At 47.2% G+C, this 61527-nt stretch overlaps 4 protein-coding genes across 5 annotated transcripts; 2 read left to right on the forward strand and 2 right to left on the reverse strand.

The window, feature by feature from the left end:
* The first annotated feature begins 15751 nt into the window (after positions 1-15751).
* sh3gl3a (SH3-domain GRB2-like 3a) lies at positions 15752-41344 on the forward strand. Its single transcript, XM_085356243.1, has 11 exons — positions 15752-15952; positions 33719-33787; positions 34038-34110; positions 34197-34340; positions 35113-35246; positions 35778-35936; positions 36026-36129; positions 36629-36753; positions 36843-36875; positions 37291-37356; positions 38102-41344. The coding sequence occupies exons 1-11, from the start codon at positions 15908-15910 to the stop codon at positions 38302-38304; spliced, it is 1155 nt and encodes a 384-aa protein (XP_085212369.1). The 5' UTR covers positions 15752-15907; the 3' UTR covers positions 38305-41344.
* A 514-nt stretch (positions 41345-41858) lies between these two features.
* gjd6 (gap junction protein delta 6) lies at positions 41859-43016 on the reverse strand. Its single transcript, XM_085351204.1, has one exon. It carries the CDS (start codon positions 43014-43016, stop codon positions 41859-41861), a length of 1158 nt encoding a protein of 385 aa, XP_085207330.1.
* A 5001-nt stretch (positions 43017-48017) lies between these two features.
* On the forward strand, positions 48018-52125 carry marchf3 (membrane associated ring-CH-type finger 3). Of its 2 annotated transcripts, none has more exons than XM_085351205.1 (4): positions 48018-48202; positions 49369-49564; positions 50511-50717; positions 51967-52125. In XM_085351205.1, exons 1-4 carry the CDS (start codon positions 48018-48020, stop codon positions 52123-52125), a joined length of 747 nt encoding a protein of 248 aa, XP_085207331.1. The 2 variants fall into 2 exon arrangements, with proteins under 2 accessions (XP_085207331.1, XP_085207332.1); XM_085351206.1 differs by having other exon boundaries at positions 48039-48202; positions 49360-49564.
* An 885-nt stretch (positions 52126-53010) lies between these two features.
* Positions 53011-60595, reverse strand: lmnl3 (lamin L3). Its single transcript, XM_085351207.1, has 12 exons — positions 60071-60595; positions 59445-59601; positions 58695-58820; positions 58441-58611; positions 58247-58372; positions 57894-58114; positions 57598-57817; positions 56637-56744; positions 56418-56534; positions 56132-56242; positions 55981-56041; positions 53011-53266 (listed from the first exon to the last, which is right to left on the reverse strand). Exons 1-11 carry the CDS (start codon positions 60472-60474, stop codon positions 56006-56008), a joined length of 1797 nt encoding a protein of 598 aa, XP_085207333.1. The 5' UTR covers positions 60475-60595; the 3' UTR covers positions 53011-53266; positions 55981-56005.
* Positions 60596-61527: the final 932 nt, after the last annotated feature.

Genomic DNA, 61527 nt, shown 5'->3' on the forward strand with positions numbered 1-61527 from the left:
ACCATGTTTCTGTGGCCGACCTTGTGTTTTCCAGGCGATGCCCATCCTGGAGCGATCCGAGGACATGGCCGAGCCACTGTGAGCACTTTGTCTGTGTTTAGAGCTCTCTACTCGACTGACTTTTGGCCAGATGTGTCATATTTTCGGAGGCATCCATTGTGAAAGCTTTTAATCTTATGCCACCTTTCACCATGTGCCAGCATTTCAAACCACAGAGGAGAGCACCGCAGTTTACAGTCTGACCTTTGTTCTAAGGCTGTATTGCACGATATGAACTGTACGTGGATAAACTGTACAGCTGTGAATTCTTTGCTTGTCAGCTTCCGAAACATTTTACTTGGTTTGCAAGCAGAAGCCAGTCTGTCAGCTCTGCATCATCTCCAGCAAATGCAGCGGTATCGTATGAACCCACCAACGCCAAACGTGTCAGAGCGTGTTGGGCTCCAAACCTGCGCTCTTTACCGCCAGGTCAGAGACACCTCGCTGGCTCACTGGTTACCTTCAGTAATGAGCTCACCTGGTTTCGCATCACCTGTAACAGGTGGAGGACCTACCCGTGGTCCAGTATCAGTGCTAATTTCCTTTTTGGTTCCCCTTCGTTCATTTCTTCCTTTTTATGAAAGACACCTTCTTCCTTTCACTCAGCTGTGAGTGCAGATAAACCAGGGGTGACAGTCAGTCTGTGGGACGTGTGCCGTCCTGCTTGGAGTCTTTCTGCGTTAGCCCTGTGATTGACTGTTGACCCGTTCAGGTTTACCCCCACCTTCCACCCTCTGCCAGCCCGTCCAGCACCCTGAGCAGAAGTTGGATGGTCTGGTCCTCTTTCTTTAAAGAAGCACACTCTGAAATTGTCACATTAAATAAGTAAAACAGTCTCAGATGTTGGTTTTTTGCACGGCTCTCTGCTGAGAGCTCAGTCATGACTTTCTCCCATAATTAAAAAAAACAAATCTTTTTACTGGTTGACTGGTTCTGTGTACGTCCTGTGGTGTAGCTGTGGATGCTGTGGGTGATGTTACTCAGTGTAAAGCTGATGATGATTCAGACCTCTGACTCAAGTCAAGGTATCAGTTCACACTCTTGTGATGTGAGACACTATTAAGGAGAAAATACAGCTGTGCTCAACTGGACTCTTAAGCAGGCCGGTAGTGGCCCCCGGGCCATATGTTTGACACCCCTGAACTAAACCATCTCTGTCACGGAGACGAGGACTCGCTGGATGATTTAATGATGTCAGCAAATGCTTTTGGCTCTTTTCTTTTAAAACAACAAGGCTTTAGAAGTGATATGAGGCAGGTTGTCTTTCCATCGGGCCTTGCTCACAGGTCAGGGAGGGGCGTGGCCTGCAACATGACTGGGCTCAGGTCAGCCTCGGCTTGACCCTTTCACTGCTACGCCACCCAGACTTGGCGAGCAAACAAAGCAAACACAAACTGCTGTAGACGCACACACAGGTGACGGGAACACGACAGGTTTTGTGTTGAAGTTGATTAATAGGTTTGATATCTCTGTGATTTTTGCTTCTTTTGGATGATAACACGGGGGAGACACTGAAACTGCAGTCAGCACTGATTAACATTTACATTCCTGCAAAATGGCACGCTCTCCACTGTCCAAAAAGAAGCTCTCAGAGTTATTGAAGAGGTGAATTAATCACTGTATTCCCGCTGCGCAAAGGTAAAGGGCAGGGATGGAAATGGACGGGGACAGTGGAAGCATCGTTGGACTTGCATTAAAAAAGCGAGGAGGACAAATCTGTTACGCAACATGCCAAAGTATTGCACTATTACAGAGGGCTGAAAGCCTTGCATAACTCAACAATCCAACCCACCCGTCGCATTTACTGTACATTAGTGAGCCTGCAGAGCCGTTCCTCATCACTTAGGAGCTGAAAAACCCAGTTCTGACAAGTGGCCCCCATCCTTTTTCTCTGGCACATTGCAGAAATCTAGTACCACTCAGAGAGGGCACAGTGGGTTATTTCAGTCCCTCCTGTGTGCTGCATGTAGGCGACAATATCCAGCAGAGAAGCTGGTTGATCTGTAGAGGTGGAGCACTCGCTCAGCTTCCTCCACAGTCGTATCTGTATCCGGAACAGCTTGCATCTTTGGGGCTATTTTTAAGAAGCAGTGGACGCTTTCAGAAGCTGTTCACTGGTAAATTTGGAACAGATCGAGGAGACTACTGAGCTGCAGAGGTTTGCTGTGTTCAGGACTGATAGTCGAGACAAACATGAGCTGCTGCTTGCTTCATCTCTGAGCTCAGTAAACACTTTCCTGCTAAGTTTATGGTCTCAGTCTGACTGAACCAAACACGATGTCCCTTGTACATTTGTTTTGCCCACTAGGGGTCACTGCAACAAACAGCAAGCACAGAATTATTGCGGAAACTCAGAAGCAGAGTCAGGAATGATGTGGCAGACCCCGACGTATGACTCGTGAGACAAGATTTAATCTTAAACACAGACTTCATTGGTGGCGACAGATGGAGCAAACCATAACAGAGCAGAACAGGAGCGAAAAACAGGACTAGAAGGATACAAAGCAACAGAAGAAAACAACATGAATCACGATGCAACCAAGAACAGAAGCAAACTGAGGGTTTAAATACACAAGAAAAGTTCAGGGGAGGATGGAGACACCTGGTGAAACACAGCTAAACTAAATCTACCTGATGAGACAAGAGGAAGAGAAACTGAACATAAGGCTCACAGGAAGTAACAGACATGCAAACCTGACCTAAACAGGGGAGCACAGAGACTGAAACAAAGATCACCAACAGGTTGAAGAGAGAGACCGGGCAGCTCATCTAAGCCAGCTCTTATATCCTGGACAACGCAGGTGAGCAGCCTTAGCTCACAATGCTTCCATGCAGCATGTCAGGCTTTCTTCAGGGAGTTGACCGGGAGACAGAAAGAAATCACAAAAGAAGGTGAAACTAGAATACACACAGAGGATATATATCAGTGACCATCTCACTAATGCAATAAAAGAACCAAACCGAAACATGAACTCGTGAAGCTCACTGGGATGAAGAACATTAGCATTCATTTGGAGCTGTGTTCCTGTCTGATCTAATCCGTCTGTTTTGGTGCATCATCTCTGACTCTTCAGCTTCTAAATTCCAGGCCGAGTTCAGAGAGGATTTTCTTTACATGAGTCTTTTCAGTGAAAATGACTCCCTGCTGCTGCAGAAAAAGGCTGATACAGCAGCGAGGCTCAACCAGACAGCAAAGCAGTGAAAATAATGATGCAAAGAGCCTCAGAGAGCAGCTGAGCCGAGGTAAAAACTCACTGTGTATTAGTCTAAGTGGCAAACTTTCCACAACACATCTTTTAAAAATATATTTATTACCTAAAAAGACAGAACCCTAAGCACACTCATGTTAAAAAGTAAGAGAGAAAATGTCTCAATCCAATCACTTAATCCTTAAAGCATTCTTGTAAAAACAAAAGCGTCCTGTTCATGCCCGAGTCTGAAAAGTTGATTTTACACGATGATGTTTTTAGAAAACACGAGCTGAGCGCTCGCCACGCCGGGCTCCTTTTTTGTGTCTTTATTTTCTCACATCTCAGTGAAACTGTCCTCTGTTGTAACCAGAGAACACGACCGTCGTCCAGTGGCTTAATTATATTACACTCATATAAATGACATTTAAAGCTAAGACTCTATGTTCATTTTAAATCTGAGACTCATAAATATGAAGCAGGTCCACATTTGAACACATGCATTACATCTGAATCAGCACTGAGGAAGGTTAGCTTGGATCTGAACCCCACTGAGTGTCCTCACTGTTGTGAGGAGGCACAGAAACCTGCAGCCGTCCAGCAGCTGCAGAGATTTTGGAGAAAAAGTAGTCAACAGTTTCTGAACGCTGAGATTTTTTCTGACTTTGGTAAATGTTAAATTTAACATTTTTGTATTTCAATAAATTTTTGAAATACTGCTTCTCATATAAATGCATTCAGTTTAATCATGTTAAATTAATAACAGCAATATCCTTTATGTTCACATGAACCGCGTCTTATAAAACCCCATCCTCTTCCTCGTCACCTCAAGCCTCTTCCCCTGAAATGAAGTCAGGGCTGCAACTCACGAAAACGTCCTCATTTATTCAAAGTAATGCTGCTGTTACTGATTGTCAGGGGAGTGGATACTGTCTCCAGACAGCTACACAGCAACAACAGCTGGTTATAAGCTAACATTATGCTAGCTAATGCTAGTTAGTCTAGTAAAAATCAGTCTTTACCTCTAATAAAGTTTGATTACGTTCTCATATTATATGAGAGTTTTTAACTGAGCGTCAGCAACTGACAAAGAAAGTTTAACCAGTGCCAGCTAACAGCAGCTAACAGCAGCTAACAGCAGATGTAGCGTGCTGACAGCCTACACTCACTGCAGATGAAGGGCAGCCAGATTTGTACGGTAGCTCGGTTACATACAGAACTCAGCTGACTCAAATCTACAATCTACTGACATCTAGTGATGAGAATTTACACGCTGCAAGTTTAAATACCTGCTTTTATTTTTAGTGACAGTTTTTATTAATTAATTTGTTTTTATTATTTTAATAGTTTTTTAAAAAAATGTTTTTGTTGTTGTTTTTCAAGCTTGTTTCTTGTAACTTAATGGTTGTTAGTGGTTTTTAATTCGTCTTAAGCCTGTAATGACATCTCAGGTGCCTTTGTTGACGTTCAGATGTGTCACATGCATCTGTTTAGAGGACTGGATGTTGGATGTTGCATATGTCAGAAACACAAACAGACTTTTTCCCTATGACTGTTTTTTTTTCAGACATCATTACTTTAGCATGTGGAGTGTGATTTAGACAGACGTTAACCTGCAGACTCACAATGTGAAAACCTTCATCGTGTCAGAGGAGTTCTTGTTTTTGCTCTTCGTGAGAAAACTTGAGCACTTTTCTGTCCCGGCTTTGCTGCGAGCTGCCAGCACCTGGGAAGCGTTGGATATGTTGCAAGCTACTGTGAGAATCCCAAACAGTGAAACTGAGCCCTCTGAGCAACACTGCTGCTGATCCCCCACATGTTCCAGAGAGAGGGGTCTTTCTGGGGCACTGACACCGGATCCCACCTCTCGGTCCTGGGACAGGGATCGGGGCCAGTGGGGGGTTGTGGTGGAACTGGAGGGTAAGGCAGGGACGGGGGTGGGGGGGTGAGAGAATGGATTGTCCACGGGTGCTTGGGAAGCAGAGGAATATGAGGGGGTATTACCGCCCAGCACAGCGGCCAGATGGACAGCAGATGACTTTGTTCTTCCAAACACTCTGCAGGCTGGGGGAGGAAGAGGAGGAAGAGGAAGATGAGCTGGGCAGGAGGGAGGGGGAAGAGGAGAAAGGCTTAAGTGAAAGTTTTGGTTTTACAGGGCAGCTTTTTTCCCTCTCTGGATCATAAAACGTTCATCAAATCCATTTGTGTGTCCCAACATGTGGTGCTGTGAAAGAAATCCCCCACTCTGCATTGTTATTGAATCCTTCATCTTAACTTAACTGTGAGGTTTGACTCATGTTTACCAGCCTCTGAATCTCAGGACCGGTCCGATAAAACACGGCCCCGACTCACAAATTAGAACCTGGTCACCGTCAAAGAGCGAGGACACCATCACAGGAGGGAGAGCTGCTGCCAGTCTGCCCTCTGCTGCTGTGAACCACATCTGTACTGAGTCTGCTTCACATCTGTTCCAGCGCCTCGGCAGGTCTGTGCTGCCCCCTGGTGGTCCAGAAAACCAGTCACAGCTTTTTCCAGTCACCTCAGTAGGTGTTTAAGAAATGTTTGTCCTGATCTGGAGCCTGTGCAGTATGCAAATATATGGTGACGTGTACACCATCTGAGGTACAACAGTGCAAACGCAACACGGCTGCTTTGTTCTGTGTGATGCAAAGTGAGAAAAAGCCACCTGCGAGTGGCTGTTTACAGGTCTCAGTCAGTAAATATCAGGACATCATAAAAGCTCTGGAGGCAGTTAGTCCAGGGTCTAAATGTTCAACCTATGATGATAGCTTAAAGTTTTTGGTGTTTTTGTATTTCTATTGTAAGCTCATGTATGTTTTTAGGATTATTTCTTGTGTTTGTGTGTATATTAGAGGTCTTTACAACGATGTTTAGAATCCCCAGATACGTCCCCATCAAAAGTTTAAGACCACTTGAAAAATGACAAAAAATCATATTTTGCATGCTTGGATTTTAACAAGGTTCCAAATCGAGCTTCAACATGCAACAAGAAGCAGCAGGAGTGAGACACAACATTTTTTTAAACATGCAGTTTATTAAATACAACACTTAAACTTAAACAGCTGTTTTACAGCTGATCAAAGGTTTAGGACCGCATGCCTTTAAAGGACAAATCTGTGCAGAAATGTGGATTCATTGTGATTTTCTGTCAGGTAGTCGCACTCATGACGTTCTGATGGCAAAGGCAAGAAAACATTGCCTTTGTGAACGTGGTCGGGTTGTTGAACTGCATAAGCAGGGTCTCTCGCTGAGGTGGGACACAGTGAGCAGTGGCGTGTCTAGAAAATTTTTGTTGGGGGGGCCAGGTAGGGGCACAGATTTGGAGAAGGGTGGCAGATTTAATTGGCAGATAATGTTTTAAAAAAAAAATTCTACCAACCATTAACCATAATTCAATAATCCTATAAACCTAATAACCAAATGCACTTTTAACTCTTATTAGAATGAGATTTTAACCACTACGGTGCAAAGTTTTTAGATACTGCGTTGATAAAGTACAAGAGATACAATCAGTGCTTTGTCAGTGTTTACTCAGCATTCAAGGACAGCAATATTTGCATAGTATTTTTACTGACATATAGTACACATATGTTTTGGGCAAAAACATTTTTGAATATTAAAATACGAACATTTGTAACAAACAATTGACAAATTAGCCAATGCAAAACTTTATCTGCCTGTTAAAAAAAGAAGATAATCTTCTCACAAACTGGTGTTTGATTTTGAAACAGGAAAAAAGTGGAGAAACAACTGAAAAGACTAACATTTGAATAAAACCTGAAAGCAAGTAAATACTTTCTATGCTGCCTTATGGTAAACTTTGGTAATATTGATAAAGAACAGCACTGGCTGATGATGAAATACATTCAGCTGGCATGGTGACACTGCCAGTATAACCTGCAGGGCTGGACTGGGACAGAAAATCGGGCATTTTGACTACTGACCGGCCCACCAGGTAGTAAAGCCATAAAGCCTTTGAATGAAAACAAATGCTGTTGTGACAGTGATGTACAGTCTTTTTGGTATATGTATGATTTCTATACATTTTATGTCAGATAAAAACTTTGGTTGTAAGATTTAGATAATTATTTAATAAAAGCTAGATATTTTAAATGAGAATAAGAAAGAAAAGTATTTCCTTGTGCCCACCTCTCCCTGTTAATGCCCTACCTGCCCCCCTGGCAAAACTTTGCTAGACCCGCCCCTGCACAGTTACCAGCTGTCAGCTACATAAAAAAGGATCCTGGTGTTATTTGTCTCTCAGAAACAGTTGATAACTTCAACTCATTCATGTCACCTAAAAGGTAAACCTGTTTCTCCATCACCTGTTCAGCTCTGATGGTTCAGTAAGGACATCTCCTGGTTTCATCTTCATGTTTCCCTCTCACCACATATCCAAACCGATATCATGACCAGCAGCTTTACAGCTGTGGCTCCAGCAAACATCAGCTGATACTAGAAATTAATATTAAATACATTCTAACAACAGCTGATCAAGCTTAAACGTGCTGCTGTTGTTTAGCGCGACATCCGCTGGTTTCCTGTTTCTGGCGCAAAGTGGGCGATAAATAAACAAGAGAGAAAAGCTGATCAGCTGATCATTGATCAGTTTCATGATTGAAGTAGCAACAGGAGAGGGAGGGGAGAGAATGAAAGAAGAAGAGGCAGCTGTGCAGCATAACGACAGAATAAATCCAGCTTTGTGCCTTTTTTCCATTCTAGCTGAAATTCGGGACAAACTGCGTCTCTTCTCAGCTCAATACGAAACGTGTAATATTTTCTCTGAATGAGGGACCATTCCATTTTTTTAAGGAGCCGTTGGCAACTCTACTAACTAACCTTATGAATAAAATAAAGTTCACTATCAGTAACATCATAGCACCACCCAGCTGTATAAAAACTCCGTCAAGCTGGCTAGAACGCAGTATGAGTTATTGTAACTGACGGTAAAAAGTCAGCAACATGAAAATAAACTCCACCTAAACTTGGTTTATATCTGACCCAGATAGACTGCAGGTCATAACTTCTTACCTGAAGTTCAGTTCACCTGACACTCGGACTGGCGGCTGCTTCGGGTCTCTCCTCCTGCCTCCCCTTCCCTCATCCACCTGCTGCCTCTGTGGAAGCCCCGCCATAGCCACCACCAAACAACGGAGTTATTTCTACACATCGACCTGCATCTGGCCAATCCACCACCTCTCATTGTTCATGCCGTTACAAAAAAAATAAAAAATAAGTCAAATAAGCCCGATGGCCAGTCCAGCTATGTTAACCTGCAACCAAATCTGCAGCTCCATACAGCAATGTTACGACTTAGATTATATCTTATAACTCATAACTCTTATGTTAGCTGCCCTCTGTAGCATACTGTCTGAAATATTTGATGGCTGCAATAATTCTTTAAGTGTTATTTTTTCCTTGGTATTCTAATTTCACCGAAGTTTACTAAACTCAACAAACTTGATATTACTTACCGGGACATTTATTCTGTCCTCATTTTCTTTCACCGAAAAATTGTTTCCTGCAGTGCCGTCTTTCGTGCTTGGCTCTCCTACCTTTGCTAACGTGATGCACATAGCGCAGAAGCCGATGCTGCATTCACTTACACTCGGATATCTGAGCGTCACCGTGAAAACATAATCGGACATTTGATATTTGATTGAATTTTATTGTTTTGCCTTTGGGGTGGCACCTGGGGTGGCCAGTCTGGTTGGGGGGGTGGCCTGTGCCCCCCCAGGCCACCCCGCTGGACACGCCATTGACAGTGAGACGGTCATTTGGAATTTCTTAAATCATCCTGAGGGTTATTGACCAAAAAGTCAAGTGGAAGACCCAAAAAATGTCACCAGCACTGAGCTGGAGGATCCAATTAGCTGCCCGTGGAGACGATCCTCGACCTAAATCAAGGCCGTTACTGGTGCCCGCTGCAGCGCCATAACCATCAGACGGCATCTGAGACGGGCTTCAAAAACAAGAAACGTCTTTGAAAAGGCTTCGTCTCCTTGAACGCCACCAAACTGACCATTTGGCCTTTGCTAGAGAGCGCCAAACACAGGACATTCAGACGCCGGTGATGTCAGGTACCTATTGGAATTTCTCAGTGAGACACCGAGCTGGTTCCTTTCCGCTTCACTCACGTTTCCAACTCGTCCGCTGATGTTTCAAACCTTCCTTTGCCGTTTATCTCGTATGTTCTGTTCACTGCACTCAGTTCTTTGAGGCTCGTTTGTTTTATTAGCTGCCTGAGCTCTCAGAGGACTTCAGATAGGTCTGCAGGCCTTCCTGAATCTGAACGAGTAAGGCTCGTCAAGTTCATAAGTTTTGAGGACCTTAAACCAGATGATCCTCCTGGATCGCCCTTCCTGGTCCCACTTGATTTGTCAAGTAACTTTATCTGTACCTGTAGGTAGATTTGTTCTGCAGTCGTGAGTCATGAACACTCTCAGTACAGCCACAACACACAACAATAACACATGCAAAACTATAATATGTCCATCTGAGTAACGCTGCTGCTATTTTTAAAGCTTGTTGTTTTAGATTTTGGGAGCAGAAACCTCCAGAAGGACGAAACTGAAACTCGCGTGAATCATCCTGGAAAATTAAACCAGCCAACCGCTGTAACCGTGTGCTGTGCTTCACCAATCAGCTGATTGACTGAGTGAGTTTTTTAGATAAATATCCAAACACCAAAGGAAAAGATCAATCGGACGAAGGAAGATAAAATCAAATCATCGTGGTTTTATCAACGTGGAAGCGAGAGAGGCTCCTCGAGCACGAGCGCTGCTGCTTCCTGCACACAGCGTCACGCTTTGCTTCAACAAGCTTTGAATCAATAACTGTTCCAAAATATTTATAACACTGAATACAGCCTGACGCGTGATAAAAGAGAGCGAAAATCAACGTTCATGTCAGGATCGTTTTAGCTTCTACTTGTAACAGAATCCATGTGTTTTATTTTATTTTGTCACAAATGTTTACGGTTTTTGTCTCCACAGCTTCTAGTGGTGAACTTCAGTGTGGACACCACCCAGATGTCCTCTGACAGCGATGGAGACCCCGGTTTGGGATGTGACATCACGTACTGGAACACAGGATGGAGATAGAAACGACTGGAGAATCAGTTTCAGAGTGTCTCTGCAGAAACCTGAAGGCTTCGACGGTGAGATGAAAGTTTCAACATTCATTTATTTCCCAGAATAATCTCAGATTTTTACGTTCGGGGATGTGACTGCTTTGCTACACGTCCACCAGGACAGGAGTTCAGAGTTTTCCCCTGGAATCAGTCCAGTTACAGTACTGTGAAAATACTGCATATAAAAATTTAGAGCTGCTCTCACAGCAGCACAACATTATCCATATTAATCTTTAAAATGATTGATTAAGTAGGATCGTTTTTCACAGTTTTTATCTCGCTGCATGTGAGTAAAGTCAGCTTAGAGAGGCGAGCTTGCCGGCTTGTATACGAGTCAAACATATGCTTTAGCAGTGACATTAATAACAGAGCAAACAGTACTGCAGTATGGTCGTGTACTGGTGGACAGAATACAGTAAACTACAGTAAAATGTATTTTAATGAACTCAGATGATCCCTTCAGACTCTCGCGTCTTGTTGTTGTCACACCTGTCCCACTACGCTGTGCAGCCTGTGTCGCAGGTACTGCGCGGTTCAATAGTTTTATGCAGTTTTCATCAGTGTGTGGGACACATGAATGCAGCAGCTCTGGTTTTCTTCAGCTGTGCATTGTGTGGGACACTGGTGCATTCATATGCTCCACACATGACATCAGTTTTTACATGAACACTGAATCTGACGATGGTGGTAAGCAAAGCTCCACACAGACATTAGAAACCATCAAACTGTTTACACAGTGCACCTGAAATCATCATTGCAACACTACACATGGAAGCTGAACATTAACAGTCCCAGGAGTGTGCCAGTATAAAATATAAACCATAATAATTATGCACATCTCCATTTATAAATACTGTTAGTTCTGTAGTGTATAATGGGACTCTCACTGTCCTGCTCCATGATGCTGATCGGGTGCTGCTGTGTGGATTCTGCATTCAGGGTTTTTCCATAAATCCTTTGCTGAGGATTTGATTCTTTGGGCTGAGGAAGGAAAATCTTCTCGGGGTATTGAAGTGTTTCGTCTCTGCAGGTGTGGCTGCGGTGACGAGCAGTATTCACATGATGAACAGAGGCATAGGTGTGGGAGTAAATCGGGGGGATTTCTCACTCCGGTTGGATCCCTCGATCGTTCCGAGCTCTCTGGTGACCTCCGGGATCGTTCTCACCCTCGGGGTTGTTGCTGTGTTCATAATGTATCTGTTGTTATCTTTTCTGGAGCTTCTGTCTTACCTTCAGCTTCCTGCACAAACCCTCTTTAGGCTTTCCTATATTTGGCAGCAGCTTTACCCTCTGCATCTCCTGCACTCTGGCTAACCTGCTTCAGATCTACCGTGGGGTCCTGGGTAAAGAAGCTGAATCAGCCGCTGGCTGTGGTGACCGTTGTTTCTGGGATCCAGTCGGCCATCTTCGTGTCATGGCTGATCTTAAACCCATCATTACCTACAAAGGGCCTCACACACAGTCTGAGATAGGCTCCCTTGAGTTCTTCGTAGCCACAAAACCTGCAACACTTTCTTGGGCTTGATTTGTTCCCTGTCTGCTCTCAAAAGCTGCCAGACTTGTATAAAAATGCCACTTTAGTCACCATCAGCATGTTTTCAGCCATCGTAGCCCCACCTTGTCTCACTCTGAAGTACGAGCCACCAGTTGCAGTAGCAACTACAACGTTCTTGGCCTGGACATCACTGAGTACACTGGGAGGCATTGTGAGCAGAAGGGCACTGCTGTGGTGCAGTCATGAGCCGTTATCAGCTAATGCTAGTTAGTCTGGTTATCCAGCTGCACCTGCACACTGCATGGATGCATCACACATATTGCTCATCAGAACTGGAGCCCAGACTCCTCAGGTTGACTGACAATAAACTGATTGGATTTAAAAACATTTTCTCTATATTAAATGTCCCTCTTCATTATGAGGAGGGACATTTAATATAGAGAACAAACAGTTTGTGTATCAGGCTGTAAACATGTTTATTTCTGCTGTATAATTTTAACATGAGAATCTGTGGGGCTGACTCACTGCTGCCTCTGCTGGACGTTGGAGGAACTGCAGGGGAAATCGTTTTTCAGCTGTGACGCTCGCTGTGACTTTCTGATGAACAGAATTTGAAGTATAGTTAAAGTGACAAAGACCAAGACAGTTTGAGTTCATGCATTAAGTGTCTGGGTGCTGTCCTCCCGTCTCCTGCTGCGTGTGCTCTGGTGGTCTTACCTGTAAAGATTTCAGTTTCATTATAACTGTGAATAGGTTCAGATGGGCTTTAATTATTGTATTTCCCTTCATAACTCACAGACCACCTAAAATACACTAGGAACACAAACACGTGCAGTAACAGTACAGCTAACAGGACTACAGTACTCACTGTAAGGCAACAAGTAACTGAAGTCTTTATAAAAGGATTTCTGTCAGGTAATAAGCAGGAGACAAAAGAACACAAGAGCCAATCACAGATGAGGAAAGGAAGTGACACGTAGATAAAGCAGGCAACTTCACTGCACATTAATAATATTACATATACTCGTTTTGTTAATCAGTTTCTTCTCTTTGTCCATTAAGCGTGACGTTGCACAGCGTTTTGCTGTGTGGAATTGGCAGGATTTGCTTCTCTTTTCCACAGTTTTCAGAATAACATCATTAATAGAATAGAATAGAATAGAATTCAACTTTATTGTCATTGCACATGCACAGGTACAGGGCAACGAAATGCAGTTTGCATCCATCCAGAAGTGCTTTAGTGATAACGTGACAGTGTAAAATCTGGCACTGAAACATACAATAAACTATCTTTAAATGTAACTTTTCACATTTCAAAGTACTTTATATCCACGTGTTACTGTAATCTAAACTTCCAGCTGATAAACAGAGGCTGAGGCTCGTTCCTCTCCGTAGCAGCAGGTGGCGCTGTTCAGACCTCTGTGCGAGCCTCAAAGAGTTTGCGCCGACTCTTAATATTTCATATTTGGACAAAACTTCTAACATCTGGCTCCACGTGCAGTAATTTAAAGAACTTCAGAGGCGTTGTGTATTTGTAGTCACGTCCGTTTCTGTTTCACAGACTTTTCTACAAATAAAAAAGCAGAGCGTGCGTGGATTGAAATGTTGAACTGAAAGTGAAACGCGTCGCTGTCTCAGATCTATAAGCTGTTTGAACACGCAGAGCGTGAATCACTCGAATCCCACACAGGAAATACAGGTTGTGCTGACTGATGGAGAACAGGGATCCGCGTGGGAACCTCAGGAGGCGCAACTGAACTGAGCAAAGACGCTTATTTACATGATTTACGATGACGTGTGAGTCACACACACGTGCGTGGGGCTGAATAAATAAATATATCGAGTATATGAACGCTTCATCCTGTTTACGAACAGGGTGACATCATCAGTTCTCCCCGCTCTCACCCAATGGTCTTTGAGAAGTGGCGACATCTCTGAGAGTCAGGAAACCCTCTCTCCCGGAAAATAAAGCGAGAGTACGTGAATGTAACTTCCGGTCCTTTCTTTCCAAAATAATACCCACACCCCGCGCCTCAGCGTGAGTGTGACAAAACATTTCACACTCAGTATTAAATAATTATAATAAAAATTCAATTAAAAATATTTTGTGAAAGTTTTTTTTCAATAAAGGTATGACGTAATCACCTTGAGTTTATTTCTTTTATATTTATTCTCCTTCGCCCAGACCCTTCATTTTCTTTTTAAAAATGTATCTTAAACCCATCATTACCTACAAAGGGCCTCACACACAGTCTGAGATAGACTCCCTTGAGTCCTAATATGCTACTGCTAAGAGGTACTTTTTCATTTTCAGAAATGTGGAACTTCAAATGTCACTGAGAACCACATATATGCCTATAAAATATGTTTTAAGCCAATTTTTCCCCAACAGAAACAGCTGCTCAGCAGGGCTGGACCGGTAATCTGGCATTTTCCCGGTGACCTGATGGGTCATTTACCCACCAACCCAACACACACTGACAGCATCCATTCGCTCATTTCCGATACGGACACTGCCCAATCAAATCCCTGAACTCCTCCCCTCATGCAACTTGTAAAAGAGAGTTTACCTTGGAGGAAGTGGTGAAAAGGTCAAATTTAGCACCAGCAGAGAAAAAGTGCAGGAGGCGGGACAACAGCAGAGTGAGGAAGAGGTAGAGGAAGGTGAAAATAATGTGTTAAGAACATAGAGAGAGGGACTAAGTGATTCTATTCAGGTGCTGTGGAGAGCATCCTCACACAGAACATCACATCCTGGGATTAGTTGTGTTCAGGACCGAAAAGCTCTTCACAGAGTGATGTGTGCTGCAGAGCGCTGCTGCTCACGTCAAAGTAAACTTTATTGTCATCTCTGCTGTACACAGTGCAGTATATAGAGACCGGATGAAGAGGTTCGAGTTACATTCAGTGCAAAAGACAAGCAATAAATATAAGAAGAGTAAGAAATAAATACACACTTTAAGACTAAGGTAAAAGGATCAATAACAGCATCTCCCTTCCCTTCAGGACATTTACACCAGGAGATGTTGGTCCAGAGCAGCTCCCATCCCAGTAACTTGTTTTTGCCATCAGGTGGAAGGTTCCACACCATCGGGGCAAAGACAGAGAGTGAAGAGGAGCTTCTATCCTCAGGCCATTCGAGCCAGGACATGCCCCCACTCCCCTCATAGCATCACCATAAGGGTCTGGAACTGGATTTTATATCATATTCTTGTTACATTGCAGAACTTTCACTGTCATAATTCATATCATGTCTGATTTATTATACGTCACGCGCTGCTACACTGATAATGCTGCTTCACTATGCTTACATTGCTCTGCTCAGTCTGTTACTTTGGTAGTTTCGGTTACTTTTGGTCTACTTTTGCTCTGTCAGCACATTGCTGTGCCAATGTGGCACAAAGCACTTTAACATTCCATTTCCACAATGTACACTTTCAGGTTTTTTATTTAAAGTTTCAGAGTTTTGATTTAGATTTTCTTATTGCTTATAATGTTTTGCAGTGTCAGGACACACTTCACTGTGTGTTGTACTTGTATGACAAGTGGTAAATAAAGACTCTTGGAATAATCAAGGATTCACGTAAAATGCATGACCACTTTGATCAGGAGCCACTCCTAACAGCTAAAGTGTGCAACAAAGAAGGAACCCAGGAACAACTGTACCAACCGAGAAACAATTTCAATATCAGGAATCAAACAAAATGACACATGCACACATCATATTCTACCCTCATATACATTTTTTTATATCCAAGTCCAGCCCTGCTGCTCAGTGATGTCATGCCTTAATTATTATTTATCTTTTTAAATCCTCGGAGACCTTTATTTTGAAGCAGTTTCCGGTTGGGCCGGCCTCCCGCCGTTAGAGCTTCACTGAGCTCGGGGTCATGCTGCAATCTTAGCGGAGTCTGACTGATGAGTGCGGAGCTGTGGTGTCGGCTGCTTCGTTCTTGAGCCCAGCCTCCGTCGGCCGTGTGTTGAGTCGCTTTCCCGGAGTATTTTGTGCGGGGTTGAAGCCGTTCGTCCAGGATGTCTGTGGCCGGGCTGAAGAAGCAGTTCCACAAAGCCAGTCAGGTATGGAGGCGCCCGACAACAGCAGTTCGGATGCGGACCCTGATCTCCGCTTCAACATCAAACCGTGAACGGAATCGGGCTGTAGTTGGTCTGAAAACACGACAAGTCTGAGTTGTTATCGCTTAAAAATCGTGGGTTTCAAAACGTGTTTGCAGGGTGTGGATGGAGCGTTACTTTTCCGCCCAGATAAGTTGTTTTTATCGGAGATAACGTCACACCAAACACTGCTGGGAAAATCTGATGATTTAATCTAATTTCACACACACACACAAATAGATTCATCTTAAGCCACAGTTATGGACTTTTTATCAACTTATGTAATCCGGTGAATAATTCGTCTTCATTGTTGTTGCCATACAAGTTCTTGTGAAACGTCAGACTTTGCTGTTTCCACAGTAAAACCAACAGGAAACACTAACAGAGAAGTACACGTAACTGTTTTTATTATGAATGTTTCGAGAGGCTTTAGGTCGACGTCTGGTTTGATTTTATCCCCTGAAAGGAAATCACACATGAAGCCCGTTTTTAGGCTTCATGGCGATGTTTGTGTGACTGAGGCACCAGCCAGATGTTTCGCACCTGCCACAGCTGCGCCGCGCAGTCATTTAAAGGCAGGTGGAGCAGTCTTTATCAGGTGGATTTCACTCCCGGGCTGTACGGTTTGTGTTATCTGGGTGAAGCTCCATTAGACTCAAATACCTTTTAACGTTACATGATAAAAATACCATTGAACCAGTGGAAGGACCTGCTATTCCCACTGCCACCAAAAACACTGTGGTTTGTGGGCGGCTGTGAGTAACATCTAACATTTGGACAACTTGGAAACAGCTCACAGACTGTTAGTCTCAGTGAACCTTCATCTTCACCTTTAAATAAGAATTCGCTCCAGTTATCAGTAGATCACAGGCTGGTTTCCATCAGCTTCCATCAGTCTCAGTGGGATTCGCTACACAGCACTGAATCTGTACGTTTAATACCATGATATGTACTGGTGATGCTGGGTGAATCGGCTCAGCTTGCATGATTTGCTCTCTCTGTTGCATTTGATACAGCAGAGCATGCGAGAAGTATTGATTTCCATCAGTATTGGTGACTGTGCTTGTGGCGCACCACAGGGCTCCATTGTGGCCCCTTTGTCATGTTAGCAGCTGTTCCTTGTGTTCATATTTAAATCGCTTTTATGCTGATGATACTCGGATATATCTGCGCTTTAAACCAAGCAGAAGCTCCTTAATAAATTCCTTCAAATGAAACTAAATCAAACCTGATGGTATAAAAGATAGATGTAGCTGCCATTGTCATCTTGGTGTTTTTAAAATGATGTTAAAAGAAGGATTCTGACGGTGGAAGCTGAGAAGGACCAGGATTTGGGAAATGTTCTTAATGTTTGATTCAGTATGTCTGTGCAGCTTCTCGTGGTCGTCTGAAGAACTTGAAAAAAGGTGGCGACTGGGCTGTTTTAAGAGTTCTTTAACAACCACCTCCTAAGGGGACAACCCCAACCTGGGGTTAAATAGCTGGGACTCTCCACCTTTGTTTTTAGAACTGAAGAAGCTTCTTGGATGAGAACTGAAAGAAGTCCGTTTTATTCAGTACGACCCCAAATGAGTCACAGAGTACTGAAGTGTTAGCAGAGGTCCGGGGCAGCGCCGCTTTGGCGCTGCAGGTATCACCCCGTGGTGGAGATCTGTCATCAACGTGAGCTTCTTCCTTTTAAGACGTTTATATACGAATTAAAGCACTTGGTTCTTGTTTTAACCTTGAGAATGTTATCTCTGCTGTTCTGTGATTTGCCTTTTCAGTGTCCATTCACCGTTGTGTGTGTGTTTCTGTGAATGGTGTAAACTGTTTTTAATCACGTCCCCTGAATAGTTTCCAGGTTGTTTTTTGGTTAAACGTGCTTCAGATCTGCTCTCAGCAGTGGGGCAGTAGAATAAACTGATTTGATTTGTCATAGGAAGCGGGACTTGTGTGTTGGTTTTAGTCTATTTTTATTGTGTGTTATGTCTTCACAATGCATCGTGGCAGCAGGAAGACACAGAGTGTAGCCCGCAGATTGCATCAGAGGCCTTTGCTGCGGTTATCAAGGCAACTTCAGGTTGAACCCTGTTTGTGAAGGTGGGTCACATCTAACTGGGATAAATTGCCACGGTAACTGATGCTGCAGACCCAACCTGCTCCGAAGCACTTACGTTTGAGATGAGCGCTCGATAGGTATGAAGTCAGCACTGACTGACCAATACGATCTCTGGAAACTAGCGTCAGAATTCCTGAAAGTTCCATGTGACCTCAGAGAGTACGGAGCATCAGTAAGATAAAGACTCTGAGTCACAACTTTATTGCTGATTCTATTTTTTATGGCCCTGTAAGCGCTGCTATCTGATCCCACGCCTGTTTGTGTTTGTGGACTCACAGTCGCCACTTTTTCTGCTTTTACTTCCTGCTTCAAACAAACTTCACGCAGCAGATTGGGAAACCCTCAGGAGACTTATGGACCTGATAACCACCTACGTGTGACCACTTAGCATGATCGATGATGAAGGGGAAGATATCCTGGATCCCGTCAAAGTCGCTTAATAGTGCAGCCTTGCAGATGAACCTAAACTAAAACGTTAGGAGCTCGGTGTGTTAGTCTTCTTTAGAGCCATCGTTTCCAAAATGAACCTCGTGTTTCATTTAGTAAGACCGTAAACTCATCAGCAGGGCGTGTAATGAGCCCAGAGACCATGTGAGCAGCAGGCTCGTCTTCTCATAGACTGTAATCAGATTTCTTTTATAACCAGAGGAGTCGCCCCCTGCTGGCCATTAGAAAAAATGCCGGTTTGAGGTCATCTTTCCGTCTTTGGTTTCCACCTTCGTGGAGAGCTGTGGTCAGCCTCTGTTTGAGGCCTGGCTTTGTTTCAGTCAGAGTGCTGATTTCTTCTCTTAGTTAAACACTCGCACAGTGACAGTGAGGCGTTACAGGCCTGGGCCTGTGTTATTATTATCTTTAGCCACATAACGTGATAATTAAATTCAAATTCAAATTTTATTTGTCACGTACACAGTCATACACAGTACGATATGTAGTGAAATGCTTGGACAACTGCTCGTGACCTAAAGAAAACAAAAAAAGGAAAAGGCTATGAATAAGATAGGAAATAAATATGAAAAATTAAAAAGGGTAAATTTAACTAGGAAGGAATAGAATATAAATTAAGGTTAAAAATGAAATAACTGTACAACACAAATTAGAATGAAGGGTAAATTAGTCAGCTAAAGGCTGCAGCCCTGTGTGACTGTGCGCATGAACAAGAGAAAAATGAATCCATAATAAAGAGCGATCCAACCTTTTATTCATCAGTGATCGCCTGTGCTCAGTATTGCTTTTTTAAAAATTACTTTATGTTTTTATAAATAGAATAAAATAGCCCTTTATTGTCATTGTACGTGTGCAACAAAATTGTGGGTGCTCCACATCAGCTGTGCCGGAATAAAATATAAATAGCAGAATATGTACAAAATAAGAGAAGGGCCCACGTTAGACAAGACTTGGTCTGAATAGAGTCCGTGTATGAGTGACGGGGGTTACTCAGACCGTGGCTCAGATTGGTGAGGTGGGTGGGGGGGGTTGCGTATAAGATGAAGTGTTAATCTTAGGTGCTGCAGCCCTTTCACCATCGACTGAGCAGGTGGCGTTGTGTCTGTCTCTGTAAGTCTGCAGATGTGAGTGTGAATAACAAACAGCTGGCTGATACAGCTCTCACCGTCAGCTCTGGGGTTTGGAGCTGTGAACACACCACACAGAAAACGCACCACATTCTCCAATCGCATTTTTATCTTTACCAAACTTGAACATGTACCCCTTTACTCCTTGAAGGGGGAGTGGGAGTTCCCCTTGAAGCTCTTCTCTGAACTGAGGCCTTTCCGTCATATTTCGGCTGTTTACAGAACAACACGACTGGGTTTGCATCAGCCGTCAGTGAGGGTGCTCTCTGCCAGTCCAGCCGCCCTCAGAAAAACACAGAAACTGCTCAGCGTCATCAAATGGTCATGAAACCAAGACTTTATTGATATACTGAGGTGTCATGTGGGTACTGGGAAGGTCGTCTTTAAGAGCGAAAGAGTTCAAGAAAATACATAAAGGCAGGAGTGGGCAACTCCAGGCCTCGAGGGCCGGTGTCCTGCAGGTTTTAGATCCTGGGTCAGCACACCTGAATCACATGATTAGTTCATTGCCAGGCCTCTGGAGAACTTCAAGACATGTTGAAGAGGTCATTCAGCCATTAAATCAGCTGTGTTGGATCAAGGACACATCTGAAACCTGCAGACACAGGACCTCGAGGCCTGGAGTCGCCCACCCCTGCATTTAGGTGTCGAGTGATGATGGTGGATTGCTCTCTCAGGGTTGGAGGACAGGCAGTTTATGTATCGTGGGATCTTGTTCAAGAATGGTGTTAAGGTGGAGCGTGTGGTGACTGGCAGGATGGTGCTGGTCCACCTTAACAGGTTTAATTTACCCATAATTCACTGCACCAGTATCCTGCTTCAGATAGTCGAGCTCTACAGGGCTCTAAGCTGCAGCCACACTGGAAGCGGTTCATTCGCCGTGCGTCGATTTGAGGCTGATGGATGGTCACTAGTGGAGATTCCTGGCTCTGGTTGCCTAGGTAACCAACTAATGCATTTACTACCAGGTCATGTGTTAATCATCGGGCTGCTCTGAGTGTTTGTCTCCACACATGCTGCTGTGCTTCGTGGACGGACACCTCGCTCCGGGCATCTTTGCTTTGTTCAGTCTGACCGTGCTGCCACTCTTCAGACAGAAGAGGCTTCTCCTGCAGCCTTTCCAAACAGACATACTTGTTCAGTCTTTTTCTGCTTGTGCTGTCATGAACTTCAACCTTTAACCGAGGCCCGTCGAGTCTTAGATGGACCTCTTGGGTTTCTGTAAGCGTCTCACGGTCTGAGCTTGGGATGAATTTGCTGGGACATATTTTCCACACCTGAATTCTCCAGACCTGACTCTGCTGTTCAGGTGACTCCACGGAGGCAGCTTATTCAAATCTGACAGAATAAAACTTTTAGGATTGCAGCTGTGATTAACGAACGCTTCCAGATTGAACGCTGCATACCTCGGCCTCCGCCCTGCAGTGTCTCCTGCCTCATGAAGTAGCTTCAGGTATGTGACTGGTGAGAGCGCTGATGCTGAGCTCTGTTTAATCACGGTGTCCTCTCACAGCAGGCTGTATGAACGCTGTCGTGTCTGTGAAATTATTCCTACGTGCACAAGCTGAAAGTCAACCTGCCACTTCCTGTTTGTGCATCAGTGTGCGGTGCACGACATCATAGATTGTGTTTTATTTTAAACACACGTGAAAGATAAACTCGAGGTCGACTTGGTTTCCACTTTCACTTATTTTCCGTGAGAAAAAGATGCAGACTGGGTGAAACCCGATGAATGCTCAGTGTTCCCTACCTGTGTGTTTTTCCAGGTACCTTTGATCTGTTTGTTTGAGTCCTGCACTGATAACAGTAAAAATCAATGCAAAGCATTTCAGAGCTTCTCTAACGCTGGCGTCACCCGCTGTGGTTTCCTGCTGCTGGAACACGGCGACACAGACTGATAGCGGCGCTCGTCAGCGTCGGCCTCTCCTGCACAGAAAAAACAAATCAGACGTGTTTTTACAGCGAGCTGCTCGTCGTGTGTTTCACGAACATTGTTTGCTGTTCACCTGCTTCCTGACACCGGGGTGGAGACCAGATGAACCAGCAGGAGATAACCGGGAAGGGAAACGCTATCACTTCCTGTTTATTTCAGCCACATCTCTCTTTGTTTCCACTATTGTTGGAAAAGCAGCACAATTAATATAGCAGAATATTTTCTCTGCCCGTTTTGGAAAAATCCTCAGTGCTGGGGGGTTTATAGTTGCACTCAGGTCCAAACCACTACTGAATTCTATGGAACAGCTGCTGCATAAGCCTTAGATCCAGCGTTCCCTCTGATCTGGGACTGTCCACTGTTAGTCCAGTATAGTTAATGTAAGCCAACTGGAAAGAGGATTGGAAAACGTGGCCTGGTCTGGTTTCTGTGGCAGCGTTTAGGTAGCAGGGTCACAATGTGCAGTAAACATCGTGAAAGCATGGCTCCATCCTGCCTCGTATCAAAGGTTCAGGATGCTGCCGGTGGTGTTCGTGCTACACTTTGAGCTTCATTTAAACTCCACATCCTGCCTGAGTATTGCTGCTGACCGTGTTCGTCCGTTTGTGACCGCCATGCGTCACGCCACAAAGCTCAGATCGACTCAAACAGGTTCATTGAACGTGATGACGAGTTCACGGCAGTCAAACGTCAGTCAGCAGAGCGCCTTTGGAAGGAGGAAGGACGGGAGGTTCGTGTCACGGATGCAGACGATAAATCTACAGCAGCTGTGTGACGCCATCCTGTCGACACGGACCAAATCTGCGTGTTTAATCTGAGCCGTGAAGGAGAAGCTGTACCTTCAGTCTCGTTCCATCAGAACTTTGTGTTTGTGTGTCTAGTTAGATGTTGGATGATGCTGGTCCAAGATTGGTTCAGAGCGCTGGATCAGGTATCACCAGAACCTGCCCGTCTATCCATCTCACTCCATGACGCTCTGTGTTTACTAAGCTAACATAGCATGGAGCTCAGAGGAAGCTAACAGCACAGAGCCGTCAGTGTGGAGGAGTTTCTGTGTGATGAAGGTTATTTTTGTTTCTCTTCTGCTTCAGTCTGCTGCTCAGAGATGCTCTCACAGCCAGACCGAGAGCAGGAAACCAGGAACTAACGTGACGAGAACAGAAAGACTCCCACACTGAGCTGAAATCAGCCTGTAATTTATCCCAGTTTATCCCAGTTTTCTCCTGAATTCAGTAACTGTTTATTCTTGGATTTATTTACTTGTTAGGTTTCATTGAAGAAGTGTTTAAAATGGTCATTGAAGAATAACTGAAGCTGTTGTTTTTACTGATGGACACAGTGTGACACACAGAGACTTCAGGAGGAGAACAAATGAGGCATAAAACAAAGATCTGAACTTTTTTAATGAGCAACAGCAGGAAAAAGCTTCGATGGTCACGTGGACTCGAAGGAAGATTGGAATAAAAACTGAGGAAGAGGAGCTGAAGTGTCAGCTCGGCGAGGATGTCCTGTTCAGGCAGTGGATGTGGATCTTTAAAGGTCCACAGCAGACAGGACAGACTTCACCAGAACGTCTTTTAAAGACAAATAGTGACAATGATGTCATCTACTTGAAACCGCAGGCGTCTTTATTTAGTCTGTAACCTTTGGGTGATTTTTCTGGTTGAAGCTCGAGGTAAACAGACCGGTCGTGTCTCAGCGGCTCAATAAAGACGAGCTGTGTGAACTGAGCGCGATGTGGGTTTGCGGTGTGTCGGGATCGCGATCTGCCCCAGTCTGTCACTCAGTCACAGCTGTGGTTTTCCTCATCTGCTGCTCTCTTTGCCGTGCAGTCGCTGAACAGGTGGAGCTCGCCATCCGTGACGTTTTAACACTGTTGTCGTCTCACACGCTGAAACCAAACGAGAGCCATAACACTGCCTGTCTTCATCAGAGCGAGGCTTGTTTGGGGATTTTTAGCCCAACCTCTACTTTCAAGCTGACAGGTCTTTAGTCTGATCCAGCTCACGTACGATTTCATCGTCTCAGGCAGCTTAGGGCTGCAGAGCATCGCCTCCATTTCGCCCAAGCGCTGCGTCTTTCCCAGCGTTGTCCAATGAACGATGACCTTTGGGATCAGTGATGTTCATCACCAGTGCTTTGTGAGGACAGTTTGTAGCTTGTGTGTTAAATTCAGGTTATACTGTCTGATCCTGAAAGGCTGAATGATTGGATGCTGTAAAGCCTGCGATACTTTCTCTTCACGCCGGAGGATGGAAATGAACTCTGTCACAGGACTGTTGTGTTTGTGTTTGGGCCACATGGTGTGATCGCACATTAACACCCCGCCCCCCCCGACGATCGATTACCTGTGATTGGATGGGAGTCCAGAGAAGACTGTTTCTGTTCTTTAGCACGCTTTACGAGGTTTACGTCCAGGTGTAGCCCACCTCTCCTCCAGTGACAGCGAGGATCGACTCCAGGATCCTGACTGAATGTCGACACATTACATCCTGGTATATTAAGTATTTTTGTCTTGTAATATTCTAGTTTTTATGCAGATGCTTTTCTTGCTTTCATCCATCAGAGAGTTTGTCAAAGGCATTGTTGCTCTTGCAGTTTTGACTTTGACGCGCAGCTTTAGTGCTGAAGTCATTCTCACTCACAGAGTTTGGAAAGCGAGACTCTCGCTGTTTTCTTGAACTTTAGTTATAAATGGCTGAATGTGAGGTGAGTCAAACCTCAGCGGGCACTGAAACGACAGGAAAGCAATGAAATCTAACTGCACAGAAATCGTTGTTTCGTGTTCTTTTAAAACTACATTTTGGAATAACTTAAGAAGCATTGATGTCAGCAGAGCGGAGGTGAAACGATCTCAGGTGTGAGCGGGGGTCTTGATTCCGGGTCTGGTGGAGGCCTCGCTGCACGCCCGCAGCCTCAACGACCTGGTCTGTCTGCAGCTGCAGTTTGTTCTTATGCTAACCTGCTGCGTTCGCTCGCCACCTGCAGCAGGAACAAGATGCCGCTGCTCAGAGATGCAGCTGACAGCTCGCTGCGCCGAGCCCATCCATCTTTAATGATCGGTGATGGAGGACCGAGCCCCGGTCGCCTGGCGGTCTGGCTCATTAACATTTCAGCAGCTCATCATTATCATCATCACTGCTGCTTCCCTGTGACGTAAATCAGCCGGTTTATGTTGGCAGTGCGAGGCGAGAGTCCTCCAGCCGAGCAGCAGAAGGTTTATGATGCAAAGATTTCCCAAAAGGTGAAACGTTACACTGGCTTCTGTTTGATCCCCCGAGGAAACACCCGGTTCTAGCACAGCACGCCGTTTCCTGCTGAGTGTCATTTTAACCAGGTTTTATTTTGTTCATCGGGATAGCAAAGGATGCAGGTTTCTGTCAAACAGGGCAACAGTCTCGGTGCTTCAGCTGCGCTCAGAGCAGTCGTACATGTGTGCGACTCGCCGAGCAGACGAAGATGTGGAGCCAGAAAAACCTGCAGACGATTCCAGTCTGGTGGTTTTTATTGAAGGAACGCTGGCCTGTTATAATATCCTGTTTATCTGCAGTGGAGCTTTGATGTTTTTAAGTTTTGAAGGTGTCAGGTTGTTACTATTGTTACTGCTGTGTAACAATCGTTTTGTTTGAATTGCTTTTCATTTTAGTTTCTTTTGTAATAACCTTTGATCTCGTGATGAAAACGAGTTTGTGTGGCTGAACTGATGCGTTCGCCTGATGGACCTGAAGCCGCGGTTGGCAAATGGTGACATCAGCACAGTGGTGCAAACATTTATACTGGTTTCATGTATCGGCTCTTGCGGTCTTCTGCTGAGTGATGGTGCAGATGAGATCGTTGTTTTGCGGTGGTCTCTGCAGGACGCTCGTCCATGCTGGAGAAACTCACTCAGACTCTGTTAGCTGCAGACGTTACCTTCAGTGTAACTGGGGCTTAATTAAACGTTGGTGGCTTAACTGGGAAACTGACTGGTTCTCACCTGTGACGTGAAGCTTGATCGTGGCCCTGCAGCTTCAGCAGACGGGCTTTTGAGTTTCTCAGAGCCCAGTTAGCACATTTTAATTATTTTATTGTGAGTTTGTTGAAAGTGGAAAACGGCCTAACCTCGGCCCGATGGTCAGACCACCTCTGTTTAAAACTGTGACTCCTGGAAGTTAACGCAGGCAGACGGAGCTGCCGGCGCTCCACACGAACCAGACGACTGTAAAAACAGCAGCTGATGTTTGTCGCTCTGACAACCTTTGCAGGAGTTATCAGAGAGGTGGCCTGAAATCTCCCGACCAGATTAGCTTCTGACTCACCCGATGGAGACGTTTCCTCAAAGACACGGGGAGTCATTTAAAACTAAATGATTTTGTGAAGAAGGTCAAACAAACACACGTGCACCGGCACAGCCCACACTGCAGCACTTTATCACTAGTTCACTTGTTCATCTCCCTGACCTTTGACCCTGAGATGTTTTAAATCGAATATTTTCTCATGACGTCTCTCGGTCGTGTTATCTGACCTTAATGATTCATGGAAGACGCAGAGTGCATTGTCGCTGCGCACTTATTAACTCAAGTTAACAAGTGAAGACAGAAAAGCTTCTCTGCAAGAGTCAGATTTGTTTGTGACAAATAAGTGATCGGTGTAATCAGCTGCCTCTGCAGCGAGTCTCGCAGCCCACAGACGGACTCCATCTCCTCCGTACTCTGCATCTGTGACTCCAGCTTCATGATGGAGGTCTCCACCTGCTGCAGGTTCTCGTTAGAAAACCCATCCAGCTGCAGGAGGAGGCAGAGGAGGAGGAGGCGGGAATTTTCTGGAGAAGCAGCTGATTAACATCAAGAACCAAAACGAGCAGAGCGACGTGCCTGCAGGGAGGCGGGGACTGTGTCACTGTCGGAGAGATGAGAAATAAAACACGAACAAGTAGAAATTGACATTTTTCTGTAACCATGTGATCCATAAACTAAAATGTTGTTTAATAAGGGTTGAAATTTGAACTCGAGCTCATCAGAAGAGTGTTTACTCGGCTCACAGAGCAGGTGAGCAGCACGCTCTTTTCTGCACTGCTTTAACAGATATAAGAGTCGCCCCCTGCTGGATATTAGCAATAATGCAGGTTTAAGACACCTGTGCATTGTTTGACTTCACTTGTCAGAACTTGAAGGTACGCCTGACTTATGATGACATCCAGTGATGTTCGAAGGTCATTCAGCTTGGTCTGTGAACACAAAACCCCACAGCCAATCAGAATGAAGCTGGCCTAAAGGGGGAGGGGTTGAAACTGTATCACAAGTTTCTGCTCTGAAGGCCCAGCGTGGTCAGCAGACCTGACAGGAAGTATGTGAGGCGATGTGTCTGACTGAAGGAACCATAATGACATTAGACGTGACCATCAGCAGTCGACGCGTGTCCCTGTAACCACGGGGGATTAATCCAGTAGTTTCACGCCGTCCTGTCTAACGTATTTTATTTTCTCGTAAATCCTCTCGCGTCTGTTTTCTAGGAGACGACCTCGTTAACTCGTTTCTGTTTGATTCCCTGAAACTGAGCCGCTGTTTGTAGGTCGGGCTCAGAAACAGAAGTGACGGGAAACGCAGCACAATGACTGCAAGGCTGCTGCTTCCTTCCTGCTGAACGCATGAGGAAAGCTCCACCCACGGCGTGCGCGCACACACACACCTGACTGTGAACGCTGTGGTTGCATTCACTGCAGCTCACACTCACTCTGTAGAGTAAAGGCTGCTTAAATATAAAATAATGACACTGGCGAGTGTTGATCAGTCAGCTGGGCCTTAAACACACCTTCGTGGGCGCTGTGTTACTCCTGCGTGCAGTCATGATAAAGTTGCTCTTCACACTCAGACCAAAGATTTTCTCACAGCTGTGATGCGTGTGCGTGTGTAAGTTTAGCGTGTCCAGGGTGACGGCAGCGCTGCTTTGATGATAAATCCAGTCGTAGGTCTGCAGAGTGTGTGCGCTCTTTTATGGCGCAGTCAGATTATTGCTCAACACTGACGCTCAAAGTCCTCGAGTGTAAGTTCGGTCTTATGAATTCAGCTTTGACCTCACGGTGGTTTTCATTAAGGTCACAGGAAGCGTTTCCACAAAGCAAAGGAGGTTTTTTATTTTTGACTCTGCTGATTAGCTGAGTATTGGTAAAGGCTCGCTTAGCAGCAGACACAACAGAGAGCCAATCAGAGAGCAGGAACAGGTCAGGTTGACCTAAGACGTGGTGAGGTTGACGTGACCTTTTCCACATTGTTAGTGGGAGGTTGTTGAAAGCCTCCTGAGGCTGCTGATTCGTCTTTTTTCTTCCTTGCGTGCTCTGACTGTGTTGTGTCTCTAACAGGTCGCTTTTTCCTTTAAACGATGTCTGACTGTCGCGCGTACACTCTGATGGACGCATCGGGCGCAGCCTGGGGTCGTCATCCTGCTTTGTTTCGTTTTGCCTCCTGCACGCAGCGAGGCGGTCACTTTGCTCCGGTCTGCTTCCTCTCTCCTGTTTCCCTGCAGGCCTCTGGTCAGCTCCCTGGTTCTTGATGTCAGTCGGCTGCTTCTCCACAAAGTCTCTGGGTCGCTGTTTCCAACAGCTGCAGCGGGTGGAGAAGCGGCTCCGGCCTGAGCAGAACAAATGTGCTGAAAGCCCGAGTGATGCGAGCGTCGCCGGAGGCGTGAAGTTTATCAGTGGCGTTGTTCGTGTACACGACGCTCTCCGTGTGGGGAAACACCGACCAAGCTTCACGCAGACGTGCAGGAGCGTCTGAGGACCAAGTCACAGCTTTGTTAGCAGGACAAAGCGAGTACTGACCTCCGGCCTGTAATCGCATCAACCTATCAGCTTGTTGATGGTGTGAACAGCAGTGAAGCGTCCCCTCCAGCTCAGCTCTGTGCTCTGGGAGCTCGCTGAAACAATACGTTCCTGCAAACACACACAAAGCACACACAGCTGAATTCCTGTGTGCGTGCGGAGGCCGGTGACTCAGCGTCGCGAGAGATTCCTCTTTGTTTTGACGGGAATCTGCTGCTCGCTCCGGCGGGCGCCGTGGTTTGACCGGTGTCACTCTCTCCCCGTCGTTAATAACACACCTCAGCTCAGAGCGTGACGCTGACTCACAAACGCACAACAACCCAGCTGAGCTCGCCTTCCTGTTTCTCCACTCCTCCAGACAAACTTTCCGACACGATCCGTCACGCTGTGAGGCCGAGCGAAACGCCGAGCGGGGACGGGAGCGCGCGTCGGTGCGGACGAGTGTTAAAGCGTTTAATTAACCTCCGGACGCTTTTGATTAACCTTAAAATCTGAAGTCAGATCTTTTCCAAGAGGTTAAAACAAAAACTAGTTTTTAGTTTCAGGGGAAAAAGAGAGAAAAGTTTTGGACCTGAAGATTAAATTAAGTTTAATGAATACTTAACGACCCAGCGAACTCTACTTCCTTTAAGATGAGTGTGTCTTTGTTCAGTGTGTAGAGCTGTCACATGAACATTTATTCTGTGCATTTATTGAAGTTGAGGTGGGACAACGGGTAGGACCGCCGTCTCACAGAGGCCGTCGCTGCTCTGAGGCTGCACAGACAACATTCCCTGGACTTCCTGGATGTTGTTGGGTGTGTTTCATTTGGACGTGCTGGAGACGCTCAGAGACGCAAACAAATGCCCCAAAGTTTGGTTTGATTTTCAGACGTCGGGCGTGTTCTTGCCCCAACTTAAGATCTTCTGAAGAGCTTTTAGAGTCATACTTCTTCATTTTTAGGCCTTTTCTGACTTTCCTTTTGGGAAAGTCAGAAATATTCAATAAAAATCGCAGAGGCTGGAAGCTGATGTTTACGTGTGCGCTCTGGCTGCAGCGTTATTGCTTGGCGTGTGTGTGTGTGTGTGCGTGCGTGCAATCTGAGCTGCACAATCAAAGAAATGCTGCAAAGCTGCTGCTGCTTTGATCTGTGAGGAGACGTTAACATCCTGATGAAGATGGCGGCGTGCGGGGAGTCGGCGGGTTTTCACTGCTGAGCCTCGTGTTCAGCGCTCGGGATCATTTCAGCTCTAATGTGTCGGTTCACGTGGAGTCTGCGTGGATTAAAAGTCTGTCTTAGCCACCTGTAACCTGCTGCTAATGCATCTGGCCTGCAGGCTTTGTGCCGTCTCCTCCTCTGACATCCATCAGCTGCCAAAGGCTGCGTTACTTTGGAAACAGTTACACATGGTTACATTTACAAACAGTTACATTTCACTTTACATTCAGATGAACTTCCACGTTGTCCTTCATGATAACACGTTGCCTTTAAAACTGCATCTTTTGCACATGTTTTAAAGGAGACTTGTTAGCGTAGCTTAGTATAAGTCACAGTTCAAACTAATCCATCTTTTTGTTACAGTGTCTTAGTTTAACTCCTGGTGCTCTCGAGGCTGCTGCAGGCCTTTGTCTCACTCTCCTGTCTCTGCCCTCATCATCCTCACCGTGCAGCACATCTTTAAGCTCGGCGTGTGACAGCCCACGGGGTCAAGGTGTCCCACAGAAACCTCCTTGTGATGTCATTTGTCTGCTCGTACACAAACTTTCATTGAGGGTCATTTAACCCCCATCCTGCTCACCCGTGCTGACTGTGCTGATCCAAGGATAAAAACCTGTAATAAAATGTAGCCTGAGCTTGGATTACTGTAAATACGCTGAGCTCATTATTATTAACTTCAAACGTTCAATGGGAACGTCCAACGCTGGAGCAGGAGATACACGTCAGGAAGTGCGGAAAAGAAACCTGAACGTTGAACTGATCATTCTTTGTTTTTAGGAAAAGTCCCGGTCACGTGGCTAACCACGTCCCGACCCCAGCTCTGTGCTTGTGCTTCTGTGATGATCTAGACGGAGCGTGCAGCGAGTCTGCAGCGAGACGTTCAGCCTTCCTGTTCAGCGCCCCCTCCTCTGTCCTAGAAAGGCTCTGCCCGTCAGATTGGGCTCATTTCTCTGAGTCTGCTAATTTTACCCAGGCTCTGACCCACTTGGTGAATCTTTCCTGCTACTCGGCAGCACTTGTAGTCGAGCCTGAAGCGCACACACACACACAAACAAACACACCCCACTCTGCGGAGTGTTTGGACTCGACGGTTGGCCGAGCGATCGTGTTGTGACTGCGTTCGTTAAACTACTGAAGGTGACACTAATGCTGTCGGGCACAGTCGGCTCGTAGCTCGGCGTGCAGCCAATCAGAGCTCTGAGTTTATTATGAAACTGAGCAGTTGCACTGCAGCTGGACTTCCTGACGTTTCAGTATCAGGTGGATAACATCCCTAAAACCTTTCTGGGCTTTTCTCAGGGGTTTGTACACTTTTACCAGCTGTGGTAAAAGTGATCGCACAGCTGGGTGCAGCTGGACAGGTGTGCAGCTCACAGGTCTTAGGTTGGTCGGGAGGACGTAGGCTCAGCATTAATGACGCTGTGATGAAAGGCTACTTGTTTTGGGACAAACGTCGGCGGCGGCGTTTCCAGCGCTTCGCCTCGTCCCGTTTATTTAAACGAGATCTTCAGGCTTACTGGCTGATGAGTTACCAGGTAAAGCTCGTGTAACGTGATATTAACAAGCAGGCCTGCAGTTATGAAGGTGAATATTAGATCATGCACAGGTGGGTTCTGCCAGAAAACTTTGTTAGCTGCAGCGCTGCTGGGATGTTCATGGAGTGTGGTCCACCAGTACAGGCAGCTATGTCTCTGCACTGGTTTGTACTGGTTTGCCTTCTTTTGACTGGTTCCATTCCATGTTACTGTCCTCAAAGCTTTAAAAATGGTTTCCCTCACTGATCTGTGCCTCGCTGCAGTTCAGCGGCGGCCTACAGGGACCAGAGATAAGACGGGATGTCCTATATCGATCCTCGTATTGATCTCATTCTTTGTACTTAATCCAGTAAAATCAGCACCACGAGTAACTGACTGACTGGATGACGTTCAGTTACCTGAAGGAGAAGCTGCATCCGATATGACGCCTCGCCACGGCGTCACTCCGCTGTCGTTTACAGCTGTTTGTGTGATTTGTCAGTGGGCTGTAAACGGCGCCGTATGATCGGTTTATCACATGAGCAGCAGGACGCTGAGAGTCCAACAGCTGAGAACATGACACAGCGCTGAGTGGATGGGACACACCTTTATTACCGGGTGTAACGTGGCTCACCTGTGCTCTTTACACCTAAGACGTCTGACCTCATAACAAACATCGTCTGATCCAGAGGACGGCGTATCAGGTGCATCGTCTCAGGTTCTGCGCTAACGTACGATCAGGTTTAGTTTCTTCTGCACCTGTAACAGTGCTGATGGTCCAGTCCTGGGCTGTTCATGGATCTCACGACGATGTTTGCTCTTTATTTCCTGCTGTAACAGAAAAATCTATCTGTGATAGTGTGGAGCATAGAGCGTGTCCTGTATATGTCCAACAGGTGAGTTACAGGTGAACATGCTCCGCCGTGCAGCTGTTATGAAGGAGAATTATCTACACAGAGCAAACAGTGTGTGTATCCGGCTGTAAACATGTTTATTATGCTGTGAAGTTTGAACAGGAGTCTGTGGGGCTGACTCACTGCTGCCTCTGCTGGACGTCAGAGGAACTGCAGATGTTTGGACTTCACGTGTCTGAAGGTTGATGCTCAGTTGAAGCTGTAGCGGTGCTGCGTGGTACGAAGGTTTGTGGTCATCGTACTCGTGTAGAAGCGTCTCTGAGGTGGACGACACGCTCCGTCTGCCTCAGTAATCCTGAATTTCCCCTCGTGGACGTGATTTCCTGCCGCTCGGCGCCCGTCGCGTCGTCTCACATCTGGTTGAACCTGAAAGTCTCGTGTCGTGTCTCCTGGCAGTTCTCAGGTTAGCAGAGCTGCAGGTTGCTGTGTGATCTCCAGGCTCTGAACTCAGCCTGCAGGTAGTTTTTACTGAGCTGCTGTTACAGGAAGACCTCATAGTTTCAATTCATGTCGTGAATAAAAGGCTGCAGTCACCACGTAACGTTTTCAATGTTTTGCTGGCGTGTCCGTCCCTCCACAGTACCCCCCACCCTGCATGTTTTTATTGCACATTAGCTTCTGGTTCAGCTCAGCGTGTCTTAAACATGCTGTTTAGTTTTTATAAGCAGAGGATTAAAAAGGCCAAACAGACCTGGGATCAGCGTGCAGAAGCATGAATCAGACTGACCTTAAAGTTTATTGATCCCTAAATAAACACAGATATGGGTCAGATTTCAGCTCAGGCTGCAGTCGCAGGTCTGACTGGCCCACTGCCCCAAATCTGAGAGCTTTACTTTGTGTTCAGAGAATTTTTATCCTCTTTAAACGGCGTCCGCGCTGCTGTTACTGCTGTGTGAGCGCCCGGCAACTCCAACCAAACCGTCAGCCAATCAGAGCCTCTGACAGTAACGAGTAAATGTAATTAAGTTACTCTCAGCGGTCTGCTTTACACCTTTTTACTTTAGAGTGTCATCGCTCAGCACCACCTTCCAAGTGTCGATGCAGTTTACTGTGTGATGTGCACTTTTATTTTGAAAGGCACCGGCCTTCATTATATCACGAATAATGTAAACGTGCTCTGTAAGTGATCAGTGTGTTACTGTTGTCCAGCTAAATGCTCACACTAATAAAGTTTCTTTGAAGTGGCGACAGTGTTACTGCGGCTCGTTAGCCATTGGTCGATGCTCGTGTTTCCTGTGTTTCCTGTGTAAACCCGGCACGTTTACCAGTGTCCATCACACAGGCTGCGAGTGAAGTCAGTCTGTCCGTGTGGAGCTCTTTATAGCCCAGAAAACATGGAGTCACATACGGCGCTGTGTGAGCCTGCTTCAAACAAAGATGTCACACGGCGTGGGAACGAAGTTAAACGTGTGTAAAATCTGCATTTCTAATTGAAATGACCGTCACAGGAGGAGGTCCGTGTTTCGGCGTCTCTTCCAACACCACAGTGACAGATTGTGAGGATGATGTCATCCTCGGATAAATCCCAGAGGCGTTAAACGGTGATTAGTGGAGCGACGGCTGGAGCGTGAGCCGGGTTTACTCAGATGTGTTGAAATTTGAATGCAAGCAGGGAAAACTTTATTGAACACATTCAGAAGCACAAATGTTAACAAATAAAGACGCTTCAGGCCTCTGTGACTCTGTGTGCTCTCTCTGTGCAGCTCCTCAGTGAAAAGATCAGCGGGGCGGAGGGGACGAAGCTGGAGGAAGACTTCTTAGAGATGGAGCGGGTGAGTCCAGCACACGCCGAGGGTTGCGGCCGGCCTGCTCACCGCTTTCACTCATACGCTCGGGACAGAACTGGGAGGTCTCGTCATCTTCAGCTGACGAAACACTTCACTCGGGCCGTCCGCTTTATTTAACTCGCCGTTAAAACGTTTGTTAGCTTTAGGAATTGTACGATTTCACAACAAACTGAACCGTTTGCTGAATTTAATCTTTCAGATGTCATCCTGACATTTAACTGCAACCTTTTTTCAGAAAATCGAGGTGACCAGCAAGTCGGTGCTTGACCTCCTGTCCAAAACAACAGAGTACCTCCAGCCTAACCCAGGTGCGAAACACCTCCATGTTTGCTGTTCTTTGAGCTTTCTGTGCTACAAACTCAAACCTGCGTTTGATTCTTTGTTTCCTCGCCAGCGTCTCGAGCCAAACTGAACATGCTGAACACGATGTCCAAGATCCGAGGGCAGGTGAAGACCACCGGCTACCCCCAGACCGAAGGCCTGCTGGGCGACTGCATGCTGCGCTACGGCCAGGAGCTGGGAGAGGACTCTTTGTTTGGTACCAGCTCTCAGATGCCTCAGGTCCTCTAACAGCTGCACAGAGGCCGTTACAGGCGGCGCCAGCGCAAACCCTGCACTGGCACCGAGGCGTGAGCACGGTCATCTTTGGCCTTTCACTGCAACATTTAACATGGACGCAGCTGCTTAGTACAAGACGCATGCAGAGCGTCAGTGTTACAGTGATGCAGCAGTTTTCAAAGATTGCTCCGTAATAAAATCTGCACAGTGCACCACAAGTTTAAAAGCATCAATGTTGTGAATGCTGCTTTGCCTCCTTCATGACGTCAGGTGTCAGCGTGACGCTCGGTGTTGCTGAACGGGCGGTCTGCTGCAGAACGCTGCATGTCGGACAAAAGCCTGCAGGACTGTGTGCAGGTTACAGTGCACAGTCATACAAGGCAGAAGTGTCGTTTGTAATAATGGCCAGCAGGGGGCGTGGCCTCAGGTTAGAGGAGGCGGTACGATTGCAGCCTGACGTTCATTTTAAAATTCTGGCCGTCAGAGTCGGAAAGCAGCCGAGTCTGAAACCAAGTCACCGGCCAATGAGTGTGCAGCGTCCCTCCTTTGAGCTGGTCACTCGCTGTGAGGTCAGGATGCAAAGAACTACAGATTTCCTCCCTCGTCGTGTCCCTGTGTTTGCGCCCCTCTGTGCTGCTGTTAGTCGGCTGCGTGTGTCAGTGTTGAATGAGGAGTTTGTACCTTGTAGATGATTTTATTGAGATCACTGTGATAACGGCTCATTGGAGGCGGCACCTCTCTCTGTCCTGCAGGATGCGCTCTGGTGGATGTGGGTGAGGCCATGAGGCAGATGGCAGACGTGAAGGACTCTCTGGACATAAACGTCAAACAAAACTTCATTGACCCCCTGCAGAATCTACAGGACAAGGACCTCAAAGAGATCACGGTAAAGACAGACGAGAGACTGCGAGGTTCTCTGACCGCTGGCACCGTTTGCAGCGCAGCAGAAACACGCGCTGAAATTTCTGCAGCGAATTTGCAAACGGTTTGAAATCTGCCTGTCGGGGCGCTGCACGCACAGATCATCCTACCTCCGCTTTACTGCGCGAGATGCTGTGCAGCAAACCTGCAGCTTCTCCTCTCCGTGTGCCGAGCTAATGCTAGCTGCTAACCCTCTGACCTGCACCTGGACTCTCAGGTGTGTGGGCGGAGTCACATCAGATATTTGGGCCATTCTTCTGATCGTGAATTTCACTCTTACACTCGAGTTTTTAGACGACGTTATCCTCAGTACACTCGCCTCTTATACGCTGCTCGTGGCGTTTAGCCTCGTGACCTCCACCTGCACACGCCTGATCACTTCGCCTCCACATCAGCTCAGTAAATCTGTTCACGATGGTTTTAAATGAAATGTTTTTGTAAAGAAACACACAGTGTGACGTGCGTGTCGACGTGTTTCTGCCGCTGGTGTTCGCAGCATCACCTGAAGAAGCTGGAGGGCCGCAGATTAGACTTTGACTACAAGAAGAAGCGTCAGGGGAAGATCCTGGACGAGGAGATCCGGCAGGCGGTGGAGAAGTTCGACGAAAGCAAAGAGCTGGCTGAGAGGAGCATGTTCAACTTCCTGGAGAACGACGTAAGAGACGCGAAGACGCGGGTAACGGGGAGGGTTTCACACGTGAGACGTTATCGTTTAACGTGCGTGTGTGCGTGTGTGGCCACCAGGTGGAGCAGGTGAACCAGCTGTCAGCACTGATCAAGGCGGCGTTGGAGTACCACCAGCAGTCGTGTGAGATCCTGCAGGAGCTCAGTGGGAAACTGCAGAAGAGGTAAGAGAGCCGCTTCTCCTCCGCTGCGATCGGGGTTCATGTCTGCGTGGCGTTCGCGGCGCTCGCGGCATTCTTCGGGACGTCGTTTCACGCTGTGAACAGCAGGTCTGTCAGCAGCGTTTTTAAAGCGGGAGCTCACTGAGTTTGTCTGTCACCGAAGGTGTTTTTCACACTTCAGGTTCTGTTCTTGATGAAAGCGTCTGGATTTGGCCGCCGCTCGCTGTCGGCGGATTGCGCAGACATCAGAAGTTTTATCCTCCTGAAATGTCAGAGCCTGTTACTCCATGTTTCCATCAGTAAAGGCTAAAAACACTTCTTTGGTCCTCGTTAAACACGCGCTCAGTAAGGTAGAAGTAGCGAGTAAGAGCGCTTATAAACCCTGAAATTTGCTGAGATCTGAGGTTTGTGGGCCCGTTTCCCCTCGGAGCGTCCGGTCTGCCGCCGGAGAGGAAATGTCGGCTTTGATTCGAGTCGCCTCCCTCTCTCTCTCCTCCTCCAGGATATCCTCGGCCAGCAGCCGGCCCAAGAGAGACTTCAAGTCAAAGTCGATCAGGAGCAGCATCGAGGCGCTCGACAGCAACCAGCACAACGGCCTGTCCTACAGCTCCTCGCTCAAGTCCACGGGTACGCCGTCCGTCTGTGCGTCCGTCTGTGTGTCTCAGTTTGTTTCCATCGTTGCGTTGAGTCCCACTGTTCTTCTTCTGCTGTTATAGATACGCAGATCAGCCACACACTGAACGGGAAAAGTAGGTATTCCTTTATGCACACACACATCATGTTCATCGTGTGGGAATGTTTCCATTTTTACAAACTGACAGTGAACGTCTCACCTGTTTCTGGGCGTCCTGACCGCTGCTCTGCTGCACACAGATGGAAACTCGAGCTGTGACGTTCACAGGAAGTTTATCTCTCCATTTATGTTTAATTTAAAAACCTGAGCTCAGCTGCACGTTGTCACCTTAAACTCTGACACAGTGACGAGCTCCAAACGACTAACAGATGAAGCGAGGAGTAGACGTGAAGCTTTTCCTGCAGCTGTTGTTGGAACGCTGCTGCCCTCTGCTGGTGGCAGTCTGACACCACAGCGGTGCTCTGATCCTCTCATTGTTTTTGTTGTTTTGTGCTCATCGCCATCTCCATCTGTCTCCACATGTCATCCAGCTGATCACATATCATCTGTGCAGCTGTCATGGCCCGACACCCCCGCTACCAACGGCAACGCTCACCGTGAGTAACGCACGCCGACGCCGTCACACATCTGCCCGCATCTGTGAGCGGCAGCCCCGGGATTTTGTTTTTGATATCCAGCAAAACGACAGTAAATTTTCAGCTGGTCAAACATGAGATGTGGGTGAATTTTGTTATTTTTCTCCTCGTGATCTTCGTCTGTCGGTGTTGTCACGGAGCAAACGTCACCCACTGGATGTCTTCTTACCGTCTTTGTCTGGATGAGTAACCTGCTCTTTAACCCTGTTTCAGACAAAGCTGGGATATAAATTTTTAAAATATGAAACTGTTTGCAAATAATGAATTTTAAATCTTATTTTAAAGACAAAATTCCAAAAATGGCAGATCAGAGGCTGAAACTGAGAGATTTGATTGTTTCTGTTCATCCATTTAGCTCTCGACCCATGCTGGGGGGGTCTGTGTGCTGCTGGGGGGGTCTGTGAACAAGACCCCTCCAGCAGAGGACACACACGAGTCCACAAACCCAGCAACCTCGCTCAGACCAGGTGTACAGGGCCTGGAGCCGGGCTGAGGGAGGGGCTGCCGGGTACTAGGAAGGAAGGAATTAGGAAGAGTGAATAAAGGAGGGAATGAAATAGGAAGAATAGAGGAAGGAGGGAAGGAATCAGGAAGAAGGAAAGAGACTCGCGGTAAATCAGAGCGTTGTGCTTTCATTTCGCCGCTGCGTCACGAGCCCCGTCCGTCCATCAGAGGTTTTTAAATAAAGTTTTTGTTTTGTCTGCAGAGCCGGAGGTTTTGGATCAGCCCTGCTGTCGCTCCCTCTACGACTTTGAGCCGGAGAACGAGGGCGAGCTGGGCTTCAAAGAAGGCGACATCATCATCCTCACCAACCAGATCGACGAGAACTGGTACGAGGGCATGATCAACGGCGAGTCCGGCTTCTTCCCCATCAACTACGTGGAGGTCATCGTCCCCCTGCCTCAGTGAAGAGCGCCACCGCCGGGCCTCCGCAGACTCTCCTCGGCCCGACTCGGGCGTGAGCGTGCGGCGGATTCTGTTTCGGACCACAGACGCGGCTGTTTCGTCCCGGCCGACTTCAGATTAAACGTCTCCTTTACTTTTGTCGTCTGTTGATATTTAAGAACCTGAACGGAAACCCGAGCCTTTAACGGGGTCTCAACCTGTCGCTCCGCCCACCGTCCAGCACCGCCGCCTCTGCCGGGTATCCCGACGCCGCCGTCCGACCACTACGAACATTTCCTCACTTTATGGTCACGCTAGTTCTGCTAAAAGTCACCTTTCAATGTTTCCTGGTTGTGTCAAAAATGATGTGTTGCAAATCAGAATCAGACAGGAAGTGAGCCGCTCCACATTCCCACAATCCAAGGATGGAGGTGCTTTTATTTTGAAATGGAGCTCGGCCAGGTTCTGGTTTTAATGTGAGAGACGTGAGCGGGTGGAGTTTGGTCTGTGTGACTTTGTTTGAGGCCCAAATCTCATCCACTTCATCCTGACTTCACTTTGTTTCTTTGCTTTTGTAGTTTCGGCGTCGTTTCTGTCCTTGGTTACAGCTTTACGCTGAGACTGGGACGTGGACAGCAGGAGACGTTTTAATGGTTTCAGAAACACGAGCAGTCAGGCGATCAGTCGTGTTTCCCTTTTGGAGCCACGGCACATAGAAAAATCACACGGCACCAAAACCATAGTGACCATTTATCCCCGCTGTCCCCACTGCACCGCCTGCTCGCCTCACTCTGCGTTCTGTGATGGGGTTTGGTGGCGGTCACGTGCCGGTCACGTGCCACGCTCTCAGATCTCAGCGGTTAGCACAGGCGTGACCCTAACGGACAGAAACGGTGACCCAAGCTCCAAAAACCCAAACTTCACCTTCTGTAAGTCAGAGTATTTCAAATGTGAAGCTGAATGTTTGGCCTGTGTTGGTTTTCTCCACTGGATTTGATCTTTCTGTTATTCTGCTGCCCTCTCGGCTCCGACGGCCGGTCTGTGTTTAAACCCGTCTTCACGCGTCCACGCCGTCGCTCTGAATGTGTCTCTCTGTGTTTACATGCTCTGACGGTTCGTTCTCAGGATCGGGGACGCCGCCTCGTCTGACAGCCTGAAGCTGATGTTTGAGCTGTCGTCTGCACTGAAGCTTTTTAGCCTTCCACGTCGCACCTTCCTCCTCCTCTTCAGCACTTTGAGTTTTTCACACAATCACAGGCAGATAACCACAGATCTTTGTCCTGTTCTGTGAGACTGAAGCAAGTGTCTGTTTCTCATCTTCAACCTGAAGACGTCTGTGAAACTCGTCCAGCTCCTAGTTTTAGTGGATGAGTCTGAGGCTTTTAACCAGCTGCCGTCTGTTTAGTCACCAAATAAGAAGGAAACCAACAAACGCCGTCCTCTCTTTGGCTTTTTATTTAGTTTCACACTTATTTGATCATATTTTTGTAAGAAAGCTCCTGTTTTTATTTCCCATCACTGTAGATCAGCCCCGGCTCCGTGTGCACCGCTTTAAAGGACGCGTGTGATGATGATGATGGTGTCTGTGAGACAGCTTGTGATGGACTAGCAGCCTGTCAGAGACCCAGAGTTGGACACGTGACTTAGCCCGAGAACAGCAATGTTTCAAAACTTCGCATCATTAAAGTCCAACGACACGTGATTGACGTACTGAGAGAGAAACAAAAAAGACTTTTTTAAACGACCACTCGGTGACGTTTATGGAAACATCGCGTTGGTGCTTCAGGGTCAGAAGTGTTCGTCAGCAGCGTGCGAGCTGTGCAGACGTCACACGACTCTGTTAATTGCGGCCTTATTTGTCGAGACGAGTCAGAGCATCAGAACATGAACTGAAGCTTACCTGTGAGTAGGCTGGAGTTCAAATTAAAGTTTACCTTCAGGTCGGACGATTACGCGTGATTTATTACGTCTCGGTTTACGGCGCCAGACGCTCTGATCAGAGGTCAACAGTCACAGCAGAGCAGGTTTATTTCCACATCGAGTGATCTGGCTGTGGTCTGATGATCGCGTCGCTTCTGTTAGTTCATCTTTTTCAGTCTGTTTCTGCCTGAGGTCAAATCAGCAGGTGGCTGAACGTGAGGAAACTGTATGAGCTGTGATTTTAGGCTTTTAATTTGAAAGTTAAACAGGAACTGAGCCCAGTAAAACCGTGCTTACTCTTTACTCCAGCGGAGAGGAGGGTTTGACCACCTCAGAGTTCTTCCACCTGTTTTTGGTGTTATTGTAGTTTTTTACTGTGGTCCAATCGCAGACGCTCGGCTGCGTCTTTGATCCAAACCTGATTCGGCTCCGTCGTGTTTGGATCAGCTCGACCAGCTGTGCTGGACTCTTACTGTTAGCTTAGATGTATGAGGATTTTTTTATTTGCAGTTAATTATGAGTTTGGGGGAGCGGGGAGCTCTTACCTACACAGAGGACGTCCTCCACAAACAAGAGAGGAGTTGTGAAATGAGCGGACCCCCCCAGCTTTATTTTTCACCACAAGCACTCTTTCCAGCTTCTTGTCGCCCGGACCTCTCTACACGGCTTCCTCCACTACACACTTCTCCCCACGCCTCCATCACTACAAAGGGGGGAGGGTCATTAGCGCCATCATATTTCACCTGTCCCCTCTCACGTCCTGGCACCGCCCCTCCACTGCAGCAGGCCAGAGACCACACCCCTGCCACAGAGACCACACCCCTGCCACGGGAGGTTTTTTTAAATGCATTTATCATAAAAACACCCAGATGTTTGGTTTTGTTTACAGGCTGCAGACCCACGATGGGCCTTCCTCACACTCCCACAGTGAGAATAACTGACTCTTTGATACACTAAAACAAACCGCTCTCTCCACCCCGCGCCTCCGTTTGCCTTTGCAGTCTCAGTGTTCAGTCTGCAAACCTCTTCCCTGCACAGGAAACGTCACAGTTCTGTGTTTTAGTTTTTCAGTAGCATAATTTATGTAAAAGGTGTTTTATAGATGTTGTAAATGAATATATTCCAAAAATATATTGCGTAAATAAATGAGGAGTAAATATCGAGGCAGCGTTCACGTGTTTTCTTTCTTTGTTCAGTCTGTTCTGTTTATACACAAAATTATGTCAACATCAGGTTCAAACTTTACATCCAGATATGACTCAATCAGAATATTTGTAAGAAACAACCCTTATTTTTCTTGGTATTCAGAGTCGGACCTGTTCACTTAGGATTAGTGTGTCTGCCCTGACGTTTAGCAGCTTAATGCATTTTATTTATTTTCTGTAGTTCATATTTATTTTTATCCATTTGTGTCTTTTGTGCAGGACTTTGGTCAGCATGACATATTTGATAAATGTGCACAGACTTCTAATCTAAACTGATAATTACAGGACAGTCTGAGCAGTGATGTACTACAACTTTAAAATGCAGCTTCACTGGTCCCGTCCCTCATCACAGCGTAAGATGAGTCTCTGCTCCACACATGAGGAGGTGATCCAGGTGGTTTTTTTGGTGAGCTCCATGGGTCGGCATAAATAAAGACAGCGGTGTCATGGAGACTAAATCCAGACCTCGGCACTCCTGTGTTTGGACCCACTGATCTCCCTCTTGCTCTTCAAAGGCTGCCTCTCTCCTTTATGGGAGTCCTCTCTCCTTAGGGGCTCCGGTCTTTTCTCTCGGACCTCCTCCGGCTCCCTCATCCTGCCACAGTCCACCGCACAGGTCCAGTCCGGCTGGTGACCCACCACCAGGTTCAGGGTGGGCAGCGAGGTGGTGCTGGTCACGTCCCTGAAGCCTAAAGAGGATGTGAAGGAGGGGCTGTCTGGAGGGAAGGTCTCGTATGCTCCCCAGGACCCGTGCTCCTGCAGCCGCACTGCCCGGCGGATCTTCTTCCAGCCCAGGTGGTTGAGCTCGAGCAGGTTGAGCAGGATGCAGAAAACCCCGACACAAAACATGAAGAGCAGGAAGATAGTCTTCTCCGTGGGCCTGGAGACGTAGCAGTCCACCGGCTGGCTGCAGGGAGACGAGGTGCACAGGAAGTGGACGGGCACCTGGAAGCCAAACAGCTTCCACTGAGCCAGGACGAAGCCCACCTCCAGGACAGCCCGTAGGCACACGTGGAAGATGTAACATTTGGACAAAACCCCTCCGGAGCCCGCATGAGCCTCTGTGCCCCCCTCCCTGAAGGTGCAGGCTCGGGCCTGGCTCAAGGTTTTGGGGTCCAGCCTCTGGAGGTCCTTGGCGGCGATGCCCTCCAGCACATTCGCCAGGCTGTGCCCCAGGTGCTTATGGGACTGGATGGAGCAGCTGTCTGAGTCGCAGCTCCGATCATAGGCCTCTCGCCCGCCGTCCCGGCCTCCCTGCCCCGGCGCGTCGGCCGCCCCCTGCCCCAACCTTTGGGTGGCGTTGTGCTTGGACAGGTTGTGCCACGTGTAGATGATGAAGCAGAGCGATGGCGTGGACACACTGATGATGTGGAACACCCAGAAGCGAGGCTGGGAGATGGGCGCGAAGGCGTCGTAGCAGACGGTGGAACAGCCCGGCTGCAGCGTGTTGCACACAAACATCTCCTGCTCGTCGGCGTACACGTCCTCGGTGGCCACGGCGACGATCAGGAGCCGGAAGATGACCATGACGGTGAGCCACAGCCGGCCAATCATGGTGGAGTGCTGGTGTACGGCGTCCAGGAGGCGCTTGAGCAGAGTCCACTCCGTCATGGTGGCCCCCGGCTGCCGGCGGCCGCGAGGAGGGACAAGCTGCCTGGAGTGGAGCAGTCTGCTCCAGAGCGGTCCACCTCCTGAGAGCTCCCCAACGCAGACTCGATGTGGGCCGCGCGGTTTGTTTATGACAGAGCAGCCAGGACGCTAAAATCAAGAAGCTCCGTCCTTCTCTGAACCTGCAGCTGCTCTGAGCCTGAGCGCTCGCCGCCGCTGCCTTCCAGAGAGAGAGAGAGAGTCGCCCATCTTTGGGAGATAAGGATGTCCACTTGACACGAGTCACTTGGCGCGCTCGGTCCTCTCTTGTCCTCAGGATCCATTTAAAACCCGAGAGACATCAGCCTTCCTCTGCTGGAGGAGCTGCTGATAGTGCGCTGATAGAGCATTCTTCACAGATTAGGCCTCTAAAAGCTGGCGGGCTCTTCCTTTAATGGAGACGCCCCTTTTTTTGAAAGATGACTAGTGCAGAAGAACACGCGTGTGTCATGCATGACCGTCACACACAGAAAGTCGCAAAGACGTTTGTGTCTGGAAACACGACGAGCAAAAAGTGGTGTACAGACGAGCCTCCGGGCGGCCACAGCTTGGTCTGTGGAGCTTTTGTCTCTCGGCCTGTTTTGACGGCTCCTCTCGAGCCACTCGCCAATCCTCTTATCTGTGTTTTAAAAAAAGCTCCTTGAAAGGTCTGCGAGCATCAAACCGTCACGTCCCCGAGATAAAACGCTCCCCGACCCCCTGTCTGTACTTCAAACGGTCCCAGGAGTCCCTCCTCAGAGCTCCGCACTTTCTATTTCTGACACGAGCGCTCCGAAATGTTGACTCAGCCTCAGCAGAATTCAAATCAAATCCTCGCGAGAACACCTGAACCCCGCCTACACCTGACAGACACACGTTTCTTATTGCATACAGCTCACTCAGCCAAGCTGCTTCTCTGCAGACGTGTGCAGGAGGAACAAAGTAAAAACAAAGGCAGAAGATTTTAAATGGGATTTTTGGCTTCAAAGGTAAAAGTAGCTCCTCCCACAGGTTCTCTGAAGGCCAGGAAAGATGGCCAACGGATTTGTTTTTTCACAAAATGTGCCAATGCGTAGGGTTAGGGTTGTTCCACTTGATTGATCTATATTATCATTGTTTATTAATTTCATTTTATTTAAAGTTATTACAAGTTGGACAGACCACTATACAGAAAGAAAGGGAGAAAGAAAACAGAGGAAGGACAGTGGAAGAAGACACTGAGAAAATCTGATCACCTGTTAAAAGAAGAGAAAACAACCTGAGAACAACACGATACAGAGACAACCACACAGACGTGGGGTCACCCAGCAACCACGGTGCAGAAGCCACAGAGGCCGCAGTGACGAGCCCGCAGGCCCCGCCAGTCGCACCAGAGCGGGCCGAGCCACGGTCCCAGAGGCCTGAGGGAACCCCACCCCACGAAGGAGCCCGACACAGCCGTGGGCGCCAGGCCTGCCAAGCAGCCGCTGGGAGTGAGCCGGGCACGCGCCCGAGTGCCGGGCCCCGAACGCCGACGGCTGAGGGCATCAGCCACCGGCAGGTAGTGTGGTGGGTGGAGCTAGGCCTCCACACCTGGACACAGAGGTACCCACAGGTTCAACTACAGGAGAGGTGTTAAATATCAGGCCCGTGGGCCAGAATAAGCACCACAGTAATTAAGTTACAGATTTCTGTATCTTATACATTTACTTCCTAAGTTCAGGCCCAAAGAGTCCTGCTGACAGATGTCTTTCTGTACAACAGCAGCATCAGCTTCGCTGTATCGTGTAGAGAAAGTGAGACTGTCTCTCATATTCAGATAGCTCAGACATTTGTACACTGACAGAAGGTTTCAGCGGTGCCACATCAGATCACAGCGCTGCGAAATGAGTTTGACGCACACTTAGGTTTCTTCACTTGGTTTTCCCAAACATGGATAAATTCCTAACAGCCGAGATGTGAAGCAATCAGAGCAGCGATGTCACACCTGCTGACTTCACCAAAACGTTCATCTAAATCTTTCACATTCATCGTCCACACGTGAGCTCAGATAAAAGTCCCGCTGGGATCAGAGAGAGAGAGGTGGGAGGACTTTCTTTGCCTGGCCTCTCTTTCTCCTCCTTTCCCTTCAATCCCGCCTGTTATTCATTCCCAGGCTGCTGCTAACAAAGCCCGGAGGAAAAGCACATCACTGGGAATTCCTTCGTGATAATTCCTCTGACAGCAGACGTTAAAACGCACAGGGGGAGAGCCACTTCCTGTCCCGGCTCCCAGTCTGGCTCGGCTCGTGTTGTGTCTGTCTGGGTCTATTTGTGAACCTTGGTGTGCATTGTGTTAAATGGGGCCGGGGGGCCCTCTCTAATCCTGCTCAGGTCGGCAGCGAGGGGCCGCTCTCCAGTCCATCGATCGCTTTCTTTGCCGGGTCCTTTAACAGCCCTCGGGCATTAATCCCGCGTGTACCTCTGTCTGGATCGATAGCAGACAAAAGCACCGCAGGAGGCTGTCTGGACCCGAGTTCTCCATTTACCTGCACGCCCTCATCCTCAGCATGAATGCGGCTGCTCTTCCTCACTTCCTGTCGTATATCTCCGGCTCCAGGACCGGATGCTCTGGTTATGACCGACGTTTCTAATGATGAGCTCGGTAACCCCTGAACTCAAATTCAAATTTTATTTGTCACATACACAGTGATACACAGTACGATATGCAGTGAAATGCTTAGACAACTGCTCGTGACTATGAATAAGATAGGAAATAAAAATGAAAATTAAAAAGGGTCAATTTAACTAGGAAGGAATAAAATAAAGTATATAAATTAAAGTTGAAAATAAAATAACTGTACAACAAAATACACAATACACAGTATAGAAATATATAAGAATGTATGTAAACTCTCAGTTTAACTTTTTCTACTCATGGGTCTGAATGATGTCAAGAGAGGATATCAAGCCCCGCCCATCTGCTGCTTGAAACTTCTGTTTCTGAGGGGCCAGCCAATCAGACGAAAGCTGTCTTAAGGCAGGAGGAGCTGTGAACCATTCCTCCAACAGAGACTGAGAATAAACTCTGAGCAGAACTCGTGGCCTTTGACAGTGATGGCGACGGAGGATGGCGCTGCTGACCATTTTATTCGGCAAAACAACAGGACTTGTTGGGTTTTAATGCGTCTGTCCATTGTCCCGACACTGTAGGATTAGGTTAGTGGTACTCACAGGATTAAAAGCATGAAGGCTGAAATCAGTTCAGTCACACGTCACTTTGGGCCACATGCTAGTGTTAGCTTGTAGCTTGTAGCTGTGGCTGTTGGCTCTTCATTAGCCATTAGACAGCACCTGATGCCTCGTTTATACATGACGCACAGCATCCTCAGTATCCTCTCTTAATGGTTTGCTTTGTTAAATAAAGCTTACACTGACTCACTGCACCATCTTGTGGTACAAACTGGTATTAACTGGAAAGAAGGTGCAGCCCAGCCCTACTTCACATTTAGCCGATATCTCTTCAACAACACAAAGTTTTTGACATGAAGTCACAGCTGATGTGTGTGGAAAATGATGAGAAACGAGAAAAATGAGCTCTTAAAAGACATTTTTAAATTTTACAGAGTTTTTTTAAAGTGTAACCTAAACTCTAACTTTAACCTTCTGGATCTGGTGGATGTTTAGTGATTACTGCGTGAATCAGAATGAAGCTGTATCACAGACAAACACCATCCCTCCCCCCGTCTGCACCCTCGGCCTCCACCGGCCTGGAGCTCGCTGGTCTCGCTCCGCTGGCTTCCTGGAAGCCCCCTAACAGGATTAAAGGGGGTACGGCGAGGTGCTGTGACTCAGTCTGATGTGATTTCCATTCGTCTGGCCCGGCCCTTACTTTCCTCTGCGTCTAATCCCTCGGTGTTCTCACCGGCGTCCGTCAGCCTCTCTAATCTGCTGGACGGCTTTAGGAGGAGAAGCCTCGTCACTCGGACTCTGCCTGATGATAAACACGGAGCTGGTCCTAACGTCGGCTCAGGCTGGAGGTAAGGCTGCTGCTTGACTTGTCATTAAAGCTGCTCGTTGTGCGACAGACTTTGCTTTGCTGGTCAGCGTCGTGTTTCATGTGTCTCCGCTCGGGACTGTGAAGAGTGTGAGCTGGACCTCACCTGAGCAATAACAATATTTACAGTGGACTAACTCTGGAGTGGAAGCTCAAAAGTAGAATAAAATAAATACCTCAATAAGTAAAAAGCTAAATTTAAAAAAATACAATAAATGGATATTTTTTTCATAAAGATAAAATGAAGCAGAATAGAATAACTAGAAGGACAGAATTAAAAAAGCTTGAGAGAAATATTTGCTGTTCTTGAAGAAGAAATATTACTATTTTTTTATTACTAATTTATTCTCAGTGTAAATGTGTTCAAGCACTGACAGGTTATTTCATTTCTTGCATGAAAACTTAAACCTTTAAACCTTTAATTCACTGATTTCTGGCCACTTGGGGGCAGCAGAGCAAACAAAATAAAAATCATAAATAAAATATTAAATAACTGTCACCTTTCAGCTCCGTAACTTTGTGTTTGGTGCTGAGTTCTGGCTAAACGGTGAAAACAGCTGCTGGAAAAGACATTACAAACCGGCAGGTCAGCAGAACTTCCTTAATGTTGTGATGCTGACCAATAGGAGCCCAATGCTCCTCCATCTTTGACGGTTTATTTTTTTAAACCTGTCTGTAAATATGAAGGGTTCTGTTACTGGAGTCGGGAGACCAGTTACTGAAATATGATTTATTTATATTCAGAGCTCCAGTCCTAATTCTGATGGATGACGTCATATTTTGCAGCTTCCATTCATAATTAATTTAATTATCAGTTTGTGACGGACAGCAGATCCACTTGTGTGTCCATATTTTTATTTTTATTTATTTATTTTTGTGTCACGATGTATTTTCATTCCATCTGTTTTACATTTGTGTGTGTGTGTGTGTGTGTGTGTGTGTGTGTGTGTGTGTGTAGCAGACGTGGAGTGAATGGCCCCTCGTACTGCAGATATGACTGTGGAGGATCCGGTGGGCCGGTGGGAGTCCAGTCCTGTGGAGGAGGTCAAGTTCATCCCTGAGCCCGCGCTGGATGAAGAGCTCCACAGCAGCAGCCAGGAAGTGATGTGCTATCACGGAGACACGCCCACTGCGGAGTGTGCATCCATCACAGACAGGTAACCGGAGCAGAAGCACAGAGGCTGAAAGTTCATCACCTCTGTAACGTACGCTATCAACGTTTGAAATCACCCAGAGTGACGAAGCCTTTCCTGGACACATTACAGCCCGAACCACCAACCCAGTTTAAATGGGTTTGATGGGAGCATCGCACAGAGACGGGTACCTGCCAATTAGTGCTTAGTCCAATCACAATCCTCGAATTTTACCAGAACTGTTAGTGCAGTGACCTCACAGCAGTCATATTATTGGTCACATGACGTCGTTAAAAGGCTCCAACAGCACAAACACGGTCCAGGTGAAGCTAGCAGACAGCTAGTAGCTACAGCCACCTGTCAGTCAAAGAGGCCACGCCCCTAATAATGCAAACTTTAAGGCTTAAAACCATTTAAACAGGTGAGTGATAGAAACAGCCTCCCCTGTACAGGTGTTATGAAGGAGGATCCACAGACACAGTTTGCGTATCAGGCTGTAAACATGTTTATTTCTGCTGTAAAGTTTTAACATGGAAGTCTATGGGGCCTGACTCACTGCTGCCTCTGCTGGACGTTAGAGGAACTGCAGTTTCTAAACTATAATTTTAGGCCCTTTATGTTGCCGCTTGGATGCACCTTGCAGATATGCTGGTGATGCATTTCACCACTTCCCAAAGGCGCTCCGCTGGACAGATCTGATAACGGTGGACGTCAGGGTGTACGCTTGTGAATCATCCAGCTACTCGCAGCCAATAGGAGAGGAGTACACTGTGGACATAAAAGAATGGACATGGTTAACAGCAGTACTCACAGAGGCTGCGTTTCTGAAGGGTTCTTGGTTAGTGATGAGAAGCTATGACCTCGATGACTTACCTCAGAGTCTCCAGTCTTCAGTCAAACAAATGCTTCACCCTGAATCCTGCATGGTGTCGTTTCCACTCAGATCCAGTAACATCACAGTGAGATGACACATATTAAAAAACACCATGAAAGAGGTCATGATATATTTTCATTATACATTTGAAGACAGATGAAAAATATTCTGTTTAATATTTTTCTTTCCTGTGAGTAAATCTACAAGGCAGGATGAATCCTTTCGTTTATGCAAAGTTTTTACCTTCTGAATGTCAAAGTAGAAAACTGCCTTTGCAGACTTCCTGTCGTCTCTGTTCGTGTGTCGCTCTGTGCAGTGAGGAGCAGTTTTGCAGGATCTGCCACGAAGGCCGGGCGTCAGGAGAGCTGCTGTCCCCCTGCGAGTGCTCCGGCAGCCTGGCTTCGGTGCACCGGAGCTGCCTGGAACAGTGGCTCACCGCCTCCGACAGCGGCCACTGCGAGCTCTGCCATCACCAGTTTGTGCTGGAGCGTGTGCCAAAGCCTCTGACTGAGGTAGGCCCATCACCACACTGATGCTCAGCGGCCCAGACTTGTGACCGAGACAGCCACACTTCTCTAATGTCTCAAACCTGGATTAATAAAACCAAGTGGCTTCGTGAGCTGAACATGAGAATATATTTGTCATCTTTTGTAGTGTCCTCTCCTCGTGTCACGCTCAGCCTGCAGAGAAAGATCTTTGTGAGATGAGACAGATGAATGAGGCTGATTGAAGTTAAATAAGAAGGATTCGCCGGCTTCTGCTGCAGAGCAGACAGAGCAAAGAGTGAAGGCTGGCTCTTTTTCCTCAATGGTGGCATGTCAGACTCAGTGGGAGGAGTTTGTTGGCTTCACGTTGGAGAACCTGTTGCCGTCAGCTCGCTGTCCATAAAGCCACTTAGCCTGAGAGGCAGATTAGCCGGTGCTTCTTTGCTGCAGAGGACAGGAGAGTGGCCTCGGTGCTCTCTGTAGGTGCATTCTTGGCTGGTAATCTGCTGATTAAGCACCGTGTGCTGTGCCAGGCTAAGCTACACACTGAACACAGGCCTGCTCAGGCGATGCTGCACGCACGCAGGGGAGGAAAGGTGCAGCACTTCCTGTTAGCGATGTACGAATCGAATCCACACAGCAAACACACACACGTTTATTCTGCTTCGATGCAGCTCCAAGTAAAAGCTGAACTGGGTTTGCAGCTACAAAGTCTCCTGTATTATCACACAGTGAACAAATAAAACATAAGTTTAATGTATTCGTTTGATGTCACCAGTTTCACTTAGTAAATGCAGGATCACTAAACGGTTCCTGGAGGAGTTTTCCTGTCTTACGTTGGTCTTAACTCCGTGTCCTGCTGATATAAGGGACGCAGTAACAGTCGGAACATGAAAACATATCACCGACATTTTACTATTTCATGGAAAACATGAGGCTAATCCTCTTCCTGCCTCCTCTTTCCCTCCATCAGTGGTGGTGCTCTCCAGCCATGCAGCAGCAGAGGAGGACGCTGTGCAGCGATGCGGCCTGCTTCCTGTTCATCACGCCGCTCGCGTCTCTGTCGGGCTGGCTGTGCATTCAAGGAGCCATGGAGCTCTACTACACCAATGGGATGGAGGCCCTGGGACTCCTGGTGCTCACTCTGGCTCTCATCATCATCTATGTGTTCTGGACTGTGGTGAGTTTAGAGTCTGTGCTGTTCATCCAGAACATGAACTTATTTTACTAACTGGAATGTAGAAGATTAATGTGGAAGACTTCAGTCCTGCACGGGGACACTTGCAGTTACTAAGTAGCAACTTCTAAAACTAAAAAGTGACGCAAATACTCAACGTCTGCTCATGGCTCCAAACGTGAGTCGTCCCCATGGACTCCTACAGCAGAAATACTCATGAGAGCAAAGGTTAAAGAAGGCCCAGCCAGCTGCTTTTCAAGCCTTTTGTTTCTCAGGGCCCCTAAACATTAGGAACAGCTGTCTCAAAGGGTTCAAGAGTACGGATATGGATTCAGAAATGTAAGAATCCACAGAACTACAGTTTATAATAATGCAAATATATAAATTCTAAAATATATTTGAAATCACTATTTAAATGAAAATCTTGGAGACGGCAGATTCAGGTGGTACTGAACTCCACTCAGGCTGCATGGGTGGGGAGAAATCTGCTCTCTCTTTCTAGTCCCTGTCAGGACTCTTGCTGCAGCATTTTGGATCAGCTGAAGGCTTTTCAGGGAGTTTTTAGGACATCCTGATAATAATGAATTACAGTCGTCCAGCCTGGAAGTAATAAATGCATGAACTAGTTTTTCAGCGTCACTCTGAGACAGGATATTTCTAACTTTAGAGATGTTGCACAAATGGAAGAAAGCAGTCTTACATATTTGTTTAATATGTGCGTTGAAGGACATGTCCTGGTCAAAAATGACTCCAAGGTTCCTCACAGCGTTACTGGAGGCCAAGGTAATGCCATCCAGAGTAAGAATCTGGTTAGATACCATATTTCTAAGATTCTCAGGGCCGAGTACAATAACCTCAGTTTGATCTGAATTAAGAAGCAGAAAGTTAGTGGCCATCCAGGTCTTTAAGAGGCTAATTGAGCCTAATAACATTAAATGCTGTTCAGGCTGTCAGCTGTTTGGTATCTACATGGATGCTAAAATCACCCACAATGATTATTTTGTTTGAGCTGAGGACTAAATCAGACAAACTGAGTCAGGCGGACGATCGATAACAAAGAAAACTGGTGTTTGAGTTTTACCGGCTGCATGGACCAAAGCTCTGTCTGGGTCTTTGGTTGATTAACAACCTGGAGTGAAAGTGTTTGTTTTAATGTCAGTGTTTCACGCTTTGGTGCAGTTGTGGAAAGCATAGTGCGCTTTGTGATTTTGTTTCATGTTTAAATTGTCTCTGCTGGTTTGGTGTTTGCCAGGTTTCTGTGCGCTACCATGTGCATCTCTTCAAAACCTGGAAGAAGACTGACCAGAGAGTTCGACTGTGGGTTCCTGTGTCAGCGCAAACACCTCCTAACCAGCAGGTGGCGCCCATACACTTCCTCAGCAAAGCCATCAACAAGGAAACGATGGTGTAGGTGGAAGTCTGCACAGCTCAAAGGACGGAGCCCACGACCCCATGAACTTTTAAACCACAAAAGACTCAATGACTCCTTTTATTTTCCTCTGTACTTTTATTATCCTGTGTTTTGGTGTTGGTGGTAATGGCATGGGGGCGCACTGGAGCAGATCCAAACTGCTTTGTAGTCAAACACCCCCCAAAGAACTACAGAGGCTAGCCTTGGTATAGCGTCCACATCTTCATTGTTAAACAGGTGGTAGTAAACACTGAAGGATGTAAATTCAGTCACACAGATTCCCAACTTAGATCTAATGACCACCAGGGGGCGATACCTGTGGCTCGTGGTCAGTTTATGGACTCAGGTACTCATTTCAGGTCACATATAATAAAACAATAAGTTCATTTTGTAAATGTTTGTCATTCTGAGAGGATTACGCTCATTGATTACGATGACATCAAATCCTCAGCTGGAGGCTGCAAAACATCCTCCGCCTGTTACGTCTGTGCTCGATAACTATTGGTCTGTGAAAGCGGCCTGCTTTAGTCCAGATGTGCTGAATGGATGCATCCCGACTGAAACGCAGGTGATTCCACAGAGCAGCAGCTGGACCAGCAGCGCAGCTTTCAGAGTTACTGAGAAAAGAGAAAACAACTACAGTTTCCGTGTCTCGGTGCGCCATCATCCAGGTAAATCCCCAAAGGTGGATTCTGTTCATCTGGACGTCTCCAGTGGGAGAAATGTTTCGTTCCCATGACAACCACGCCAGTCTACCCACCCAACCTGCAGCTTTTACCCAGAAGCTGAGCTATGAAAATAACCCAGCACTTTAGGGTGCGGTTCCCCTGCAGCATCTCTGCATGCTGCTGGAAATAAGCACAAGTTGTATTTGTTTAGAAACTTTTAGCTTTATTTATTACACTTCAACAAAAATTAAAATCAAAGCTCCTGTTGTGAAGCGAGAGCGACGAAACGTGAGGGACACTGTTGCTGTAAGGCAGGTGAGATCATCTCACCGTCCTACTGTAAATAAAACTACTGGAGCCAGAAAGCAGCAGTCTGAGGCCCGAGCTGCTCCAGGGTTTTTCAGACCGCCGTCGAGGTCGGTGGCAGAGAGCAGGCGTCACATCACAGCACAAGTGGTCTCCTTCGAGAAATCCTGAGGGGGACAGAGCAGCAGCGTTATCGTCATAATAAAGGTCTGGTTAGTAGAAAGCTTGCAGGAAGCAGAGGGCGGGGTGGAAACCTCTGGATGTCCAGATTAATGAGCATTACAGGCTGAACCTTCAAAGCCAAACAAACCTGAGGGCGTGATGTGCAGGGCGGGGCTAATCCTGCTCACTGTACCACAGCAGGAGGCCGCGTGCGCTACTGGACACGTTTGTGTTTGGAGTTTCATTTTCGCCGGACGGTCAGCGCTCGCATCTTAAATTCCTCCACAGCTGAGAAACTGATGCTGGTCATTTATATTTATCCACTCGTGACGCGGTTGGTCTCTCACCGATCTTTTTAATAATCGTCGCCTTTCCATTTTAGGTGAAACCTGCCCGCCTGCTGTTTAAAACGTGATTGTCATAAAGCTGAGCGCTCGTGGAGGAAAACTCGTTTAAATGTTCCTCTCGTTTACTTAAAAGATCTTTTAGTTTCTTTTAAATGATGTAATTACAGATGCGAGGGCCTGGTCCAAAGAGCAGAGGTAATCTAAGGTGTTATTTGACACCATATTATTACTCCTGCTCCACCTGCTGAACCACATCCTCACCGTCACTTCCTGCTCCAGCTCAGTCTGGTATTTTACAAAGATCACCCGATCTGGTAAAATTAGTGCGCTCCCGTTCACTCGACAGTTTACCTGCATCTTTATTCAAAGATGTCTTCCAGTCGATTGGTCCCTGTGTGCTCGCCATAATCAGCACTGCGTCTGGTAAAGTCCTGCTTAAAAAAAAAGCCAAGTTCGACTCTTCTCTTCTTAGCAGTTACAGACGGATCTCAAAGTTGGTGTTTATCACTAAGAAAAGCTCGAGGCCAAGCAGCTCTCAGCAGTTTCAGACAAACAGCGTTCGTGTCATGTTTCAGTCGGACTTTCGTAGAGCTCATTCTACTGAAACAGCTCGTCGCAGAGTCTGCAGTGACATTTTCATGCATCATTTTGCATGAAAAAGGTTTTATTCTGCTAGTGTTGGACCTCACGTTGGTATTTGATACGGTTGACCGCCACATGCTGCTCGATAGGCTGAAATATTGGGTCGGCATATCTGGATCTGCCTTGGACGGTCTGAACGATGCTCATCTGCGGTGTTTGCAAGTGCAGGTCATCCTGCACTTCTCTCAGCCATCGTGTGCCACAGGGTTCTGTACTGGGCCCCTTATGGTTTCTAATAGATCTACTTCCTGTATTGAGCTACTTTAAGAACATTTGCCATCACTGCTATGCAGATGATATTCAGTTGCACATTTCTGTTAAGCCCTGAGATGTTTCTAAGCTGCACATCCTGAATTAGTGCTTAAACCCCATCAAAGGTTGGATGGCTGACAACTTCCTCCGACTCCAGTCTTTCCTTCATGAAGGAAAGACTGGAGTCCTTGTAGGTGCTCCTGACAGATTTGCTCCCCTTTCAACATTTGTCAAATCGTCTCAGGAACCTTGGGGTAACCTTTGACCCGCTCTCACTTTGGATCTTCATGTTAAATCTCTGGCTCGGTCCTGCTTTTATCACTTAAACGTTGCCAAATTAAGTCCTATTGTATCTCACACTGAACTGGAGACGGTCATTCATTTCATCACATTTGATTGCTGTAATTCATCGTTTACATGTTTAAGCAAAAACTCCCTGAAACGTCTGCAGTTTGTTCAAAACGCTGCAGAAATGCTTCTTCTCACGTGTTGCTGACACAGCTGCGTTGGCTCCCCGTTGAGTCCAGTTCAAGATTCTGACTGTAGAGGACTTCATGGACAAGCACCTGCTGACATTACTGAATATCTTCAGCCCCGTGTCCCCCGGAGGTCATGTGATCAGGCCCTACTTTTTATACAGCGTACGAGGCTGAGAGCGACGGGAGACAGCTCGTGCCACGGCAGCAGAACAGTGATTAGTTAATCGGGGTGCGACAGGTGGGTGCTGGGGTGGAGCAGCAGCAGCACAGACTTCTCAGATGCAAAGTTTTCAGATGACGATGCGTTTGTGCTTGGAGCGGGTCGCTTCTCTTTCTGTTCGCTTTTACAGAGCATCCAGAAAGTTCTCACGGCCTTTTTCCAAGATGGAATACATTCACTCTTAATCTCATGGGTTTAAATTTTTTTTAATACATTTGCTTTTATCACTTCGCCATAATGGGGTGCTGCGTGTAGAATTGAGGTGAAAAATGAATTTAATCCATTAATAATGATGCAACACGACAGAATGTGGAATAACTGGAGCGGTGCAGTGAAGCAGTGATGCTTTCTGGAGGTACTGCAGGTCCTCGTGGACGTGCAGACTGTAGCTCTACTCTGAGTCCTCAGCATCTCTAAGGATGCGCCCAGACATCCTTCAGACGATGCTCCACTCTCTTCCACAGAGACCAGGACAGCATCCACATCTCTGCAGTCACTGCACACAGCTGTGTCAGTCTTTCCCTGCCTGGAGTGGGCGCTCCACCCTGTCTCTGCAGAGCACCATGGCCTCAGATTTGAAGGCGTTAATTCTCTCCTGAAACAAACTGACGGCCTCCAGCTTGCTCAAACTACACTTTGAGTTTACTTGACGAGTGAGCTGCGCTTTCATCAGCAGAGTAACTGGGCTGCGTGATGGATGAGTGAAACAAGCCATGCATCTGGTTATGGGAGCAGGCGAGGCGAGCGGAAGAGCTGAAGCTACTTTACCCCCCACCTACCGTCCAGGCCGAGCGTGGACCGCACTCACGACACCGAACAACACTTCTTTTTTCGCTTTGGCTGTAGCGCAGGTGGGAAAACAAAAGCAGACATGAGGTCTGAGGTCCTGCACTTGGTCCTTTTCTGCTTGAACATTCCCCCTGAGGTTACCTGTCTCTGGAAGCGCTGCATTTCACTCCCCGTGACAAACTCCTCATCAAACTCCAGCCCAGTGTCGTCTTCACCCCCACCCAGCATGCACAGCCTGCGCTCGGCCACTTCCTGTTTAAATCAAATCGCAGTAATACAAACATATCCTGTACAGCTGTGGAAGGTGCCACACTTCAAAATCATCACCTAAAAGTTTCAGAGTTAAATAAAGTGTTCATGTTACAAAGCATTACTTTCAGCTTTATTGTACAGGTGCATTCTGGGAGGTGTGGTTTATTTCCTCTACCTCGTGGTTGGAGTTCAGGAGGATCACCCTGATATCAGTGATGACCCCCCAGCTCTTGTGGCCCTGCAGAACCAGGTCACTGGGCTCCACCTCCACCTCAGCGCCTGCTGCCCAGATCTGACAGGTAAACGCACACGAACACGCACACACACTTTCATTGTGTTTACAGTGATTACCAGTGGCGGTCAATAAGTCTTCCTACAATGTTAAAGGACTCACAGTGAGTGTCTGCCCACCAGCCAGGACGCAGGAGGCGGGAATGTGAAAGGTGATGTCTCCAGCGCCGGGGTAAACCCGCCGGACCACCCACCCACCCAGAGACTGCTCCTGGAAACAAATGAGAAACAAATTAAAGAGTCATCATCTCGACCCTAAAATGGGTTTTCTCAAACTGCAGAGCACGCCATCGTGACCCTGTAGAGATTTAAAAAAAAAAAAAAAAAATTGTTTGCACATATTTTACATGAAGGCTGCTCCAACACCAGCTAGCTTAATGTCCTGAGATCATTATATATTATTAAATGTAATTACAGATGAATTACTGCAGTGCTGAACGGGTCGGGGTGGGATGTGGAGCTGGGTCAGTGAGTGATGGAGCGCATGAAGAACCCGGGCGGGTTGCTGGCTCTGTGCAATATTGACATTATTGTAGTTCATGTAACAGTTTTTCCTCCCAGTAATGGAAAGTTACACAAAATCGTTAACAGCAGTGTGCAGGAGGTCATCGGAAGCAGACCGCTCCACCGAGAGCGCCACGCCACACTGACCCAAGCTGGTCGTGCATCCCTACACAATTAAACCCACAGGCATGAAAACATGCAGCCAAGGCAGAAGCAGCAAAACCTGCAGTTCCTCAAACATTTTTACAGCCTGATACACAAGCTGCTACATTCCCCCTGTGCTAACATCTGTATGGGGAGAATATTTTATTTCTAAATAGCAATATTACAGTTTGCCTTATTAGGGGCGTGGCCTACTTGACTGACAGGCGAACAGTGACAGCTGTAGCTGCAAGCTGTCTGCTAGGCTTCACCTCTGCAGACCCTGAACTGGACCTCTGGGCGTGTTTGTGCTGCTTTTAATGAAATCATGTGACCAATAATGCATGTTCTGCATCCAATACCAAGCTGTCAAACATCCTCCAGCTTGACCCGAGGCTTTACAACCCGTACAGACTTACTTTCTCTGAGTTGTTCTTCAGTCGAACATATTTTCCATCCACGTCAATCTCTTCTACACTCACGGCGCCGCGCTCCATCGAACGACTGGACATTTTGTAGGCGGGCGAGCTCCCCGACTCGCCTTCGTATTTCCGTTTCTTCCCTCTGGGCTTTCGGCCGCTGTGCTCGTGCGTTCGAGGTATGGATGTCCGCTGCGAGGGGCTGGGCGACAGCTTAAACCTGACAGGAAACAGAAACAACCATGGGAGCAAAAACACCTGAGACCCAGGACCCCTCCACTCACACGCAGCCATACCTCTGCTCCTCCACCTCCAGCATCTTCCTGTAGGCACTGATCTCCACGTCCAGAGCTACCTTCACATCCATCAGGTGCTCGTAGTCCTCCAGCTGACTGAACATCTGGGTTCTCATGTTGAGCAGCTCCTGCTCCTTCTGACTCAGTTTGTGGTGCCAGACTTCCCGCTCCTTGTCCAGAGTCCTCTCCAGGTCCTGGAAGCGGTTCTCCAGAGAGATTTTCTGACAGAGAGAGGGGGGAACATTAAGACGAAGAGCGTTTCCCTCCACATCAGAGGCTTTTTCTCATTTTGGTGCAGAAACTGCAGGAAACTTGGAAGCTGCACTGACGAGCACAGACCTCCCCCAACTCACTTCTTTTCTGCACTGCTGCAGCTGCGAGCTGAGGGTCTCCACTCGGACCTTCGTGGCGTCCAGCTCGTCTTTTGTGGCCGAAGCCACGCCGTTCTTCTCCAGCGCATCCTGCTGGGCGTTGTGTAGCTGTCGGGCACAAAGCAGCGTGAAACACATTTTTTAATACCGGAAAATAATCCGTGAGCAGCTCTAACCTTTGAGCCGAAAACCCGGTCGATCTCTTCTTTGTACTGCTGAAGCTGCGACTCGCTGTCCTGCCGCAGCTGCTGCATCGCCTCAGCCAGTTTGCCTTCGAACTCCCTCCTCCGCCCTGAATCCACCTCCACCAGGCGGCTTTCGTGTCTGCTTCGGATCTCCAGGATCTCCTATTTCAAAAACAAAGAGGTGAAACGGTGACGTGAAGATGCGCCAACCTGAAAATGTAGAAACTGGCAGCAGCCCGAGTTACCTGCTCACTGATGTTCTTGTGCAGTTCGAGCTCCTCTTTCAGCGTTTGCACCTGGTTCTCCGTTTCGACTCGCCGCAGCATCTCAGAGCTCAGCTGGTTCTTGGTTTCTGCCAGCAGAGCCTCCAGCTGGTGACACAAATAAGACGAACGTCAGAGCTGAGGGACTGACTGCACCTAACGTTGGACGATTAGGATTTTCAAATATCCGATTAGTGACAAACCATGAAGTTTGGGACCAATTTCCTAATTTTCACAGACACCGGTTGCAGGAATGCACTTTAACGCCACTGAATTTATTCAGAAGTTCAGCCGTCTTCACATCACTTCAGCCCCCGATGAGCTCAGAGCTGTGCGACCACCACAAACGGCAGCGCGGACAGACAGCCGAAGCCTGCCGGATTTCACTTCTTACCTGCGTACATCGCCATGGTAACTCGTGCTGTGAAGCCAGCCTGCTGCGGGGCAGGTGACGCTCAATCAGCCCAGTTACAGATTCAAGAGTAAGTGAAATTATAAGAGCGCTGAAACAGATGAAGCCTGATTGGTGGGCTGAAGCTAACGTGCAACCATTCATGTTTCCGATTCTACTTTTCAAGCTAAGCCAGGATTTCCTCACATCCTGTCAGACCCAACGGCGCAGGCTCGTTTTCATGTCCCTCGCCGCAGGTGAGACACGACGTCTCCGACGAGGATAACTGGTTGGGGCGTTCCACGCACGCTGCACAGTTTAACGGCGGCTGCCCTTCTTACTCGTTCGAGCTGGCTCTGCAGGTCGGCGAGGTCGCCGTTGAGTCTGCGGTTCTCCGACTGCAGTTTGGTGAACTCGGCGTCCTTCAAGCTCAGAGTCTCCTCAGCTCTCCTCAACTGGGCCAGCGCGTTGGTCAGATCGCCCTCCTTCTTCTGGTGCCTGAAAGAGACGCGAGCACAACGTTATCGGTCGTGTGATACCAGCTGCTGCCCTCCCCCAGCAGAAGTCTGTTAAACACAAAAACAAACCATCACAGGAGTCACTCAGTCAGGCCGGCGCTCACACTTCGGAGTTTCAAATGCACAGACTCAGATCCACAGACACTCACAGTTTAGCTTTCATACTTTTTTTAATATTTACCTTATGTTTTTATTTTGTTGTACTAATGTAAGGTGACCTTAAGGGTCTTTAAAGGCGCATATAAAGAAAATGTATTATTATAACAGCGGGCAAAGTTCTTACAACCAGACTGAGGAAAGATTTAATCTCCGTGATGAGACAAACGTTTATGAAGGATCAATAATCAGCATCCATCAACTCCTATGAAGTTTTATAAAGCGGGGCGGAAACCATCCTCTAAATCAGAGACTTTCTGACTGCAGTCTGGTGTAACGCTGTGCGCTCCTACCTCGCCTGGAGCGTCCGGTGCTCCTCGCACAGATTCCCGTAGTCGATCTGCAGCTGGGCCCTCTCCTGGGCAAGGCCGTCCAGGGACTTCCTGACGTCGGCCAGCTCCTCCTCGTACAGCCTCCGCACGCTGCTCCTGGCCTCCTCCTTCTCCTCCAGCTTCAGCAGCATGTAGGAGCGCTCACTCTCCAGCTCCTGCACCCGCTGGATGTAGTTGGCGAGGCGGTCGTTGAGGCCCCGGAGCTCGTCCTTCTCCTGCAGCCGGGACAGGCGGGACGGGCTGGTACTGGAGGCGGACAGGCCGGCCGCCGCGCCGCTTCGCCGGCCGGCGGAGCGGCTGGATCGGCCACTGGAGGAGGCCGCCGGGGTGGAGGTGGCCGCGGGGGTACAGATGGGCGAGGCCATGACGGAGGTGCTCGCGGTAACAGCTTCACAGAGCCGGGGACGCTCCTCGGGACGGCTTTAGTAGCACAGCCGGCCTCACCTGCACGCAATCATTCCTGACGAGCTGACAACGGCACGAGCGCGCGACCGAACCGCGCAGGGCACATCCGGCTGACCTTTCAAAATAAAACCAGCAACAAAGTCTTGATTTTTTTTCTCCAACTTTATTTCATCAGAAACTTTAACAACAGGCATAATACACGTAGTGCAAAATTGTAATGCAGTGGAACAGCATGAATAATTAAACAAACAGGATAGAAATACAGATTAAAATGGGAAAAAGCGAGGGACACAGTGACTGAATAATTACAAAAACACATTAAAATATTACAAATATTAATGGTTTTTAAAGCTTTTGTTGTGAGAGGAACAAATTGTAGTCACATAGATTATGGATGTCAGATTATGGATGTCAGTATAACCAAATAACACGTTAGGTTAAAAAAGTACAAATTTAGTTTCTTTCTGTCAGAGATGAAAGTAGCGACATTGTTCCATAAAACCTGAGTAAAGGCACAAGACCAAAATAAATGCGAGCAGGTCTGTGGGAGCTTAATGTATCTCTTATATTTTAAATGAAATCTCCTTCACTTTGTTAGTAAGGAGGAATTTGTGTGGCAAAGAGCAAAACCTTTTTGCAGTCAGTGAGTCCAGAAAGAAATGGATGGAGAAACAGAGACTCTTGAAAAAGAGGCATTCACACCTTACCAAGACGAATACTATTATTAAACCTGTTGTCAAAGAATAGCAAAATCTTAAGATTTCACACTGGATTTAAATCTCTTTTACGTCACTGTCCACGTAACCACGTGATTCATAAAGATTTCCTGAAACACTACAAAGCGTTTCACAGCTCCACAGTCTCAGCTTCTGATCAGCGGCTTGCTTCGTGCTGGCTGCAGCTCAGGAGGTGGTTTGATCCTGATGAATATGGACTTTTTTACCATTATTATTATTATGCTGATTGCTTCAGAGATGACCAGGTAACGTCTCGTGATATATTATGTTAGTCGT

This window comes from Diplotaxodon limnothrissa, linkage group LG1 (assembly GCF_057381915.1).
Source record: "Diplotaxodon limnothrissa isolate DT_005_m linkage group LG1, D_limnothrissa_male_GT1.1, whole genome shotgun sequence".
Lineage (NCBI taxonomy): Eukaryota > Metazoa > Chordata > Actinopteri > Cichliformes > Cichlidae > Diplotaxodon > Diplotaxodon limnothrissa.

What these genes read in the sequence shown, in the direction of transcription:
- sh3gl3a (XM_085356243.1), top strand. Translation starts at nt 15,908, where the DNA reads ATGTCTGTGGCCGGGCTGAAGAAGCAGTTCCACAAAGCCAGTCAG. An exon ending in GTACCTCCAGCCTAACCCAG is followed by an intron (nt 34,111 to 34,196) that starts GTGCGAAACACC and finishes TTTCCTCGCCAG; the next exon opens with CGTCTCGAGCCAAACTGAAC. An exon ending in TCAACTTCCTGGAGAACGAC is followed by an intron (nt 35,937 to 36,025) that starts GTAAGAGACGCG and finishes TGTGGCCACCAG; the next exon opens with GTGGAGCAGGTGAACCAGCT.
- gjd6 (XM_085351204.1), bottom strand. Translation starts at nt 43,016, where the DNA reads ATGACGGAGTGGACTCTGCTCAAGCGCCTCCTGGACGCCGTACACCAG.
- marchf3 (XM_085351205.1), top strand. Translation starts at nt 48,018, where the DNA reads ATGGCCCCTCGTACTGCAGATATGACTGTGGAGGATCCGGTGGGCCGG. An exon ending in TGTGCATCCATCACAGACAG is followed by an intron (nt 48,203 to 49,368) that starts GTAACCGGAGCA and finishes CGCTCTGTGCAG; the next exon opens with TGAGGAGCAGTTTTGCAGGA. An exon ending in TGCCAAAGCCTCTGACTGAG is followed by an intron (nt 49,565 to 50,510) that starts GTAGGCCCATCA and finishes TCCCTCCATCAG; the next exon opens with TGGTGGTGCTCTCCAGCCAT.
- lmnl3 (XM_085351207.1), bottom strand. Translation starts at nt 60,474, where the DNA reads ATGGCCTCGCCCATCTGTACCCCCGCGGCCACCTCCACCCCGGCGGCC. An exon ending in CACCGGACGCTCCAGGCGAG is followed by an intron (nt 59,602 to 60,070) that starts GTAGGAGCGCAC and finishes CGTCTCTTTCAG; the next exon opens with GCACCAGAAGAAGGAGGGCG. An exon ending in ACAAGAACATCAGTGAGCAG is followed by an intron (nt 58,612 to 58,694) that starts GTAACTCGGGCT and finishes TTTTTGAAATAG; the next exon opens with GAGATCCTGGAGATCCGAAG.